This window comes from Pelecanus crispus, chromosome 1, assembly GCF_030463565.1.
Source record: "Pelecanus crispus isolate bPelCri1 chromosome 1, bPelCri1.pri, whole genome shotgun sequence".
NCBI lineage: Eukaryota > Metazoa > Chordata > Aves > Pelecaniformes > Pelecanidae > Pelecanus > Pelecanus crispus.
In genome coordinates, this window is record NC_134643.1 from 220,348,316 (window position 1) to 220,412,745 (window position 64,430).

The 64,430-nt window shown below is 41.9% G+C and overlaps 3 protein-coding genes across 3 annotated transcripts; all 3 read right to left on the reverse strand.

The window, feature by feature from the left end:
• Nucleotides 1-1,525: 1,525 nt before the first annotated feature.
• Nucleotides 1,526-3,452, reverse strand: CREBZF (CREB/ATF bZIP transcription factor). The gene is made up of 2 exons (XM_075727851.1): nt 2,554-3,452; nt 1,526-1,582 (listed from the first exon to the last, which is right to left on the reverse strand). The coding sequence occupies exons 1-2, from the start codon at nt 3,450-3,452 to the stop codon at nt 1,534-1,536; spliced, it is 948 nt and encodes a 315-aa protein (XP_075583966.1). The 3' UTR covers nt 1,526-1,533.
• A 3,009-nt stretch (nt 3,453-6,461) lies between these two features.
• CCDC89 (coiled-coil domain containing 89) lies at nt 6,462-8,597 on the reverse strand. The gene is given in 4 exon segments (XM_075721132.1): nt 6,462-6,731; nt 6,733-6,985; nt 6,987-7,533; nt 8,522-8,597. Coding segments are annotated over 4 exon segments (1,146 nt in total).
• Nucleotides 8,598-13,718: 5,121 nt separating this feature from the next.
• Nucleotides 13,719-59,098, reverse strand: SYTL2 (synaptotagmin like 2). Its single transcript, XM_075704628.1, has 20 exons — nt 58,951-59,098; nt 47,185-47,333; nt 43,988-44,120; nt 36,912-36,984; nt 36,240-36,339; nt 34,310-35,191; nt 31,890-33,574; nt 31,349-31,391; nt 28,284-28,379; nt 27,251-27,304; nt 25,979-26,026; nt 24,749-24,843; nt 20,579-20,698; nt 19,400-19,569; nt 18,714-18,816; nt 18,122-18,292; nt 16,921-16,999; nt 15,893-15,992; nt 14,924-15,129; nt 13,719-13,902 (listed from the first exon to the last, which is right to left on the reverse strand). Exons 1-20 carry the CDS (start codon nt 59,049-59,051, stop codon nt 13,757-13,759), a joined length of 4,554 nt encoding a protein of 1,517 aa, XP_075560743.1. The 5' UTR covers nt 59,052-59,098; the 3' UTR covers nt 13,719-13,756.
• Nucleotides 59,099-64,430: the final 5,332 nt, after the last annotated feature.

Sequence of the window (64,430 nt, forward strand, 5' to 3'; positions counted from 1 at the left end):
CTTTTTTTTTTTTTTAAAAAACCAAAGACAGCAAAAGCCCTGTTACCTCTTTATTCTCATTTCTTATACTACCTTTTAAAATAAAGCAGGAAATGTGGCCAGCAGCTGGTCCCGTCTCTTCTGCCCCAACACAGCTGAATCCACTTTAGCATAAAGAAAAACAAGGATGCTAAATACACATATACTTTATCACACAGTGATGTTTCACAAAGAAAAATCAAACTCCTTTTATATTGATAAACACTCAATAGGGTCTAGCACCAATAAAGCAAATGACTGGGAGAAAACGCCTTCACCTTCTACTTAGCCTTAAACACAATATTTAAGGCTTTAAGAAACAAGACTTCAGAAATACTAAAGAGATTCTTTTTTTCCAGCAGTTAATAAATGAAACAGTTTTAGGAAAGTCTATTCTTTGTGAAACCTCACTTTACATATTATCATTTTCACAATCCTTCTTCCCCCAACTGACATACATATAAATAACCTAAACATTATAATACAACTGAAAAAACAACCCACTCATCTTTTGTGATAGGGAGAAACACTGACTAGTACAAGAAAACACACACTATTGTTTGTCAAACTATTTTTCCTCCTATCTCAGTTAATTATGGAGCATTTTTCAAATCATTAGCCTCAAGATACATATTCGCCTCATCTCCAAACTGTGCTTAATTATATAACGTTATAGATTTCTGGATACTGTAAGAGGCTAAATTAAGAACTCTACAGTAAGATTAAGCACATGCATATACATGCAATATCTTTAAAATTTAAAGCGACTTTGAAGTAACATAGGAATTTCGGTGTGCACGGGCACAGAGATTTACTTAAGGGAAGCTAAAGTAACGAGTTACTTCGATGCACTGCATTCTTCAAACCGCAATTCTCGTTAGAGGTCCATGCAAAAACGTGACTCCTCTACGTTAGGATTCCACTGTACAGATATAACCAGTGTTGGGGGTTCTGTTTAATCGGGAAAAACTCCGCATCATGAATTACAGCAAGCTAGAGAAGGACTTCTTAAAGGTACCGTGCATCCCTAACACTAGACAGTATTTTAAACCAACAGGTCACAAATTTTTTTTTTTTCCATTTAAAAAGCAATTTACTTACACTTTTGGGGCAGTCCCCTACGATAAATGGCCGTCAATGTCACATCCCCTTTATTAGCATATTTTCCCTTTTCAGTTCATCAGATACTTAGTTTAATAGAAAAGTCCTATTTCAAATGGCATAAGCATTTATTTTTTTAGGTCAAAACGTAGCTCACGTATTGGCTACTATGTGCATATTCATTTAAAAAAGGAAAAGTGGAAAACAGCTAATTAGAACGACGTGACTGTAATTTTCACTGCTAGTTATCATCCAGAGCTAGAAACATTTTGGCAGAGTAGGCCAAGGACCAGAGAAACCATTTCCTGAACCAGTCATTACAAGAGACTGGCATAAGCAAAGCAAGCTGTCTGATACCGCATTATGGGAATATATTGATCCTTACCAGGTTGCGAGGTGGCAAACGACTGTTCTTTAACCCCTACACAACGGAGCCTGGCAGGGCAAGCACCTAAAAGAGAAACTGTCAGAGAGGTTTTAATAGTAATGTATAACTGAGATGCAGTACAATTTTATATGCATGCTTTCTTTTGCCGATCATTACTATTTTCTTAAGTCTGTCCAGTGACGATGTCTTAATGAAGTTTTTGGTTTGGTTTTCTAAGCAAGCATTTTCGGCTCCTCAGGATAAGCAGGCTAGACACTATCTGACTCAAGACCGGGTAGTCAGCGTTATCTTTACTGGCAACTGCGAAGTGGAACCGAGCACACCTTCGTGCGTCAGGTCGGCATCATCTTTTCGCCCGAGCGCTGCAAACGGGCTCTGGCGGCACCTCTGCGTGTGTACGCGCGCCTCCGCTTGCACAGCTTTGCACGATTCGCACAATTACCGCACCGCCGCGCACGGCTCTGCGCGATTTGCACAATTATCGCACCGCCACGCACGGCTCTGCGCGATTTGCACAATTACCGCACCGCTGCAAGCCGATTTGCACAATTATCGCACCGCCGCGCACGGCTCTGCGCGATTTGCACAATTACCGCACCGCCGCGCACGGCTCTGCACGACTTGCACAATTATCGCACCGCCGTGCACGGCTCTGCACGATTTGCACAATTATCGCACCGCCGCGCACGGCTCTGCACGACTTGCACAATTATCGCACCGCCGCGCACGGCTTTGCACGACTCTCACGCCAGACGGGCTCAGGCCACTACCGTCCGCACGCCAGATGTACGTGACCTTTGACCAAGGCCACCATCTGGCTCCCAACGTGCCGTTCGAGAGAATTTTTTTTCTTTTTTTCTTTTTTTTTTGTGTTACCCTGGCCACCTAAGCGCCAGGCTCCCCTCCTCCGCATCTCCCCCAGCACCACCCCATCACCACTGTATTTATTCTCTTCCTCCGCACCATCGCCTGCTTCCTCCGCCACGACGCGAGGCCCCTTAGGGGCGAGAACCCCACGAGTACTTGCAGCAGGTACTTGACCCTACATTTTGAAGGAGGCCGCCGCTCGCCGCGCACAGATGGAGCAGAACTCCACCGACACCTGGTCCCGGTCCACGTGGAGGCAGATGCCGCCGGGGGCCGCCCACTCCTCCTCCAGGCCGGCGGGCCGGGAGCTGGGCAGGGCGTAGTCGTGGTCGCTGCTCTCGCCGGCTGGCTGGAGGTGCTGCTGCTGGCGGCGGGGGCCGCCCGTGGCCCTGAAGAGGCTGGTGCCGAGCTGCAGCCCGCCGGCGCGGATGCCGGCCAGGCGGCTCAGGAGCTGCCCCAGAGCGCTCTGGTTAGCCAGCACGGCCCGCAGGTAGCTGCTCTCCCGCTCCAGCTCTCGCAGGCGGCGGCTCAGGCCGCGGTTGCGGTCCCGCAGCTGCCGGTTCTCGGCAGCCAGGCCCTGGAGGCGGCTCTCCAGCCCCAGCACGTACTGCTTCTTCTTCAGCCGGTTCAGCCGCGCCGCCGCCGCCGCCTTCAGCCGGCTGCCGGCCCCGCCGCTCCGCCGCCCGGGCGCCGCCGGCCTCTGGGCCTGGCCCGGCGGGGGCAGCGGCTCCGGTTCCCCGCAGAAGCAGCCGCTCAGCTCCGCGTCCAGGTCCCAGTCCGGCCGGGCCGCCTCCAGCAGGTCTCCCAGCTCCAGCCCCGGGAACCAGTCCTCTTGCTCCCACACCTCCAGCGGGCCGCCGGGCGCCTCCGCCTCCTTCTCCTGCCGCCGCGGCTCCGGGGCGCCCACCTCCCGCCGCGGCGGCGGCTGTTGTTTGGGCCGCGCGGGGCCCGGATCCCCTTCCCCGCCGCCATCCCGCCCTCTCGGGGCCTGCCCCGCGCCGGCGAGCGGCCAGACGGCGCCCGAGGGGCTGGCTCCGCCGGCGGAGGCCGCCAGCAGCTGGGTGAGGCTGTGGCGCATGGCGGCGGCGGGCGGGGGCCCGGCGGGCCGGGCCGGAGCAGGGCGGCGGGCGGCGCGGGCCGGCGGTGGCGCCGCGGTGCCTGTCGGGAGGCGGCGCGCGGAGCTGGGGGGGGCGGCGCCACTGCGCCCGCGCGCGGGAAAGCGGCGACTGCGGGGGGGGGTATGTGTGAGGGGGGGGGGGGGGGGTGCGATGGGGGGGAGAGTGAGTGGGGAGGGGGTGTGGGGGGGGGTGCGGGCCTGTGCGCGTGACTGAGGGGGTGTGGAGGGGTGTGTGCGTGGGGGGGGTGGGGGGGGAGAGTGGGCGGGGTGAGGGTGTGGGGGGGGGTGTGCGAGAGTGTGGGGGAGAGTGGGGGGTGTGGGAGAGTGGGGGGTGAGGGGGTGTGGGAGGTTGGGGGGGTGAGGGGGGGTGTGGGGGTGTGAGTGGGGGGTGTGTGTGGGGGGTGGGAGGGTGGAGGGTGTGGGGGGGGCGAGGGGGTGTGGGAGGGTGGGGGGCTGTGGGGGGGTGGGAGTGGGGGGTGTGAGGGGGTGTGGGAGGGTGGGGGGGTGTGAGTGGGGGGGTGAGGGGGTGTGGGAGGGTGGGGGGTGTGAGTGGGGGGGTGAGGTGGTGTGGGGAGGTGGGTGTGAGGAGGGGGTGTGGGGGGGGGTGGGGGGGGGTGAGGGGTGTGGGGGGTGTGAGTGGGGGGTGTGGGAGAGTGGGGGGGGTGAGGGTGTGAGGGGGGTGTGCGAGAGTGTGGGGGAGAGTGGGGGGTGTGGGAGAGTGGGGGGTGTGAGGGGGGGTGGGGGGGGTGAGGGGGTGTGGGAGGTTGGGGGTGTGAGTGGGGGGTGTGTGGGGGGGGTGGGAGGGTGGAGGGTGTGGGGGGGGCGAGGGGGTGTGGGAGGGTTTGGGGCTGTGGGGGGGTGTGAGTGGGGGGGGGTGAGGGGGGGGTGAGGGGGTGTGGGAGGGTGGGGGGGTGTGAGTGGGGGGGTGAGGTGGTGTGGGGAGGTGGGTGTGAGGAGGGGGTGTGGGGGGGTGTGAGGGGGGGGGTGAGGGGTGTGGGGGGTGTGAGTGGGGGGTGTGAGAGAGTGGGGGGGTGCGGAAGGGTGGATGTGGCGCGAGGGGGGTGTGAGCGGGGCTGGGGGGTGCGTGTGTGAGTGGAGGGGTGTGTGTGGGGGTGTTCGTGTGAGTGGGGGTGTAGGGGGGTGTGAGGGAGTGTGGGGAGGTGAGGGGGGGTGTGAGGTGGTCTCTCACCCACAGAAGTTACAGGGGCGAGGAAGGGGGGTGTCCCACCGGGCAGAGGTGTTTTGGGGGCTTTCCCGCTGCATGGTGGCAGGGGCCGGGCCACAGACGCGGGGCTGTTCTGTCACACGGCGAGCGGGTGTCCCCTGCCCGGATACAGACCATCTGGGTACCTGTTTTTCGGCTCTCTTGCGGTCACCACAGGGCAGCGGGCACTCCTCGCTGGGTATCCCGCCTCAAGTCCTGCTGTGTCCCTTCCTCTCAGCCCACGGGCCTGGTCCGTAGCCTGGGTCAGCTGGCGTTTACACTGTAGCCGCCTGCATTTAGATTAATTCAACACGCATGCGGGGTGGACGTGTCGGAGGGGAGAAAGATGGTTGAAAAGTGGGAGGATGTGGTCTGTGGAAGTGGTGTGGAAGGGCGCTTGTAGGAGCCAGGATCAAAAGGAATCGTTGTGCAGCAGGCAGTGGAGCAATACTTCTCACCTGGCTTTGCCTGTGTTCAAGGGGAGTCCAGAGAAGTTCAGAAGAGAAGTCTGTCGACGGCTACTGCTTACTTAGAAACCGCCTCTGCTTCAGTAAGTCCTTGAGATGACCTGGTCACAAGCTGGAGGATCTCCAGGCCGTCTGCTCCTGGCCACTTCCGACCACTGAGCTCAATGGCCACCAGGTTTGATGCAGTGCTGCTGCTTTGTAGATGCTCAGGTCCAAGACCTACCCAAACAACTAGCTAAAACGTTGAGTTACCCACGACAGGCAGGCATCGGAAAGAACTTGGAGAGCTCTCGGGGCGGCTGCCTACAGCCTGGGTGGGGGGTGCCATTTGGCCAGTCGTGATTTTTTTTTGGTTGGAGAGTTAAAGAGCAGGAGCTGAAACTCCAAAACCTTCCTCCTTGGCCGGGAGGGAGGCAAGAGAGAGTGGGATGCCGTGTATGCCCCAGTGCTGACAGGAAAGGGAGAGGGTTTTTTGTCAAAAATTGCCAGACATACACCCTTCCGTTTTGTGCATCACTACTGTTTTCTCTACAGAAAACACCTAGAAACCAGAAAGCACTTAAACTGGCAGAACATCTAGAACCTCAACCTGTTTCAAAGGCTATGGAAATCACCCAAAGACCTGTCAATTTATTTTGAGCTGAACAGGGGTATAAATAATGCTATTACATTAATTCAGACTAAGACAACTGCAGAAACCTGTAAGACTGCTAGATAACTATACACAATGATTTGCTTGAGCATCAGGTATTGGACAACATTACTGTTTTGACCCATTATGTTGCTGAATCGTGACTGTTTATGACAGACATTGCAAGGTGGGATTTCTTTCTTGGAGCGTCAAAGTTACCTCTTACGTGCCCAACCTCTGTTGAAATTCAAGGGAGGATCAAACGCAGAAGGCTAAGGGTTTGAGCTGTGGTTCATCTTGGAAAATAATGTGGTTTTAACTGTAAAAAATGAAAACCTATGATACAGCAGAGGTTAGGACCAAATAAATCAAATTAATATTTTATGTTTTCCACCCTAATCTTTAATGTCACAGGTTCGACTGGTTCAACAATCCCAGGTCAGATTTAACAGTGTAGAGCTCTTGTCTAAAAGTGTAGCAGAAAAAAAGGCAACAGGAAAGAAAGGCAACAGAACAGTCCTTTCGGGAGGATTTAAGCTGATAAGTACATTACAGAGAAATCAGAAGATGCTCTCTGTCAGAAGATGCTCTCATGGAAAGGCACGAAATGCAGTGGCGTGTTACAGTAGAGGCACCCGCCGAGATGAGACCAGAAGAGAAAGCTGCAGTTACGCAACAAAATGACAGAGTTTGACATTCAGTGCTTTTTCTTTAGTCAGTAAATCTGTACTGTGCTTTCTGTAGGCATTAAACTGCAGCGAGAGTTCGTTGTATGCCTGCTTGCTGCTTTCGAGCTGTCGTTGGAGCTCTCGGACCTTCAGGTCATTGTCCGCTGCTGCTGCCTCTGTCGCAGGGCGCTTTCCTGCGCTCCGCCTGGCTGCTTCTGCGCTCTCCAGCCTCCCCCTCAGCCGCTGAATTTCCCGTTGCTTATCTTGCAAGTGCTTTGCCCCTCTCCATGGCCAGGTTCAGTAGTCACTCTTTCTCCTCCTTTGCCCTCTCCAGCTTGGCCTGCAGCTCGCTGCCCTGAGCCCTCCACTGACTTTCTACATGCTCTGCCTGTGCAACAACTTGTTGGTGCTTCTCCTGTAGACATCGCAGCTGGTTTTTTAGTGAATCGACTTCCCAGGCGTAGGCACTTGCCTGCTGGCTCTGAGCTTCTAGCAGCTCCTTCTCCCGCTCCTGGGCTCTGCGACTCATCAGCATGTTCCTCCTGTGAGGAGTCTAACTGCTGCGAGAGCTGTCTGGCCTGGGCAGCGAGCTGGAGCACTTCAGCTTCCTTCTCCCTCACAGCCTGGCTGAAGAGCGCTTCGTTCTCCTGCCGCAGGCGCTTGTTCTCCTCCCACAGCTGCATACGCTGTTTCCTGTGTTCGTCCTTGAGCTGGATCATTTCTTCGTGGTTGTTGGCCAGATCCACCAAGCGCCCCTCCAGATGCTGAATCCGTTGGGTCTGGGTTTTCATTTTCACAAAATCCTCTGTCCTCAGTTTCTCCAGCTCCATGTTGAGCTGCTCCAGGCCTCGGCAGCGTTCGCGTGCATCGTCTGCTTTTTTCTTCAGTACGCAGATAAGGTGATGCTGTTCTTCTAGGCACACACGCAGCAGAGCCTTCCCATTCTTCTCCTCGTCAGGGCTCTCAGAGAGTTCCTCCAGGCCTTCCATCACATCTTCCATGTCTTTGTCCTTCTCTGGATCACTTGTGGGGTTGGCCATCCCTGCTTCTCTAATCCTGAGGCATAGAGCCCCTGTCTCACAGAAAGATGAGACAAAATTTTATAGTGACCGCTTCTCCTGGTGACGTTCAGCATAATGAAGCAGTACCCCGTGGTTACGTGGCCAACAGCACTGCCGTAAGCTGGCGGAGTTTCTCTGGAGGTCTGGAGAATGCAAAACCAAAGAATGTAGGCTTAGTATTTATGCAAGCCTATTCATTTGCTGACTGCTAGCTTTGCTAATTATTCCTTCTCAAAGCGCTGTTGTTGTAGCTACAAGAAGCACTATTATAGTTAGGTAAAAAGCTTGTAAGTACTAAGGCTGTAAATAATTCCTTAAGCAATCCTTTTCCTCTGCCTTTATTTTCTCCTACAGATCTGGTATTATAAATGCAAGTAAAACATGGAGGGTTACATCAATCTTCTAATTGATTTGTAAGATTTTAATAGTATATTGCTCATTAAAAAGAGCTGAATAGCCTTATACCATGCTTAGAGATTTATGAATAAAATAAAAGATCTATACAATGATAATAATTACTGAATGCCCTGTGATACAAAGATTTTGTGCCTGGAGAAATGGTTCATCATTTGAGTTTTGACACTGATTTGCTGGATTTTTTTTTAGGCCTGTAATTTTAAAAGTCTGGTTCCTCATGTAAAAATAAGGGAAATATTTATATTACATTGGCACCAAAATCATTATTGGTGCCCAGTGATACGGCACACTACCCAGATGTATGAGAAGTCAGCCTAAAATTGGTCTACGAGTTTTTCATTCAGACGCAGAGCTGGAACTACACCGCACGTGAAAAGGCTGATAATCAGGTTTTGTGAATTCCTGGGCTTTGACTGGAAGCAAAGATAGGATGTGGGAAGGAGCCAGCATAAAGGAAGGATGAAAAATAACGTACAGCAAAAGTGAATTAACGGCTGTGAAGCACAGGCGGTTTCAGAGCTGCAGAGCGGTGACCGTCGGTAGGGATGTGACCTCTGCCTCTGCTGTCCTGCGCTCCCCTACCGCTGTCGCTACCCTGGATCCTGCCACATTTGGAAATAATGGACGAGAGGGGGAAGGACTGAGAGGTTTTGGCCATCTGGTGGAAACACACTGAAGAGCAAGGTTTAAGAGGAGAAAAATGTTTTCTTACCAGGTATTTTCTTTCCCCTGGGGGTTTGTTGCCGCTCCTGCTGTGGGGTTGCTGTCTCCGTGGAGATAAGAGGCTGAATCCAGTCACCCCAGAGCTCCTGCCTTCATCCGGGCTGGGTGGCACGGGGCCAGCCCCACGAGAGCGGCTGAAAGAGCTGGGAGCGTTTCATAGCAAACAAATTCTGCCGACGCTCTTGAAAGCGCCCAGATTTGGTAAAGGGAAGAGGATTTCCACAAGTCTGAAGAACTCCTCTCTCTCTTGGCTTGTTCCCTGCGTGTGCCAGAGGCGAGCGGAATAGCAGGCTCTGACCTCAGAACACACTGAAGGTCCATGGTAAGTAAAGACGCAGCCCTTGCCCTGAACAACTTGCAACTTTATTCAGCAGTTAATGAAAAAACTGGCAGATAGGATAGGGAAGGGGGAAAAAAAAATACAGCTGGGAGGAAAAAGTCAGGTGCAGGTTTTGCCGACTCCACCGGAAAAGGATATGAAGCAAAGAGGAGTGATGTGGGTAAAGGCTATGAAGCGAACAAGACAAGGAGGGCGCAGTACCAGATTTTCCAAAAATAGGTAAAATCAAAGTGATGTGGGTTGCCGCACCAACTAAGGTTTGCAGGCGTACTTGCAGAAACGGGAGGTTTCTGAACGCAGAGCATGAAAGGAGAGCTGGGACTTTGAAGCCTGGTTTATAGGAAGTAAAGATGGTGTAATTTAGAACACATACAGGCTCATATGTATGCATATATGGGTATGTGTACAAAAAAAACCCCCAACATTCCGGGCTAAAGCAAAGATGAGCTTGTAAAGTGAAGGGGCGGGGAGGAAAGAAAGAAAAGAAAAAAAAAAAGGGGGGGAAAAGTGTTGTGTTTCTCCCATTCATTTCTCTGGGCAAGGACAGATACATGCAAAGACATGTTAGGGGTACGGCTGCTTTGTCATAAAGGTGAACTGGAATTAAGGATCAAAGCATAGCTATTAATTTACCAAACTGCCCTTTAGTGAGTAACTGACTGTACAGCTTTAAAGTTTTGGTTATGGATGACTAAAGCCTCTCCTTTTGACTGTTGAGCAAAGAAACTTGCTTCTTGAAACTTTTTGTCCTAATCAACTTCATAAACTTGCAGGTCTCTGTCAGTGTATTATCGATCTGGGACTGTAGTTAGGAATGACTGAATTTGGTGGAAAGCTGTATTTATTCTGTGAACCACAGAGGAATGTCAAAATACACCAGTAATCTCTTATAAAAGTAAATTTTGCATGACTTCAGTTAGATATTTTCAATACAGAATTCCTGCTGGTTTACATGATTAGATGCAGCCATTACCTTCAAGCACCTTTTAATAAATCAACCTAATATCCTTTAGCAGGAGGTGACACTGTAATGTTTCTACTCTATAATTAAATCCTACTGCACGCATAGGGTAATCAGAGTACTTTTTCCACTGATAAAGCAGTGTGGTTTGTAATCTTCCCTTCTGCTGAAGTTCTCTCACCAGGACAGCTTTGACTTTTCTTGCACCTGGCAACAGTAAAACAAAGATGATGAGCACAGCTGCTAAAGCTCTGCTGAAAATCTTTAACTTAAAGATCTTGATGCAGACTCCACGGCAGACAACGATAACAATAACTTGAAAACCTCTAGGTTGTTCAGCGCTACCGTACTTTTCAGGGACCCTGCTGCGACTGCCTCTGCTGACCTCCTGTAGATTTGGAAGCACTCACTTTTAAAAGTGTGCGGTGACAGCTATCCTTATAGGTTTACCTGTAGTAGTCTCCATTTTCTGCACACGCTGAAAAAAAAAGGTATTAAAAACTGGGGAGGAGCACTGAATTTTTATACTAAAGGGCCCATTTTTGTTACTTGGCTCAGCTTCTTGATTAATCTAGATGAGTACATGGTACTGCTGTGTCATCAGTTAATTATGCTAATTAAAAACAAGTGCAGTGCACAAGTCAGTCTTATGTTCATGTTCAGGTAGCTTTTTGAAATTTAAACTGTTTTTTTGATCTATTTAGTGTAGTGGTAAGCAGTGTCTTTTGAGACAATGACAAAATGCTGTGTCTGTCTCTAGGATGGTTCAAGAATAGTGAGAGAAAATAGAATAGAATTAAATTTGGAAAGGACCTCTAAGATCATCAGTCCAACCATCAACCCAACACCATTTCCCAAAGTGCCACACCTACCCATTTTTTTGAACACTTCCAGGGACAGTGACTCCACCACCTCTCTGGGCAGCCTCTTCCAATGCTTGACCACTCTTTCCGTGGAGAAATTTCTCCTAATTATTTCCAACCTAAACCTCCCCTAATGCTACCTGAGGCCATTTCCTCTCCCAAGTAACAAGCGATAGGATGAGAAGAGCCCAACACCCACCTCACTACACCCTCCTTTCAGGGGATTCTAGAGAGCGATAAGGTCTCCCCTCAGCCTCCTCTTCTCCAGGCTAAACAACCCCAGCTCCCTCAGCCGCTCCTCATAAGGCCTGTGCTCCAGACCCTTCACCAGCCTTGTTGCCCTTCTCTGGACACGCTCCAGCACCTCAATGTCTTTCTTGTAGTGAGGGGCCCAAAACTGGACACAGTATTCCAGGTGCGGCCTCACCAGCGCCGAGTACAGGGGCACAATCACCTCCCTGCTCCTGCTGGCCACACCATTCCTGATACAAGCCAGGATGCTGTTGGCCTTCTTGGCCACCTGGGCACACTGCTGGCTCATGTTCAGCCGGCTGTCGACCAACACCCCCAGGTCCTTTTTGGCCAGGCAGCTTCCCAGCCACTCTTCCCCAAGCCTGTAGCGCTGCATGGGGTTGTTGTGACCCAAGTGCAGGACCCGGCACTTGGCCTTGTTGAACCTCATACAGTTGGCCTTGGCCCATCGATCCAGCCTGTCCAGGTCCCTCTGCAGGGCCATCCTACCCTCCAGCAGATCGACACTCCCACCCAGTTTGGTGTTGTCTGCAAACTTACTGAGGGCGCACTCAATCCCCTCATCCAGATCGTTGATAGAGATACTAAACAGAACTGGCCCCAAAACAGAGCCCTGGGGAGCACTGCTTGTGACCAGCTGCCAACTGGATTTAACTCCATTCACCAACTCTCTGGGCTCAGCCATCCAGCCAGAAGATATTCTACTTGACCAAAAGACAAGGAGATTGACACTGTCGTACACCAAACATTTTATTTTTATGGCAGTCATGTTTAAGTATCAAAATTTTGTACAGTATAGAACACAGCAGATTCCATGACACTTGCCTGCAGATCTAGCACCTCAAGACCCCATTCCTACAGCTGGAGTCCCAAAGCTGTTTTGACATAGCAATGCCTTGAAGCTTCACAGGAAACACAATGACAAAGACTTGAATCCTGTGAAATTGTAGGTCATGTTCACAGCAACCTACTTCAAGGTGAAAATGAATCCATACAGGCAGTGAACACAACTAAACTAGGTGCCTCTCTGCTTTTCCAGAATCACCACCCTTTCAGGAATGGCTATTTGAGAATACAGAGGCAGAGCAGCTGCCGTACCATTTAAGTACAAATACGTTGTTCTGAAGTGTCATACACACATTGTTCCCTTGTCATGCAAGAATAATGGTTTGTATGTATCTGGCAAAGTGGAATCTGTAGCAGCTACCAATCTCGTCCAAAAGACCTGAAGCGATAAGGTATCAAGACTGACAACTTTTGGCATTTGTAAACTCCACAGACAGCCTGGTTGATGAGAGAGAAAGTGGGTTCCCCGGCAGGTTCAATAGCACCTTTCCTTTTTTCCGTTCATAGTGTGTAATAAATACCAAGTAGCATTTAAATGTCTGATTAAATAAAGCAACTGAGTTGGAGCTGTGAAGACCCCCCTTCTCTCCTCTCCGTTTTAACTGAGGTGCAAGATTTCACCAGCTTTTAGACCTACACAATTGGAGCAAATAAATGTGCATTTATTTTCTGAAATGTTTTCTGTCTGCATTTTGTTATATTGCATGCTGAATTGCTAACATAAAACACGGAGTTTTAATAAACATTGAATTCCTATTTAGCTTTATTAGGCTGCTTTTATTAAAAAAAAAAAAAGTAATACATTTCATGCATTTATCTTTCTTTAGTAGCATGCACTGCTACAAGTTACCAATTCCAGTCCTACTTCCTAAGCTGCAAAGCAACCTAAGCCAAGGCCACTGTCACAGCAGCGTTCCCCTAACGGTGGCGCTGAAGCACAGGTAAATTACTTCTTGCAAAAACCCAAGCGAAGAGATACGGGTACAGGCGAGTACACTTTACAGAATAAATACCCAACATATTTGTCATCACTAAAATCGGCAGGTTTAGATCCTTTAGAGTAGCACTGAATAAAAAGAAGTTTGACCTCTATGCCTTCAGCATTTAAGAGTAAGGCTTGTATACTGGCAAGACAATTAACATGGATAGAAGCAAAACTTTTTATAACCCTGACTTTTGGTAGTACATTGGAATTAACTGTCCTCTGCACCTTGCAGAACAGGACATCGACAGTACCACTTCATGTAATGCTTCTTTCATTACAGAAGCGACTTGCATATCCTAGAAATGTACAGCTACAAATAAAGGAACTTTAAAAAAAAAATTATTCATGCTTACATTCCTCACTGGAGAGATCTGACATGGCACAATGAGGATACAAACACATACTAATGAGCATGAACAAAACACAACCTGTTGCTGTCTAATTACTAACGCTTCAAGAACAATCCTAGAAGTGTACAGAAAGAGTTGACTTGCTCTTATTTTTTTTGCTGGTAATTTAGATTATTTAAGGGATCAGCAATGCTTCAGTTAGGCAACACAAGCATCCAGGTATCACAGCTGCTTCTACCACTGAATTCTGCAAGTGCCTTCTCTCTGGAAGTCATTTTCAGTGAAGAAGAAATGAAAGGATCCCTTAAATTTACATAATAATCTGCAGGCAGAAGTTTAATTTGAAATACAAAGTGACATTTGACAGCACAAAACCAGAACAGCAACGGAGCAGAGACTGTCAAAAGAGCTACCGCGCTCCTCTTCCAGGTTTCACCCCCACACCTTTAATTTCATTCCCAAGGTTTCTTTTTGACACTAGCAATTACAAAGCCACCTTATTTTGTCAATTTTGCAACCATTAGCATCCTGAGAGGTAGTGTATCTTCTATCCATGTGTTTGGCGAGTTCATCATCTTCTCCCAAAGGGCAGTTTCATCTGAAGTAGAATCCATCCAGTCTACTGTAGTTCCATAGCTTTTGCCTAGAAAAATGTCAGTTTTAAGAGAACCATTACTTAATACGCTGCAGAGCTGAGAGCAGACAATCAAATTTGCCTGTCTTCTAAAACAGTTTCACCTCCTCCGGTAGCTGACCTAGTACTTTGAAGATCCAGTTCTACATTTTAACACTTGAACAATTCTGTGAAATACAATTAACGACAGTTTCACACGGAAACTTCATCATCTTTCTGCAGGCTGTTTTTTCCTTGCTATCCTTAGTCTTTTTGTCACAATCCTAAGGGTTGTATGGGCGACTAAGATCTGAGAGGGTTTAAGAATAAAACAGGACACTGATTTTGTACTGAAATACAGCCTTGGGTACTCTAAAATTCAAATTGAGATTTACTATCCTAATTTTTATTTTAGGTTGTTCTGGTGAACCATACAAGAAGCTAATTTGGGAAAAGTAATTTTTTCTTGCATTTGCTTGAAAAGACTCCAAACATATCCTCCCCTCAGACCACAGAGGACAATAAAAAGGACAAATATAATGATAGGGAAAACATACAGTTCTTCTATCTGCACATCTTAGATTGTCCTTATGCTAAAAACTTGTCTGCATGTAAGTTTTCCTATCCAATGTCTTCAAATTTTAATCAAGCATTCCTGATCTATCCTATTATCTCCACCCAATACTGTCTTTACACCACATACCTAGTTTTTGCATGCTTAAGTTTGTAAGACATTATCAAGAGTTTGGGTTCAGGAATAGCATATTCTTGTACTTCAAACAGTACCAGATACAGTGTGTGGCCAGACAAAGGTTTATTTCTAATATTTATTCTTATTTGTCAGTTTTCCTAACCTTCATAACACTACTATTATTTACATTTCAGGATCTGTGCTGAAGAATAGGTAAGTTACTGTGTGAAACTTCAGTAAGTAAATAACTGAAAGGCTGTTCAGTGATCTTTGCAAAAAGAGAACAAATGGAACGGAAGAGGAAAAAAAGGAAAAACTGTATTTTGTAATTTAATGATTAATGCATTAATTGTCCAGTACCTGTTCCAAGGCCTATCCTGAGACCTCCCAGAAAGTGGTTGGCTAGTTTGTTGTGGTCCCAGACTGTGAGTTCTATGCAGGCTTCTTTCAAATCTTCTGGTCTAAAGCCATCATAGACCATGGTGTGGTTGAATACCGGGTTTGTAGTTTTTGCCACTGTTCTTGTTTTCTGGCGACTTTTTCTGCTAGTATCTGGAAGAACGGTACTTCAGAAAGAAAAACCATTGTCAGTTTGCACTTGCGCAGCATAGCCTGCGCTAAACGTCCTGAACAGACAAAAACTACCAATTAACACTGTCCTTTGCATGTTAGAATGTGACTGAAGGTAAGATGCTTTAGCATCATGGAGATGAAGACAAAGGTCATATTCTCAGTCCCTCCCAAGAAATACTGGCAGCACATATCCATGTGCTTCAGAGGACGGAAGGGAAGGGGGAGGGCAGGTGGGGAAGAGGCACCAGTGAGTTTAGTTGCTGCATTAGCACTAATGATACTGAAACCTCTTTGTTGCTGCCAGGGGTTTCCCCAACCATCTTGTTATTCTTGTCTCTTTACATTTTTAGTCTCTATGTGGAAAGGAAGGAGGAAGAAATACAGCTATGCTTCTCACTTCTGTCTCCTCCCACGATTTGCTAAGCCAAACCATACTCTTTCACAAACACGCTTTGTTTAAATGCAAATAAACGCAGGCACAATTTTGACTAGCCCTTCCACCAAGTAACTGAGCAGACAAAAATGAAAGAGTAATGATTACGCAGGAAGTTCTCCCCGTATGTTTTACTTGGTGGTATGTACTTAGCATCTTGAAGTTGTAACCCCTGCAGGACAATTTGCATTACAATAAAGGAGGAGAATCAGAAAATAATTATGTGTTTTTTAATTGGAACGTAGAAAAATGAAGATAAGATTAGAAAGCACAACAGTAGCACTGTTAGGCCACCATGTTTGATGACTTCAACCAGTTCTTACCACTTAATAAAAGAGTTGAGCCTGTTGCCTCTCAGAAGAGGAAGGTCATGGCACTCCTTCACCCAGATGTGGACCTCACCAGTAGATAGAGTCTTCTTTCCTGTAAAAACAAAACAAAACATCTGATTAAGCCTTGTAGATACCTTTTAAAGGTAATTTCTATCATGCAGCAGTCCCTGCCCATTTGTAGAGGTGGTATTCGGCCTAGACTCTCATTATCTCACGTCTTAATTCAACATCCCTCTCTGTACTCTTGCAGCTGCAACCTTCATCCCATCAAAGTACTGCAAGATCCCATCATGCCTGTATTCCTACAGTGACTTTTCTTCTGTTCCAACTAAACAAATACATGCTACTGGTCTTCTCCTTCCAAGCCTCCTAGATAAAAAGATCAGCTTGTCTTCAGTCTATGTGACATCAGCATTTATTGCCGCTTGTAATTTCAAATTAGTTCCTTTGTGTTCTGAAGATATGTGATTCTTATTGACTGACTGGATTAAAGACCTGGCCTGGCTTCACTGTCAGATCAGCCAGTTGTCAGTTGCCAGACAAGATTAAAACAAACAGATCCTACTGCTATAAATGCTGCATTCTGAGTACTTATTGCTATTTTCTACTTCTAATATTGCTTGAATTTAGTGTGTTGTCACTGTTTATTGAGCATATCACAGTGCCTGCCTGATGATTTATAATCTCCAAAATTATTAGTGAGAAAACAGAATTTTGTTACACATACAGACTGCATTACAAGTCTAAGATTATAACCAATGAGGTAGTTTCTTCTATAGTAACATTAAAACCAACAAAAGATCCTAAACTGAATTCATGACCAGGGTGACTTAATCCTTGGGGGGGGGGGGGGGGGGGGGGGGGGGGGGGCGGGGGACAGAAATCTTATTTTAACATAAAAGTAGATGTCTGAATTGGATGAAAACCATTAAACAAATTTTTTTTTTCTTTTTAAAAAAAAAAAAGGAGAACAAAAACCCCCAAGGCCTGACAAACCCAAACAAAGCAACAATGCATACCTCCAACAGGGTGCGGGACATACTGGAGGGCTAGTTTCATCTCCGCTCTGTTTTCTAGTTTAAAAGCCATTGTTGAAGTCTGAAATTTAAGAAAAAAACCCCACAAATCTCAAACCTTACAGTTTATGCACAGAGTTTACCATGAAAATTTTCCACTGGAGCAAGCCTGACTTCTACATGAGGTAAGCTGGTTTTCTTTTTTTCCTTCTTGTTTCCTTATCCATTAGTCTTCCCTCAGTTTACAAGACATGAGAGATTTTAGGGCATGTTTAACCACTTGACAGTGCCTCAAATATACAGCTCGTCCACTAAAGCAGAAAATAAGACCCAGGAGAGGCCAAAAGGCTTTGAGGGCGCATCTTTTCCACTGTTGTGCACTTATTTAGAACATATGTTCTTTCAATCAGGAAATTTACTCTTTGTGCAACAGAAAGTACACTTTTATAGGAATGTTTTGCCTCATTTAATACAATCTAAAAATCAGCCTCAACAAGAGCGATCTTGCAAAGAGGCACAAGAATATGTCACTTCTTCATAGAGCGTCATGGACCATCTGTAGATGGAACATGGCACCCGTTAACATTTGCTTACATTTATCTACCCAGATTAGTTTCAAAGTCAGTCAAATTGAACTAGTGCTAAAGACTACCATAACATTCCTGTTTTGTTCTACAAATTACTAAACTTTGAATTGAGCTAATTTTGGAATGAACTAATGAAGTAAATTCAAAGAAAAAAGAAAACCAACAAAAAAACCCAGAACCTCTGGCAGTGGCTTAGCTAAAAGTTTAGATTTTGTCTGAAACCCATTAACAAACAAGAGGCATACACACACAGGAGTCGTCATTGCATCTGATATTAAAATGTTGCTGTGCTTGCTCCTTATTCTCAGGAGGTTTACTTCATATTCAGGGAACGAGTGCCTTCAGCTATCCGTTGCAGCAACATGATGTAAGTGAAAAATACCTTGAAATTCCGACTCCTTAGACTACGAGAAAGTTTTTCCTACTATAATAGCTAGCTACTTACTACACTAATAGAAACCTCAGAACTGTATGTTCCATTTACCAGTAAAAAGGTATTTATAATTACAACCAACACAAAACCCACAGAACACACAAGACCAGGCCTAAATAATTACTTGGTTTTGCACTTGCACAGTGGAAAATACAAAACAGCTAACCCACCCTTAGTGACCTACCCTTGGCTTGAGTGGAAACCAGTTGATCTGCTTGTTGGTTTTATCATTCCAGTCCCAAGTTCCTAAATCCAGCTCCACTTCACCAAGGAAGCTATTCCTCCCAAAGGTATCATTGTGCCAGACAGAGATATTAAGGCTTTGGTTCTTTAGGAGATCCTTCTCAATTTTATACTGCCAGGAGGAAGAAATGAGAAAAAAATTAAAACAAGCTGGATTTTTATCAGTGCTGTGTCTGAAAGTGACAAGGTTAGAAAAAAACGTGTCCAGGTTTATACACCCATAACTGCTCACTTCTTCATTTCAGAACAAAACTCTCTTCATGATTTACTTCTTATTTCAAGCATCTTAAGCTCATACTTAGCTTGTGTTCATTTGCAAGAAGTATACAACAGTCAGTGTTCTCGATGCTATATTCAGGGTACACTGTAGACTTAACCTATCAATGGAAGGACATAGGTACTTCTACAGAGCAATCCATCTCATCCTAACACAGACATCTCTTTGGAGAGCATCTAGATCTGTGCCTAAAAGTTAAGGTTCCTCATACTTCATGCATGCAGTATTTCATGTCTAGTAATAGTTTGATAAATACCCGCAGTATTTCATTATAGACTGGATTAAAAGTTTTCTTTTTGACAGAGGTCTTCCGTTTGCCCAGCTTGTATTTCTCTGGAAGCAGGTAGGTCTTTACATACCTGAAATTTAGACAGGCTGGTTAGAAGAGCAAAAAACCCATCCTTTGCAACTTCCCCTTCCAAAATACACAAATGTTTTCTTATAAAGTAAAAGAAATCCACTTTAGCCATTATGTTCTTAAGCTGGTTACATTTAAGAAGCAGAACAGCAGTGAAGTATAACAATAGTTTCCAAGGTGGGACATTAACCTCCTTCTACCGGGGGGAGTCTGTTGAAATGTCTCCTCAACACATATAAATACAGAATATTTAACTATAGTATGCCTAGGTATCATATTTACAGGCTCTAAACCTATTGAAAAACCTACCAAAGCAGGATTTACCATCTAGAAAGTTGAAATTTAAAAAGAGTTTCATATTCTTTAAAGTTTGATCTTCCCACGTTAATAGATGTACTATTTTATGGTGGCAATTCTATATTCAGTTCAGAGGGGAAAACCATGTAAAGCACATTATAGCTTCTTTTATTTATTTGGTTGTTTACTCCAACAGGTTATAGTGATTGGAAAAAAAATCAGTTTTCATTTACATGTTAAAAGAAAAACTTCCATTAGGAAAAAAATTACTCTCCGTTTATACTTACGGGTCTGAACGCTGTCGCTTCACATCTGCCACTGCCAGGTCTTTACACTGGCAAATAAAAATGTGGAGCTCATTCAGCTGTTCTACATAATCAATAGCAAACTGAATGTTTCCCTTCACATCGACATTGCCAAAGTCTGCACTATAGATGCTCATTAGACTTCCGCTCACCTGTATCATACAAGAAAAGAAAAAATTTTCCAGGCCTTGCATTTCACCAGATACTTCAAGATTAAGGTAGAAGTTACACTCAGAATTCAGACAGTAAAGAAATCAGCTGTGTCCCATTAGATGTAATAACAAAATGTAATGGACACTATTATAAAGGTTCTCAGCAAGCAGATTAACAAAAGAAAAGTTACTCGTAAATCAAAGGTGTTAGGCCAAGTTTTCTACAAAAAATTTGTATGTGTTTATTGTATTGAGATAGAAGAAATAAAATGATAGGATGCTGTAGATCTGGAGATTGCCTGTGATCAGATCCTTGAAATACTACTCATGTATCTCTTCAGCTGATTTTCCTTGCAGAAGGCAGAGCCTAAGAGTTTAAGACAACAGGCCCTCTCAAAGTACCAACAAAAAGATTAGTGCTAAAGTCTGTGGCTGAATTGGATGCCTAAACAAAACATACTTGAAAATTAAACCCTACCCAGGTAGAAAGAGAAGGATGTACACATTTTGTTATCTCAATATCCTTCCCCAAAATTCTCCTTTTCCCAATAAAGTCCACATAAATTAATGACTTCTGGTTAGCTAGTTCACTGACTTAATTACACACTCCACATACCAATACTGTCTCTTTCTTTCACTTATTTCTCCCCCACTCCCCTGTCTCCTTTTCTAAATGTTTGTTCTGTATAAATTGATCCCTACTTTCAGCTACAAATGTAAGCTCTTAGGGTGAAAGCCATCTCTTTGTTCAGTGTTTATAAGTATGCTGCACAATGGAGTCCCGAACAGGCTCCGATATATTACTAGAAAACACAGAGAGTAAAACCGATTTTTTTTTTTTTTTTTTTTTTTTTAGGCCATTCCATGCCAGGGTTCACATAACAAAGAGGAAAGGAAGGAGACAGGTGCCAAGGAAAGAAAGATAAGATGAATAAGAAGGGAGCCAGAACAATACTGAAGAGATTAGCAAAAGCAAAGTGCCATTAAAACAAGGCTTTGGTTTACATACAGAGGATAAGGAGGCCATGCCAGAAGAGCTGCTAAGATTGGTTAGAGAGCTGGGACTCTTCTTGATTCTGCCAAGGGAATAACTGCTTTCTGATGCTGTATCTGTCTCTCTGTCATCACTCTATAAAAACATCACAGAAATAAAGTCTGTGTAGGTTCTTTGTAGTCACAAGGAACATTAAAAAAGAAAAAGAACAAACCCAAACAAACAGAATTTTAATGCAGATTGGGAGTCAGTGAAAACCTGAATTTAAATCCCCTTGTAGTGCCAACATGAGTAATTTGTATTTCTTAAATTAGGTCATGCATTTAAAAAAAGAAATTGAAAGGCAATTTTTCTGATGGAAAGCCTACACTGAAATTTTTTTAAAACCTGGTTGTATTACTGCTTTTTGTTTGGTTTTAAATCTCAAAGAGCAATGAAAAAGTACAAAGTTAACTTTATTGGAACAATTAAACTCAACTTCTCTACTTCACTATCTCATGCAAGTGACAATGCTCAGGTCTTTTACCAGTCCCTTTATGTTATATAGTGAATACCATCAATTCTGTAGCCTCTATCTTTAAGGCAGTTAGCTGGAAGGTAACATACACAGTAGAACAGCACTGGATACAGCTGGCTTTTGCAAAAAGCCTTTCTTGCAAGAGGGCAACCAGAGCCCTGCTTTTGCATCAGGGAACTGCAGTTTTGGTTTAATTGGTCATCATCAGGTTATGTACTTACAACCCAATTCTGTCTCCATGCTATCACTGTACTAAAGTATCGACGCTTTACTTCCCACATGTGCTTTAGCATCTTCCTATGCAAGCTGTTATAGAAACGTCATCTCCTTGCTGTGTTCCACCTGTGAGCAATTTACATGGCTTCCTCTCCTTTATACAGTTTTGAACTGTCATAGATCTACTAACAGATGCAAGATTAGTAACACCATAATTTCTACACATATTAAGAAAAAGAATATAAATATCTAGCAAATAAGCATTTTGAATAAGTCTTTTTATAAAGATCCATTGATTGTAGCTTCTCTGGCTATATCTATACTGCTAAGTAAATGCAGGCCAGGATTGCACCCCAGTTCAGAGGCCAAAGGTAAGGACTGACTAATGTCCACCCTACCTAGGGCAAGGCTCCTTGAGAGAAAAATTGTTTTGGAGAGAGCTATTTGGGCCTGTCCAAAATAAACCCAGAGACTGCAGTAACAGTTAAGCCGTGTGAGTAATCAGTCCCGCTACATGGACTCTTTGGAAGACAGGAAAATCCTAAGTCCTCTTTTAGAGGAAGGATATATAGAATCATAGAATCATTTAGGTTGGAAAAGACCTTTAAGATCATCCAGTCCAACCATTAACCTAACATTACCAAGTCCACCACTAAACCAATTAAGGGGACAGTAATAATTTCATGTTTCCTGGCTTGGTGGCTGGATTATTTTTTAATGAAAGTAAAAACTAGGAATCACTAAGGTTGGAAAGGATCTCTAAGATCATCAGTCCAACCATCAACCCAACACCACCATGACCACTAAACCATGTCCCCAAGTGCCACATCTACCCGTTTTTTGAACACTTCCAGGGATGGGGACTCCACCACCTCTCTGGGCAGCCTGTTCCAATGCCTGACAACCCATTCTGTAAAGAAATTACTCCTAATATCCAACCTAACCCCACCCCAATGCAGCTTGAGGCCATTTTCTCTCATCCTATCACTTGTTAGTTGGGAGAAGAGACCAACACCCACCTCACTACAACCTCCTTTCAGGTAGTTGTAGAGAGCGATAAGGTCTCCCCTCAGCCTCCTCTTCTCCAGGCTAAACAACCCCAGTTCCCTCAGCCGCTCCTCATAAGACCTGTGCTCCAGACCCTTCACCAGCTTCGTTGCCCTTCTCTGGACACGCTCCAGCACCTCAATGTCTTTCTTGTAGCGAGGGGCCCAAAACTGGACACAGTATTCCAGGTGCAGCCTCACCAGCGCCGAGTACAGGGATACAATCACCTCCCTGCTCCTGCTGGCCACACCATTCCTGATACAAGCCAGGTTTGCCTAAGACCATTCTAGCTGCTGTCCATACAGTGGGTCAGCAGAAGAGATAGAGGACTGAATCCAGTTCTGCTTACTTTCAACCTTGTCCTTAATTTACTCAGCAAAGCCTGCTCTCTGGATAGGAACATTCAAAGCTCTTCTTGTGGAGGTTTGTGGAATGTCTAGAACTTCAGGAGACAAAGAATTATTAAGCACTGGGGTGAGTGCATGCCTCCAGAATGCATTACCGATGTGATTCCTCCCCCTCCCCCCCAGTGAATTCCAAATGTTAAATACGGATATTGTTACTATTCACAAGTAGAGAACCCTTAATTTTTTAGGCTCTTATCTCTTTTAAGCAGAAGGAAAAAGACACTGGTACTCTAAGAGATAGATTTCTTTGTATTTCTTTAATTCAAAAGTATCCTGTTATCAGAATTCATTATTTTTAAAGTAATTCCAGAACTGAACTAGCATATAAAAATGAGTGTTAGTGTTAATACTATCGTGACTGCACGGTATCTACAATGCTTATTTTTAACCTGTTATTTCTACCAGATTTATGTTATCCATTCATTAGTTTTGTGCTTCGTATTGGCCAGATGGTACTTCAGTGATTATAAACACCAAGGTAGAACCAGCACATGGTATACATAGATGGAATTTTTATAGATATACACTCTATTTTTTTAATATATATACACACACATATATATTTATATGTGTGTGTGCGTGCATGCATATGTCTTGTAATACATCCTGTGCTGTGAGCTTGACAACTCAAGACAGTATTGGAACTAATCACAACTTTAAAGATAAATTTGGGGGCCAAAATAAACAGATTTGGTTTTAAATTCTGCACTTTCATTAAGATTAAGATTAATGAAACCTGTATCACCACATTTTGGTTATTTTGGGCTTTAGGAGGGAGTAAGGTAGGACAGGGCACAGCATATTCCTGATTCTGACCCTTCAGTCCTTTTAGACATGCACTTTTAGAGAAATAATCCAAAATATTGGTGCTTATGCTGCAGTTAGTGATAAGCACTGGGATAAGCAGTGATTCCTCATTTTATGGCACAGACATGGGTATTTTTGTGATATCTATGCCCTAAATTCCTGTGTCCCATTTAAGCCTGTGTCCACTAATGCACATCCTTCATTGACAGGACTGACATGTTTGTACCACCATTTGGGAGACCTGTATCAGTAACTCTGATTTGCTAACAGCCTGGGGGAGGAGGAGGTTTGCATGCACAGTTACCATACAAATTCACATTCATACTATGGCACTCAAGGGCGGGAAAAAAAAAAAAAAAAAGAATATATGGTGTTGTCCAAGTTCAACAATGATAAGGTATTTCCTATTCTCCAGAGCTTCCTGTTCCCTGTGACCAATGGAACTACCTCTCTTAGGCATTTATGGTAGGACATTTGTGCTTGGTCTCCACTCGCTGCTTTACTGGCTGTTTGGGAAGTCATAGACCAGGCAGTTCAAACCACTTTAAAACTTCAGTGTCATTTTAGGAGATTTGAATATGGCTTCAAAGCTTATTCGAAGGCCCACACCATGATGATGATAATAACAATAATAATAGACTTACAGAGGCACAGTATGTTGTTATAAATTCTGAAATTTCACTTACACGCAGTTAACAGTCCAGTACCTGAACCTGCATCCCTAAGCAGAACACCAAGCTAATACTCATCTGAGAAAGGTTACCAGATGGTGACTTTCTTACAGTACTACACATTCATTTTAGATTTTAGGCTCTGAAGAAAGTAAATGTATGCACATATGTAAGTTCTGAATAAAAAAAAAAAAACCCAAACCTGTTAGATTAAGGACAGAGATTGCCTTTGGGAATAACAGCAAGCATTCACTATGCTTCAATCTCCTAGATAAAACATGCTCTGTATGTTTAGCTGTACAGTAAGAATAAACCTCTAGTTACTGGACTAAAGCTTTTGAAAGGTTAATCAGCCACAGGTTGTTTGGGATCATCTCCTGACTGGTACATCACAAACTCAACTCCATGCCATGGTCCAACATTAAACTGACCTGGCAGACCCTGGAAAGCACTACCTGACAAATGCATAATGCCACAGTAATCAAAGTTTTAGTTACAGTATTTCAGAGATGGAACTTACCTCTTCCTGTAGGAATGATGGTACTGACTTGCTCAGTCCTTTGAGTTTTTCAGGGTTGGAAGACAGCTTATCAGGCTGTGAAGGCACTGTGGAAACTAAAGAGCAGCAATTCAAAAGGTTTCAAAAATAAGTTTGTACATCAAAACAGTGCGATTCCATAACAGGACATGGTTAGAAACAAACCACTTCAGATGAAATACATGCACAGCCAGTTTACAACTTGGATGCAAGATTCCCCCCAACCCAGGACTCAGAGAAGCTATCATTAGCTGTCATCCTTTGACATCTCCTATAACACTGACCAAAGAGCTTTGTTTGGCAGGAGCAGAAATGTTCAATTGCTTGACATGATGTAGAAGCCTGAGTGCTGCAAGCAAATTCTCGTCAAATGTGATGAAGAAAGCATTTTCAGTTTACCTTCTAGATTTTCTTCCTAGAACAAGGATAAGTGCACTCACGCACTAACAATACCATCACTGACATTAGAGTCATCGTAACGTTCTTGGTAAGAAGTTAGTGGACAAGTCAAACATGGTTCTTTTTTTTTTTTTTTTTACTCAAATTAATGGCAATAGGAACATTTGTCTAAATCAAGCAATTTTTAGACCCGAACTTGGAATTTTCAAGTATTCCTATTTAATTATAAAATGTATATCTCATTAATGATGCAGGCTTTTTTGCAGCCCATCTCTTCAACTTTTGTATACCTCTACTGAACTTCACTTCCATGTTCTTTCACTGTACAAAGCTTAATTGCACAAATGAGCCTTGCAAAAATCCAGTTTGCAGTAAGCCCACAATTCTCAGCATTTTCCATGCTCTAACCCCACTTAGATTTAACAATGCACTAAAGCTCTGTATCTTTGGACTGGATACACATTGTTAAATGCACCAATACTGAGTATCATATGACAGAGAATTATTTGGCAACAAACAGCCAGCTACAAGGACATGTATCTATTGCATAAAACGAAACACTGCACTCATGATGGGATTGTTTGCAATGCATGAGTTAAGCTTTTCCAAAGCTTTTGCTGCTGAAGCTCAAACAGTGCTCAACATATCAGTTATTGTCAGTATGCAGTTAGATGCATTTTCCCCATTGAGCAAGTATCTAGTCCAGATGTATAATTTGTTAGTTGTTAAACAAAAAAAGGATTTTTAATGTATTAGTTTAAATATCCATAGAGAAGTCTCTCCATTGTCTGCTGGAAGAATCCTATTACTCACTTCCTGCTGCATTTTCATTCCTCTCTTGATGTTGATCAGGTTTTGGACCTGCTCAGTGCAGTATTGACAACAGTCATTCAGTAGCACAAACAGCTTTGCAATGTTACAGATAGCATCAATATATTAAAATATGTGGGGAGTTTTTGACTTCCCCAGACCCCATATGTTTCTATGTTTTGCATTGTGTCCTCCTTTGAGGAGCTGGATCATAACAAAGGTAACATGAGTGTACAAGATAAGCAAAGCAAAAATATGAATAATATTTTCAAGAGAACTTGCCTTACTCTGTCTGTACAGCCATCAATTTAGCTGAGTTTGTAATTTTTTCAAAAATTCACTCTTAAATTTAACTCAAAAATACCCCACCCTTTTCAGATAAGTGCCTACGCATTCCATACTGAATATATAACATGCTTTCAGTAGGGGGTCTCCATCTGAAAGCAAAGTGGTACTTAAAGTCTTGTTAATTTACTGGACATTGCATGCACCCTATTACGCTATGACCATCCTGTTATACTATAGGCCACTAATATGCAAAATGCTTCAAAGCATCTAAAACATGACAATAAATGCAACTGTGCACAACTGCTTTTTAAAAGTGTAGCGGCACAATGCCGTAAAAGAATTGTGTGTTATATTCCACCATATTCAGTGTTATTTGATCATTTTCTATTATGTTCATCTTCACATGTTCTTGGAGAACGTTTGCTTTTATTTTGCTAAATTAGGAATTTCTAAAAGCATACAGAAAAATTTAACAGTAAGGCATCTGTAACGTACCAATGGGTTGACGATATCAACAGCAGATCATCTAGCAGTTCATCTATTGCTTAGAGTAATTCTACTTTGCTGGATTAAGACAGGGATTATAAGAGAGGTTCCTTTTCAACTGATGTATTCTGAAGGGTGTTTTGCATAAGCAAAAGTCATCTTGCATCTTATAATGCAACAGATGAACAGACAAATTCAATGTCTACTTAGGCCAAGCCTTTCAACTGAGCTAATATTCAAAACTCTCAATGACTGTTTGATAGGCTGAATGACCAAAGGCCAAAATAATACACTGGTAGGTGGCACAAAGTTTCTACAGATACAGCCAGTCATAAGTATATTCCTTAAGAATACAACACAACAGAATTCTGCAAAAGCATTTAAGGCATGCTGAAGTTAATCTAAAAGCGCAATACAATTCTTGGTTTCAAAACTCCTTCACTAGCAAACAGAAGCCACTGAAAACCAAAAAACTTCCATGCAGACACAAAAGATATTTACCATCTTCAGCACTAAGAGCTAATTCTTCCTTTGGATTATTTATTTTTCCTTTATCTGTACAGAAAAAAAGTAACACTTAGTTAGAAATTTTGCTGTTCAGTATGATAAAATGGATGGCAGTGGTAATCACAGAATTAAGCGTAGTGAGGACAAAAAACCCAAACAAACCAGCAGAGCCACAGGAATGGTTAAATTCAAGAGGTGCTTTCTACTTCACACACTACTTCAGGCCTACATCCAAGCAGCAGTCTGATGTTGACTCAGTTTCTATCAGTGTGCTGTTGCAACAATGTTAGTACGTACTCAAAACCTAGAAACTAGTTAGAAGCAAGCAATAGCGTAAGTAGCATTAGAAGAGTAATTTGCCAACAACAGCCAACGTCTTTCAAAATCTACACCTCCACACTTCAGTTTACAAATGTAAGCTCAGTTTATGTCTTCCCCATTAGATGTGAGATAAGCATGAAAACACTCAGGGGCAGAGTGAAGGGATACAGGAATAATAATTTAAAAAAAAAAAATCCTAGGAGGCTACAGAGGGAAGTCAGGAATGAATTTTAAGTACAATCTTGCCTCGCTGTATTCTCTTAAAATGAGTTTGGTGTATTAACTGCTAGAATACACAGGTGAAATGCTACTAGATGAAGATGATTTTTTCATACTTCCACTGCCTACTAACTTGACCCAAGCAAGAAGCCAGGAGACAGTGGCAGTTATTGCTCATTACCGATTTGTGTAGTTGCCAATACTTTCACTATTGAAAAACTCTCCAAGAAACAGTTCGTCACTGATTAACACAGTGCATTTTTGATAGATGTCTGCTTCATAGACCAGTGTTGTTTCAAAATTAACACAAAGAACTGAAAACTAGACCGTATGAGAAAAGAATTTGGTTCTACAGTACAAGCTCTATATGGCTTATTGAGAAACAAAGACAAAAACCACTACTTGGCAAAGCTGTATGGAAGACCAGCATGAACATGTTTAAGCCAAACTGGGGGTCATGGGAGACACACACAAGCTTTGTGCTCACTTGAAGTGGCTGATGGAATGTCCTCTAGACTTTTGGAAGGCATTTTCCTATCTGCACTCCTTTTCAAAGCCATCAAAACTGGGTTTAATTCTTCTTCTGAACCTGTTACGAGACAAAACACATGAACACTGCACACACAGACATGCCATTTTAAGCAAGTCACTAAAAAACCAACCACGGATTTCTCATGAAAATCTATTTTGACTGTTAGCAAAGACAGTGAGCATTCAATGAAAATACAAAATAAATCCAAAATAAACATCTAATTTTAAGTGTCCATTTGCTCTCTCAATTCTCTCAGCCATCAGGCAGGTTGGTTGATTTGCCCTGTGTAGGTATTGGTGTCTGTACTGACTAATAAGGAAGTTCTGGGCCATTATGGCACTTAACTGTCTAAGAACAACATAGGATAAACTCACACTTTATCCATTTTGTAACCATCTTGTTATGAATCAGCACAAAAAAGTTAATAGCTTTAGTTTTTCCCTCTGTGTAAATTTGTCCATTATATTTTCTCCCTAGTGAAAGTAATTTGGTTTCAATACTTGAGTAACAACCACAAAAAACCCACCACCCCAGTTGTGGAGATATTTGGATCCCTGAAATTATGCAATTGTCTGCAAGGGCAGAATCAAGACAGACCTACTTCCTTCAGAAACCTTTAAGACCCTGTCTTCTCCCTACCTCTCTTTCCTTGCAATCAGCCAACCAAACAGGCCTTACAATGTTGCTGTGTGTAATTATGGGTAAAACCAAATTATGTTTCATTTTTCCTTATTTGTCTTGAGTTTTCACTGACTTCCATTGGAACCTCACTTTCAAAACAGGCTCAAGAGTAAGTTGGCTGGCCCTAGAAACTTCACATATTTCTCAGATTCTCCAGGTGAAGAAAACATTCCCAGTCTCTCAACAGCAGATTAAAAAGGTTATCTCCTCTACCTTAAGCACTTTGGTAACTATCACACACTATACATTGACTAGAGCTGCCATTCAACCAAGTACTGAGAATCCTAGTAAACAGGGCACTTCACTTATACAGACACCTTCCAGTGCAACAGGCAGCAATGCTAAGTGAAATTAGGCTAATGGTTGGACTGGATGATCTTAAAGGTCTTTTCCAACCTAAACGATTCTATGATTCTATAAATAGCACAGAGTATTGGTATTGTCTTTATATCCAGCCATTCCACTGATAAGTATTTACCTTTGCAGACTAGCTGGTCAAACTAAAGAGTGAACTTAGTCAGCCACTGATATTTTTTTCCTCTTTTAATCCAGTATATTTAAAAGAAATACCAGATTTTGAGTATTACAGTGTTATTAGTTTGAAGGGGATGTCACAGGGGAGGAAGAAAAGCGTAAATCCTAAAGACTGACGCAATTGATTCATGCTGCTAAACTCCCCTTACCAAAAAGGCTTACCCAAATGTACTACATGTTTGTCAAACACTGTCCAATTAAAGGACTTAACTAGTTCTTCTCATCCTTCCCAAACAAATATCCAAAGCATTTAATTAAGAAATAGGTATCACACAGACTTTCGGTTAACGTATTTCGAGTTGGCTACCAAAAAAAACTGTAGCCATGTTTAACGACCCAGCACCATGAATTTTAGAAATCAAACAGCTCACGAGTAGGACTTCCAGTTCCAGAGTGTGAATCAGAGTTTTCATCTGAAAACTTGGATCCCAAATTTGAACTGTCCCCTTCCTCTTCATCGTTATCCTCATATTGAGACATTAGGCAGAGTTGAGCTCCTTCTGACTGGGGGGAGTTGCTCTCCTCTTTAAGTGGTGTGCTTGCTCTTCTGAATTTCAACAGTGCTTTGAATTCTGAATTCTTTTCAGAGGCATCCAAGGGTGTGCTTTCGTCTCTCTCTCCTTTTTCATTTATCTTGAACGGCTCGATTGCAATCATATTGGTCTCTCCTTCTAAGGGAGGAATATCATTTGGAGCCATGTTTCTCTTTTCTATTTTATTAATAGCTCCATTCCTTTTAGGAAGATCAGAAGCTTCAATTTCACTTACTGCAAAATCTTTTACTGAAGCTTTGATATTTTGTTCTGGATCTCCCCCTTTGACAGCTATCTTCATCTGTGTATGACAGCTACTAAAATCATTATGTGGCTGTGACATTGTCGTGAATAGAGTCTCTTTTTGTGATGGAAACATATGATCCCCAAACTTTTCTTGTTTATGTAACTCTTTGGATTTTGGATATGAAACTTCAGATGCTTCTTGAAGATCTTTTTCTAAAGAGCAATTGAATTCACTGGATTTTGCAATATTTGAAACAGAAGTTTTTTCTATTGTTTCTTGTATTTCTTGAGGAGGATCTCTCTCTTGTTGATGTGGAGCATGCATACTTAGATGAGTCTGTATTTTACCTTGCATTTTCTTATCCATATTTTCCAGCACAGAAGATGGTGTTTCAGAGACCTCTTTTGGTAGCTTCTGCAAATTAACATCACATACTCCATATTCAGCCTTGGACAGTGCAGATCTTTCCATGGTCTCACTAATTTCCTGGGGCAGCTCTCCATCATGCTCATAGGTCGTGCTTTTAACTTCCATCTCAGCAGTCCTCCGTACTGTGCCGTCAGCACGTTTTGGTTTAGGAGGTGGCATTTCAGAGGCCTCCTTCAGCAGATTCTCTGTATCAGAACTCAAGCCACTGACCTTGGATGGGGCAACCGACTTTTCTATGGTCTCACCAACTTCCTGCAGCAACTCTCCATCATGCCCATAGGTTGTGCTTTTAACTCCTACCTCAGCAGTCCTCCGTACTGTGCCGTCAGCACGTTTTGGTTTAGGAGGTGGCATTTCAGAGGCCTCCTTCCCCAGCTTCTCTATATCAGAACTCAAATCACTGACCTTGGATGGGGCAACCGACTTTTCTATGGTCTCACCAACTTCCTGCAGCAACTCTCCATCATGCTCATAGGTTGTGCTTTTAACTTCTACCTCAGCAGTCCTCCGTACTGCGCCATCAGCACGTTTTGGTTTAGGAGGTGGCGTTTTGGAGGCCTCTTTCAGCAGATTCTCTATATCAGAACTCAAGCCACTGGCCTTGGATGGGGTAACAGACTTTTCTATGGTCTCATTGAACTCTTCAGGCTGACCAGTATCTTTTTGGCATGTTGATTCTATGCTACAATTAGTTTGTGATATACTATTCATGTCATCAGATGTTTTCATTCCCACCCTTCTATATTCAGAAGGTTGAAATGCAAAGGTTTCTCTGAGCTGGTTCTGCAAACCAGCTTGAGGCTTCTCGGAATCCTCAAGAGTATCATCCTTGTCTGCTGCTTGACGTCCTAGATGGAAAGGTTCAAATTGCCTAAGCAGTTTCCTGAGGCTCTTTTTGTTTTCATGCTCATCTGTTGATGGCACATTCACTTTTCCTGTGCTTTTGCCTATTTCTTCTTTTTGATCGTCATCAGCAGTGTCATGGCTCTGTTCTACCGTTCTTTCAAAGACCTTGCACTGGTTTGAGTGAAAAGTTGTCCCTTTCAAAATGTTTTCTTTTAGGTTCAAGCTAGATGACATCTCAGAGTCTTTGCTTTCTAAGTTCTTTAGGCCTAATTTAAATACATCAAGCTCAGCTTCCTCTTTAGGAAGATTGATATCTAATGGAGTAGTCTTGTTCTCTACTTTTTCTGTAGGCAAACATAGACAGTCATCTACTGCTGTCTCCTTTAAAGCATCTTTATCAACAGGTGATTGGAACAACTGCAAGGAAACAGGATGTTCTTTTGATGAAACAGCACTTTTTTCTACACATTCTTCAACTTCTTGCTCTGGAAGACACATCTTTTCCTGGGGTTTTGAGGTAACTGGTTTTCTATCCAGCTGGACAGAGTCTGCATTTTTTGGGTGTGTCACATTCAGACCTTTCAGGGTAGGAGATCCTAGAGGCAGTTCACATACCACAGAATCTAGTTTCTGTGTTTTTTCTCTCTCAGATGTTTGGGTTTGTTGTTGAATTAACTCTTGCTTGCTCACATTATCTCTGCCTTTATTTTCCTCTGATTTTCTTCCATAGGTTATTGAACTAGGATTATTTTGCAAAGAAACATTTCCCCTATCAATGCTACTCTGTAATTTAACTCTATTATCCCAGAAGTTTCTCAGACTCTGGAACTGTGAGGGATCTGAAATTTGATTCTTGGACTTTTCATTCATTTTTTCTTTTAAAGACGAAACCTGGAAGCTGGGCTTCTGTTGGGAACAAGCAGCAACTTTTCCTTTAAGTGTTTCTTTCTCGTCTTTGTCTTTCCTTTCTGGGGAAGCTGAAGTGGCACCAACTCTTGGCTGCAAGTTATTGGCTTTTGGCAATACTGTATATTCATGAACTTCACCATCAGATGGAAGTGTTAGTTCTGGCTTTTCAACTGCATGGCCTGGTCCAAACTCAAAAGAGTTTTTATGTTCATTCCTTGAAGCCTGGCTTGCACAACTTAGTTCAGCACTTCTTAACATATTCTTGCTTTGATCATTCAATCCATTAGGTAGGTATACTGCAGTTGGTTTTGTCTTGTCACTTTCTCTGAGACCTTTCAATGCATCGCCACCTGATGCATTAGCATTGATACTAACTTCTTTCTCTTCATGACTGGGCATAGTTTTATCCCTTTCCCAGAATGCTCTGATCTTCCTTATTCTTCTTTTTTCTTGTATTGCCTTTTCCGATTCACATTTCTGAGCTGTTAGCTTGTGTTCTTGATGTTCCATGAGATTCAGTTTTTGATTTTGTTGCTTGATTTCTTGACCATGTTCTTCTTCTTCATCTCTTGTACAGTCAAATTTAGTTAGTGATTTGTCATTTTGCTCCTCATTCTCTTCCCTTTTCTTGGGTTCCATCCTCTCTTTTATCAGCTCTATATCTTCTGAAATAAATGATGCAGATGAAATACTGTTCCGTTGTTTGATCTTTGTAAATGGTAACTCTTCTGTAACTTCTGTTGTTCCACCCATGCTAGGCCCACTGTGTTCTGTAGGAAGAACTGCTGTTCTGGTTGAGAAGTCCATTTCCTCTTTGGGTTCCCTGCCTTGAGATCTAGCTGATGCATGTTTCCTATCTTCAGTACCAGAACGTCTTTTAAACCAATCTAAAACTTTTGATACAGATTCATCAGCCTCTTTCATGAGTTCATCAGCATGTCTGTCAGGCTTGAAAGTGGTTTTAGCACCTCGCTCCTCAACAAGATCAGGCTTACCTTGTTGAAGACTTGTAGAATTGGTATTTGACACCTCATGTGCTTCTGTCTTAGCAGAAAGCTGATGTTCATCTACAATGTAAACAAACTTATCAGAGTTAGCAGACACATGACTTTACAAATGTTTGATCTATCTTGAAAAGTCTCTCTTTTTTTTTTTTTTAAACTGTTAGAAGAGAAAAAGAGTTCTCTATCCTTGTGTTTTTGGAAAGAGCCATAGTGCAGGCAATAGAGTGAAAAATAAATTCCTGCACCGAGATATCCTACTGGAAGATTAATCATACTACTTTTGAGGATGCGAGCAGATAAGATTGGTTATCCCCATTCTAAAGGAAATGGCTACTTTGAAGGGGGTGCTGAGCGGGGGTGGAGGACAACCCAGCATATTTGTGTTTAGTCGCATGAGAAAATCCCCAAGTCACAATTGGATTATTACCAGGGACAGCAGTTGACAGCAGTACACCAAAAAAAATTCTTCAGTTCCCATGCAGACAGACCTACCAGGCCTTATGACAGGAATTTTATCCAAATGCTATCTATTCATCTTCATCATCCACAATAAAGGTTCCTATCCAGGCTCTGATTTGATTGTTAATTATTAAGAATACCAATAGCATATAAGCAAAAATATTAACTACATTAGAGCATTAAAATACAAAAAAGTACTGCAGAATTAAATTCTAAATCATGTAGCACATTCCTACTAATTCTGTTTCCTAGCTGTTAATTCTTAGGCACAAGTGATTTAAACATTAAGACGTGCTATATGCTATTGCATTCTGTTCTTTACTCCTATTAGTGTCTTACCAGTAAAGTTTTTGTGTGACTTTGATTCATGGCTCAAGAACTGGTTGGCTTTATTTTCACATGTCTCATCAGCATTCAGTTCATTACTGCTATTTGGCAGGGTATTGCTGAAGGTCTTCTGTGGAGTTTCAAGTTTCTGAGGAGTAACTGTCTTTGTCTGCAAGGCTTCATTAACCAGGAAGACTGACCTCTTAGTGTCACAAGGATTGGATGCTGATGTATCATCTTGTAAGCCATCTATTGTTTTTACTTCTAAAGCTGATGAATAGGTTCCCAAAGGCTTTACACCAGAGATTTGCTTATTCCCAAATGAATCTGATCTAATAGCATCATTTCCACTACTCTTTATTTCATCAGATTCTAACAAATCAAACTCTCCTTTTTCTCTACCATGGTGTAGCTGTGGGCTTTGCAGAGGTTCTCCTTTACCTGTGCCAGATGAGAACCTCACTTGTTTTAGTTTTTCCAGTGAAATTTGTGTAGAGTCTTCCACTTCTTTCGTAAGGGAGTTCTTCTCAGTTTCTCCTTCAAAAATAGTTGCAGTAGGATGAGCGTTCTTTTTCTGAACATCTAACATCTGACTAATACGTACTTCCGAGTCAGTGGAACTTGAACTCGAACTGCGCTTCAGAATGCCCCTGGGTGGTGTACCAATGCCATTAATCCTCTCTGTCTGTGTGGCTGGTTTTGGAACAAAGTCTTCTCTTTGTGACACAGGATCTGTTGCTTTGTGAATTAATTTTCTAGCTTTTGGGACAGGACGCTTAACTAGTTCTTTCTGTGATTCATCAGTAGGTTCTACAGAAGGCTTCTCGTGTTTCTCTGTTTCATAATTTTGTAAGTTTGGTTTAGGTTGGCTCTCTTCTGAGAGTGACAAAATTTCTGTAAGACATATACAGAGAAGAAATTCTAAGTTTACATGACATTCATCTGCATAAACAGAGGGGTATGACAGTGCAGATCTAGAATGCAGTGATTATACTGGTTTATTAAAAACATCTACAGTAAAACACAGGAGGAAATTCAACATAGGTGTTGATTTCATTTGTATGTAACAGGAAGTTTTAACAGATTAAAATCCTGCAGTTATTTTTTTATTCTAGAAATATTAACTATTTGATCATTCCAAAGATAGACAGCACACCAGCTCAGAGTTATTTTGATCAGCGTTATTCCTGCAAGGGACAAACTTCGCAGGGAAGGGCAGCTTTTGAATATGCATACACCTTTTCAGGTTCAGAACATAAACAGCAACCCACAGAAATGGAAACAGGCTATTTCCACATTCATATGGAATGAGGTAAAACACAGAAGTGATCTGCCAGTAGGGAGATGAAAATTTTTTTATTCCTAATGTGCAAGTCTTCCTTTTTCCTGTTGGCAAGCTTCATAACAGAGACAGGAGAGTAGTTTCCACGTATAAGCCTCTAAATTACAACTTCAAATGCCTATCTTGTGATATATCATCACTCATCTACTTGCTTGCAGAGAATACTGCAGGAAAGGGAGTATTCAAAAATAATCAGGACTGAGAAAACAAATGAAAAAAAGATCAAAGAGAGCTAGGCTTCTTCTGTTGAGCCAATAGCAGCAATGACTGAAAGGTCATAAAGACAGCTATGTCAAATTCAAGGAAATTTCTCTGTTCTCTTAACAGCAATTCAAGACAAACAGCCCTCTCACGTGGAGCACAATACTGACTAGAACTGTAAGTAAAAGAAAGGAAGCAAAACCCATTTACTCACATAAACAGACATTTCCTGAGTGTATTCACGCTTTACATGGGGTTTGAAATGAACTAATTGATAGCTCCTAGTAGTTAAGATAAAACAGGTTTTGATATCTTACAAAAAGAAGCAATAAAAGTAAAAATAATTTCCATATAAAACACCAAGGAATTCATAGTCATATGCTAAATAAGTATACTTACCCTTCTTTGATAGCTGAGGTAGAGTGGTTGGTCTGTCTTCTGATTCCCCGCTGTTCAAGTCATCACCTGATGCAGTGGAATTAAATGGATTTCTCCTTTGCTAAAAGAGGAGCAAACATTATAATTGCAGTCAAACTATTCTATCAGTACAGTCTTGACAAAATAAATGAAAGGGCAGTGATTTCTTCTGTCTCACTACCCTGTCAGCAAAGAATCTGAAAGCATGCCTCTTAAATTGGATACATGAGAAAAAACCTGAACAATATGAAACGGGGAACTATCAGAAATGCTAGCGATAGCCTCATCCTATTCTTTTTCAAGTCACCAACAGCAGAGATAAGCCACCCCTTAAAGACACTTGAAAATCCCAAGTTGTTGCAAGTTAAATAATTTTATCTCTACTTCTGTGACTTTAGAGATAATGGAAGACAGCAAGACAATTCTTTTCAGTGGCTGAAGAGATCGGAAACAATGTCAAGTACAGACAGCCACTGATTATAGCTGTAACAGCACTTTAGCACTGAAATTTTACTGGTTTCCATCATCTCCCTCCAAAACAAAAAAATACTCATTTTTTCCAACTTATTATCTTCCTCAAATCTTTACCACTGAAGCAAAGAAACATACAAAATGTAAAAAGATAACTTCTGCTATATTCAATACCAATCATACCTTTACTGGTGGGACTGCTGCCTTCGTAGGTCTTTCCTCTGGTTTGTTTAACACAGAGGTTATTGTTTTAGAACTGCAAAGAAAAACCATGCAAAAACTTCAGCAAACAGGACATTACTTAAGCCTTTTTCAAAAAGCAAACCAGGGATTTGTTTATAACATACTCAAATATAACCTCTTGGCACCTAAAGTTTTCTATTTAGCCTGTTCTCATCAGATTAGAAGCAAATGTTGTCCTTTCTGTAGTTAGGGGATATTCTTGCTGCTTTGTTTCCTTGCACAAATTTCTTTGCTTGTTAAAGAATTCAATACAACTTCTACCTGGCGTGACAGAAATGGTATTTTGGATATTGTTTAGATTTTTGAGCAGGCTTTATGTAAATATAGCCACTCTCCATATACTATCAGTGTTGCTGTCTCCATCCTTGTCCTACATTTATACTTCTAGGACTGAAATCAAAGCGGAGAAAAGTGCCAAAATCTGATACAAGTAGAGTTTTGCAAAGTGTCCAAGTCAGAAAAATCGGAGGAACCCCATCAACCAGTATAGCAAAGATGTGACACACCACAGATGACAACACATCCCCTCAGAGCTACAGCTTATAAGCTATTCTTTGAATTAAGACCTATAAAATCTGTGGTTTGATAGCGTGAGCAAGTTATTACTTGTGATCCTGACTAAGTATAGCTCAAATAAGGAGAAATTAAAACAGCTAAAAGAGACAGCTCCTACATGATATCAAGAAATATTTCATCTATTTGCAGAATGATGCAAGGGGTTTTTTTTCCTCAAAACAATCCAATTTTTATAATTTGATTTTATCTAAACATCTCAGGTATGAAAAAGCACTTGCTTTTTGAAGATTGAAGTTAGATGTGGATTTAAATATGGTCTTCATATAACAACCGCATTCAGTATCTTAACTTTATACAGAAAATGCTGGCATTAACCAACTTACATGCTTATGATTTTGGGGATGGGGGAAACAGTACAAGGCAGGAAAAATGAATATTCTCCAGGTAGGAAATATGACCTCAGGCTAGGAAAGAAAGCAACTCCTACAGCTTTTTCTGCTATAGATGTACAAGAAGATTCCGATTACTGGGTATTTCTTTGGTCAACGATATTTGGCATAGGTGAAAAGACTTTCAGGTATTGATTGGTAAGTAGCAGGGCCATGAGACAATGCTTTTGAGGGCAGATGTGGTGTCGCAGGAAAAGAAAATAGCTCCCAGCTTTCATCAAGTTCCAGGTTCAAACAGGAGCTGTCTACTCACATGGACAAAGATCTCTCCAGTCAGGTAACTGGCAACAGTCTGCCCTGCTGAGGGGAGAACAACTTTCCCATCTTAGAATCATAGAATCATAGAATTGTTTAGGTTGGAAAAGACCTTTCAGATCATCCAGTCCAACCATTAACCTACACTACAAAGTCCACACTAAACCAGTTAAGGGTAGACTAGACTAAACCATGTCCCAAAGTGCCACATCTACCCATTTTTTGAACACTTCCAGGGATGGGGACTCCACCATCTCTCTGGACAGCCTCTTCCAATGCTTGACTACTCTTTCCGTGAAGAAATTTCTCCTAATTTCCAACCTAAACCTCCCCTGGCACAGCTTGAGCCCATTTCCTCTCGTCCTATCGCTAACTACTTGGGAGAAGAGACCAACACCCACCTTACTACAACCTCCTTTCAGATAGCTGTAGAGAGCAATAAGGTCTCCCCTCAGCCTCCTCTTCTCCAGGCTAAACAATCCTAGTTCCCTCAGCCGCTCCTCATAAGGCCTGTGCTCCACATAGAATCATAGAATCGTTTAGGTTGGAAAAGACCTTTCAGATCATCCAGTCCAACCATTAACCTACACTACAAAGTCCACACTAAACCAGTTAAGGGTAGACTAGACTAAACCATGTCCCAAAGTGCCACATCTACCCATTTTTTGAACACTTCCAGGGATGGGGACTCCACCACCTCTCTGGGCAGCCTCTTCCAATGCTTGACCACCCTTTCTGTAAAGAAATTTTTCCTAATTTCCAACCTAATTTCCAACCTTTCCAACCAATCTTCTCCAGGGTGAAGTACAGTTAACTCCCAAGTTTAGGAAAAAAGTCTGGCAGCCACCCTTGAAAGGCTGCCGGCCTCTGGACTGCTCAGTGTATTTGAGGAGTGACATCACTCCCATTTTACAAATGGAAAAACATCATTACGGAGAAGATGACACAGTAACAAGCAGCCTGAACATAAGGCTTAGGTTTTAATCTGAGCTACAAAATTCTGTATCTCTTCCTTGCTCTTTTGGTTCAACACTACCTTTAAGAAATATACCACCTTGCATAGTGATACAAACTTAAGGTATGAGCTGATCGTGTAAACTATCTTGGAAACTATCTCATGGGTGAAAAAATAAACTGTTCTTATATTTCAACACTAACTACAGCAGCTTCTTATATGCACACACCAGCTATAACAGATTATTATTTTTCTTTTTATTCTTCTCTGATCCTAAATAAGAAAAAAAATTTCTAGTTCTCAAAGATCTCAGTATTGCAACTTTTAATTTCTTTTTAAAAAATATAATTCCACATTACAGTTTTTAACCTTAGTTCTAATACTTTTTTTTAAGTCTGATAACACATATATTTAAAGAAACTTTGTTCTGCTGAACTGGAGTTTGTGTTCTTGCTTTTATAAGCACTTGAGTTCGTGTTTTTGTTTTTATGAGCCCCTGTGTGCTCCTGCACTTTGTGTCTCATCTACAACATCTACTACCCAACGAGACAAACATGATTCCTGTGCCACGCCCCACCCCCCTTAAGGTCTAGGTCATGAATGCTTCAACCCTTCCCTCATTTTAAACAAGGAAAATAATGTGATGTACCCTGGTCTGCAAGAAACCAATAAGACATTCTTCGGTCTGCAATTTTTACGGATGAGGAGGTAACTTTTTAAAGTCTCATTGAACACACACAATATTTTAATTCAATGCTACTTCAGACTTACCACAGAATAATTAAAGAGTTGTGAATTTGGCATTACATACTGAAAACTCTGCTCTAAAGAAAACATAAGGTAGAGAAAAAAACCCCACACCCAGGATCCTATAACAAAGTTTCACAACAAAGGGTCTGAAAATAGGAGTTTATCCTCAACCCATACAGGTGGGAAAACTGAACAAAGTTCCCAGATATACTGCTAATCTAAGAGAGTGTATGAAGCCAAGTTGATAAATACACCCAGATTAAAAAATTCCTGCACTGCATTTCAGCAAAACAAAGTGTTGAGAACCACAATGAAGGCCCAAACTCCACAGACTGGACAGGAACCAAGAGACAAGAAGGCCAAGGCAGGAGCAAAGCTGGAGAAAGGGGTTATAGATTTGCAGGCATTGTCAATACAGTCTACTCAGAAATGGCCTCCCATTCAGACAAATAAGCTTTCCTGGGCTCAGTCTGAAGGGCAGAGAATCTGGTGCAAGTAAAGCTAGTGCTATTTAACAATACTCCATAAAAGTGTCCTTACCTAGGTATCCCAGCACCCCTATTATTCCAGAAAAGTTACATGGATTTTAAGAATTAGGGCTTCTGTGCAAGTTTTCGCCTTAGAGAACTCTAGGACTCACACTTGTCACCTGTCCAATGTAGGCTAAAAATATTTTCTAGCCCAGGGAAGAAAACAACCTACAAATCATAATTTGAAAGATAAAGCCTCTTTAACATTGCCTTTTTTTGAGATTCAGCATATAGACAGATGGTGTCACTGAACAGAGTTAATATTGACAGTATGAGTCACCCTATAAAAACTCATTCTGTGCAAGGTTACACCTTCAAAGACACTTCACACACCTGGCCTGTAAAGGCAGTGGTATGCAAGAAAAGTACCACAGTGATATAATGCCCAAGAAAAAAAAATCATTCATAGCTTCATTACTGAATTTAGATATTTGGGGTGTTGGGATGAAGATCATTATGCTAATTTTAAGAATATATGTGTAGGCTGATTTCTGTTCCACCTCATATAGCAGCACCCTGACTCAACAGAAGTTGAACTGGTCCTAGGGCTGGATTTGACCCTCAGCAGTTTACAGACAGATCTACCAGAACTGAACTTTCTTCACATTCAGTAAGAGTTGTTTTGGTTTAAGAATAGGATCCAGAACAAAAAATGTCTGGGTAATTTATCACCTATCTTCTGGTCCCAATCCTCAGGTTAGCAGGTCCTTCAGTTTATGCAAAGCCTGCAAGTCAGCACTGGCCTGAAGCCCACTCTAGGAGGAAGAAGGGGGAAAAAAAACCCTAAAACCCCACAACTCCCACAAACCTACCCTTAAAGTAGCACTTTAAAAATCTTTTAGAAGTCCAAGTGCTTGAACCACATGTAGTATTTGGACACTAGAAGCTATGAACTCACTTTACACAGTGGCAAGCTCCAGAACAATACTCTGTTCCATCCTCTTAGTTCTAGGCATGTTGAGACTATGGCATTGCAAGAGGAAGAGTCAATTAATTCATTGTGGCTCTGCTACCCTAACAGCCAAATATAAATATTTATAGCGTCTAGGCTTTCCCTTCCCTCCACAGACAGTGGGGTTATTGCTTTCCCAGCATTGTGTTTCCCCTCAGTTCCCCATCAGCTGCTGCCATTAGAGACAGGCCCACAGCCATGTCAGACCAGTTTCTTTCAAAGTCCAGTATCAAGAGAACAGAAAGGAGGAGTATTTTTAACACATATGGCACCTCCTGCAGTTTCCCACATGCAATGTTGTGTAGACTACTCTCAGTCATAGCAAAATAAGTCCATACTGAAATCATAAGCAATGAATTGCACAATCCTGCCACGTTTGCTTGCTTCAGCTTTTGACATTTTAGAAGCAAATAATCTGAGACATCTAATGAAGTATTTACACAAAGTAAATGCATGTAAGCGTCCAGCCCACATATTATAGATCGCTTCCTAAGGTCCACTTCAACTGTCTCATAACTCCTGGACAGTGTGAGCTTGCTTTAGAGGGAAGATCTTGAGCTATTGCTAAGTGTATGAGCACCCATGAACAAGGCATACAGACCAATTAATTTCTGGCACAATTTGAAGCAAAGGGCAGGAGATGGTCCTGGACAATAATTATCAAGCTTTGCATGGTTGTGACCTGAAATAAGTCATCAGATCACCTCAAGTTAAAGACAACTGTCAAGTTGGTCATATTCCAAACAATTGTCTACATGTTCTTAAACCTCATTATGTTATATATTTTTGAAGAGGCTGCCCTGGCAGTTTATGAAATGTATTACTCCATCAATCACACATAATTTGTGGAGTTGTAATGGTAAGAATAACATTATATGGCTGTTCTTCTTTTAAAGTATCATCATCTTTTCCTGATGTGCAAGATGACATGCAAAATATTCCAAAAGATATATTAAACAGCAGCATGTCTTGTGCTGTCCATAAAAAAGTAACTCCACAACAACCTCCCAAAGGTAAAAGCCATCTGTAAAAAAAACCCTACATTCAGTAACAAATAATTTTGTCAGCTTTATCAGCCAACTTGGGGGGGGGGGGGGGGGGGTAAGCTCTTTCTTGTGATAAGCAACCTTTATCATCCTTACTGTACAACTTCATTTTTTGGGAAGTCTATAACAAAGCAGTTTATTTGACCTTTTTCAGCACAATTTCAGATGTGGGTAAGACAAAATACCCCTTTGAGTTCACTGGTAATGATACATAAAAGATAAGAAAGACTAGTAATGCAAGCCAGAGATGTTAAGACTTACACCAACCGTCGGTGCCATTCATTGTGAACGTGTATGCCCAATTTGCAGACCACGAAAGTGAAAGATTCAACTGCTACTACATGCTGTACAAATGCATAGTAGGAGACAAGCCTTGCTGCAAAGAAAAAACAGACGACATACAGAGAAGGACTTGGAAGACAGACAAGAAAGTGAAAGGTTACAGAGCTGATCAACGGCACAAGCAGAAGTAAAACAGTCATCCTAAGAGGTAACTCTGGCTCTTGCCTCACTCCGGTCACTGAAAGCACAAACAATAGCTATCAGTGTTACACCCTGGTTCTTGTTTCCTCAATGGTGTTGAGGAATCTGGCCATTTAAAGACATTTCATTTCCACTTGCTCTCAGCCTAGCTTAGAGACCAGCACTTTCCTTTTCAAATGCAGGCTTTTTGAGAGCTTTTCACACAGTGAATGAATTACTACACGTAGGTATTTTGAAGAGAAGACGTGTCTGTCTGTCTCTCAGAAATCAATGCAAGATATTTCAAAGCAAAATGGACCTGTTTGGGATGTTTACAGACTTGAGATAGTGATTTAATACAAAATCCTCTGTAGTTCAGAAACTACTTATCATCCAGCTTCCCTGCAACCACCATAGCCATTCAGGCATATCCAAGCTGACTGTCCTGCCATACTCTGAACAGAAGCCTCTCCCTTCCAGAAAGACATTTTTTTTACTTGTTAGAATCTGACTTATTTTCTGCTAGTATCCAAAGATTCCAGTTCTTTCTGCCTGAAATACATTTCGTCTCCTTAAAAAGTCTCTGAGGTCTTAAACTGTGCATCCAAAAATCTGGAAAATTCTAAAGGGCAATTTCTCAGTCTCTGATTCTTCGTATGATCCAAGCTGAAAATTCAGGCTGAATCAATAGTCTGGTCTCATTAAGTGACTGAAGAGATGGAGAGGTTATTGTGCCCCTATTACTAACTGCAGAGGACCAATCACAGCCAGCCATTTTAACCAGAAAATCCTGGTCTCACTTCTGGGAGCCAAACTAAATTGCGACATGAGAACATGTGTGGGACGATTCCATACACCATTGACAACTTTTTCCTTGAAGAGATAAGCCAAAGATTGTTCTGCATTTGAATGCAGAACAATTAACAATGCATGACTAATTTGTCAGCCTTTCACATGCACAGATTCCTTGGGTGATTCCGAGGAAACATTTGATGACCTTTGAAATAAGGGGCAAATGTAATATTTTGGATGGAACTTACAGCTCACAAGTTTCACCAGTCCCGATATAAACATACTAAGTGTGTTAAAGAGACAGCTTACCTTGAACCAGATTTCAGTTGTTGTTCTTGATGTTCCACAACACCATGTAGTTCTGGTGGCACAAAGACTTCTTTATTAACATTGCTCACCCAGCTGTTCTTTGCTTTGTTTGATTTGTTCTGACTCACTTCAGCTAAAACATGAAACAAGAATATTGTTGTCTCCCATATGTTCATACCGGATTTCTTAAGAAGCAAATACAAGTATTTGCATTCAGTCCTACAGCTATTTCAAAAGTCCACTATACTTGACTTGTGTACAGAAGCAGATCTGGTGCCTTCTAAAGAATAATTTTTCTAATGCTACTAGAAATGTCACATACTGCTCTGAATACTTCACTCTACTACACCAGGTACATTTGCTTTAGACCTTACAGTGATCCTAAATCACTGTAGAGAGAGAGAAGTTGGAGAAGTTTTCTACAACAACCCTGGTAAAGACTGATCCTGTAGTTCTTGCAGCTAGATAAACATTGAAAATTCAACCTCGGTGTCCTGAGGAAACAAAAACAATTGAACCATAGGAAACTGAAAACATGTTGAGTTCAGTTAATCAAGTCAATTGTTCCCTTCCTACAAGCAGTAAACTGGAAGTTAGTCAAAACTCATTTAAGCAGGTGGCTAATCCTTATGGATAGAATTACCACAAGAAGTTAAGAAGGTAAATATAAAAAAAACCCTAAACAACCAAAAAGCCCCACGTCATTCAGCAAATGCAAATACATTTGCATTTCTTTCTGGGGTGGGACAGAATCCTATTCTGGTAACCCCTTTCAGAGTCAAAAAATTCATTTACATTATTTCCTCTACTTCTTTTTGCACTTCAATGGTTTAGAAATGAAGAATTTATTAGTGTGCAAAAATAAGCAAGATTTTTATTCTCACTTTTGCTATCCACAACTGCAAGCAAAAATATCTTGACATCTAATGAGTCACTGAAACCAAGGATTTGCACATAGTTCTGAATATACCAGTATGCCCCTTTGTTCAAGTAATAAGGTTGGGACTGTCATGGTTTAGCCCCAGCCAGCAACTAAGCACCATGCGGTCGCTCGCTCACTCCCCTATCCCTACCCCCCTACCCTACCCCTACCCCGATGGGATGGGGGAGAGAATCAGAGGAGTAAGAGTGAGAAACACTCCTGCGTTAAGATAAGAACAGTTTAATAATTAAAGTAAAATAATAATAATGTTACCAACATTCTTCTCCTACTAAATCCAAAACACAGCACTATGCCTGCTACTAGGAAGAAAATTAACTCTATTCCAGCCAAAACCAGGACAGGAGTAACCAACCTTCCTTTAAGATAATATGGCTTTAAGTACTTTCCTTTAAGCTATAAGTTACTGTAAAATTTAGCTAGAATTTTACAGCTGATTTTCATAACCTTCAAGTCCAAAACCAGCCGAAAACCACAAACACACTGCACTAACCACCTGTGATTTTTTGCATTCTTACCCATTTCAGGCCTTTTCTTGTTAACTTAAAAACCCAAAAACATCACACAGTAACCTCCAACTGACTAAACTGCCATTATCCAAACTCATCTCTGGGAATATATAGGGATTGAGAAGGTGTAACATTGCAGGATTAGACAGGAAAACAAGGCTAAATTGTAGTTACAAAACCTATAGAAAGTGCCAAGCTGTAGTCCATCCACAGTATTGAGAGAAGTACCTTACTTGCTTCACTAGCACACAGCAAAATCCCTTAATAGAACTTAAAAAAAAAAAAAAAAAAAAAGATTGCAAATTTCAGTACAATCTGGTGAGAATAATAAAAGTCTTGCCCTTCTAAGTCAAAAGGATTTAGCAGAACTAGAGGAGGTTAAGAGGGGTTGGGGGTCAATTTCTCTAAGAAAAAAAAAAAAATCACTTTCTGTACAAAGAATGACAAACTAGACCAGGACTCTTCAGATTAGAAAGTCAGATGCTGAGAGATTTATAACAGAAGTCTACAAAATCCTGTACACTATATTATAGCTGTTTTTGTGAATATAGATCGACTGTTCACTTTCTCTCCCAGGGATAACATTAATGGTGATCAGTTCAAAACCAGAAAAGGAAATGGTTACTTCTTATGTGGAAAACCCTGATTTTAAAATGCTTCATGACAGGACATGTTGAATGTTAAAGAGGCATGGCTTAAAGAACTTCTTGAACAAATTAATGGGGTAAAATAATCCAGAAATACCACGTCTATTTCAAAAAAGTCTGAGGTGCAATTGGCTGCAGGCTGGTCCTGGCCTTGGAGCCTACACATGTTGCCAGGCACTCTCAGAGGCAGGGTGCTGGGGAGACAGGCTTTTGGTCTGGTCCCCGAGAGCAGCTCTTATTTCTACTCTTTTGTTTCGTTTTTCTCCAAACAAAACACTGCATTTACTTCTGATGTTAAGCTCAATGCATTATCTTCCCATGTTCTGATTTTTTTTTTTAAAAAAGAGTTTCAGAATATAATATTTATTATCAAGTGAGTACCACACTTGTCAACACTACTCAATTTACACACAATATACTACTACCTATCTGTACTACTGAATTAATGTCTGCAACTGTTAGCTGGCACATGAACACAGCTGGCTTTAACAGACATCTCTAATAGATCATTTGAGGGCACCCACCATGATGTGGGGAATAGTGGGTGCATTTAAAGCTAACATGGACACAGGATGCCAGTTTTAGCTGCCAGAGTTCCCAGGACATATATTTCGGTAGTTATAACCACTAGATCCAGCTCATGGTGCCTAACATTTCAAATAAATTTGAAGTACCTTTGGTCTCCTTACAAATAAAAAAGAAAGGCTCAGAGGTCTCAATCTGAGTACCCAAAAGCTTGGGTAATCCATACTAAAAAGCAATTTCTTCAATATCTGATTCTTTGCACATTCCAGGGTAGCTCACAGGCCCTCAAAAATGGAAATGAGAATGCAGTCCAGGAGTGCAGCGGGCTTTTAGTCCTACACATAAACACAAGCCAGTCCCTCCTGTTAGCAGTCATCAGACTGAATTCTGTCTTTAATACACAGCACTACGGGAGAGGAAAGCTTACGCTATAAACTACATGGGAAATCTCTCTTTTGCATCATTTTCTACTTCTAGAGATGCCAATATTATTCTTGTATTTCACAGACAGCAGTGTCTGAGGTTAACTAAGTAAGAGCCAGCTTTTCCAAAATAAAACATAAACAAAATGCTTACCAAGAGTGGCAGGCTTCCGTCGCATGGAAGCTCGAATAATATCTGCTCCGTGTATCTTATCTCTGTGCCTCTTTGACTTTGCTTCATAAAACCACTGTCCACTCATATTCTTTAGCTGAACATCGTCTTTGACTTTTTCTGGTAAATGCCTGGGGAGAGGGGAAAAAAAAATTAATAAATGAGATACACAATCTACTTACCTGTGTGAACAGAATAAAAGTCAGATTTTTTTTTGGTTGGGGGGGTGTGTGTGTGCGTGTGTGTTTTGTAGGTTTGGGGGTTTTTTTAACACTGTCTCAGCATGCTATTTCCATCTTCTGACCTGTAACTTTCCTTATTTAATTGTGAAGGATGACAACGTGCTGGAGAGGGAAGAGCCTCACCTCTGTTACCATCAGAGCATGGGCTGAAGTAACTCTTCAAAAAAAAGAAATGCTTTGCTATGATAAACGCTAAAGCAGAGACAGCCCTGGAGAAGTCTTCAGTAATTGCAGAACTTATCTTCTTGCCTCCAAAAGCCAGTTTTCCAAGGTTAAAACTGAGATAAGCTAGCAGGGCAGCATAAGAAATCTGCCAAAATTAAGTCCATGGCTGTTCTGGGGCTCAGAAGATGCCTTTTCAGGCTGTTCATACGGCACTAGTGTTACACACACATTCCAAAAGTGCACTGGAAAGATGGTGCCATTTTTCGCACAGGTTATACAAAAATCCTTATATGAATACTATGAATTACAAAGGAAGTAGCATCACATGGAAGAAACAACAAAATAAGTTTGTTTAGTTTATTAATCTGCCATGTATCCATCACATGAACTGCAGCCATTTCAAGTACGTGAAGCAAATTTTTAATAATTTGATTTCAGGCCTCAGGGTCACCCTGTTTTTACGAAGCATACTAACAGAATAAAAAGTTGCTGTGTGCAAATTGAGAGGTTGCTTTCTTTCCTTGTTAGGTATATAACACATTGGGCATATGCTTATACATGGCCTGGAGACTAACCTGCAGACCAGGAAAGTTACTACACAGATTTAGGGAGTACTTAAAAAAAAAAAAAAAGCTAAGCGAGGCTTCACCTGCCTTCTCCATTTACGTCCTTTCCTTCAGCAAACAAGCTAATAACAGAGCCCAAGGGAGAAATCAGAACAAATCAAGTTACTCAGACTTTAAGGCTAAACACAGCCCACACTGCTTGGGATGGTGCTATCTTCCACAGGCCTGATGGCCAGTCATAGAATGGTTTGGGTTGGAAGGGACCTTTCAAGGGCATCTAGTCTAACCCCAAGGAGGTTCATGCCAGTTTTATATTGCTTGTGAGTTTAGGAGAAGGAACTCCTAGTGCAATCAAGCAGCTATGACGACAGTCCTGCAACCTATAATAAAAGATTTGACTGTCAAGTACAGACACCCATTCACAGCAGGCAAAGGACACTGAGCCGGTCCCAATCCTCACACTGAGACAGGCCATTCTCACCTATCATTCAACCTCTCCTTCATCCTCATATAGCCAGAAATGAAGAGGCTTATTTGAATGCATCAGCTATATTAGAATTTGAATACCTAAACTTGAATACCTAAACTTTTTGAAAGTACTGTCAACAGTCAGTCCCTCCTAGGTGTGTAAACAACTTCTCTGTCTCAAATCAGCTACGCACACTTGAGGCTGCCAGGAGGCATTTTTAATGCCAAGATTCAACAGTCCATAGCATTACTAGGCCATTTAAATTTGGCTCTCCCTCTTGCTTATAACTCTGTGCTTCCCTAGGAGCCAAGATACACACTTCTCATATGCTGCAGGTCTTCCAAATCGGAGCAGGAACACAGCAGTAGCTTCCCTCTGTCCTCAAGCAAATATATTACTCAGGTATGAGCCAACTCCTCATTGCTCAGCCAGTTTATGTACACAGCCAGCAGGAATAGTAGAAATATGGCACGCAAAAAACTTTTTACACAGATGATTGCTTCTCCCTTTCACCTTTTTCCCATGTGTTATTTGTCTTCTCAGACCAGATGCTCCTCAGGGTTAGGGACCGGCTTTTCAGCTATTTGTACAGCCTGCAAGGCAGCAGAGCTCTGACCCCAGCTAGTGCTTCAGGGCAGTATGACAACACATGCCAAGGGAGGTTCTCTAGCAGGAAGGTACCCAGTCACAGGACAAGTATTCAATGCCCTCACCCTGTTTGATTCAACCCTTTTACCCCAGACACTGCTCACTCCTTTCCCCTTTGTATTCAACCACTGAAACTCGGGTGTGGTAGGAGACCTTTACCACTCAGCTCAGACCGATAAATCACTGTAGAAGTGGACAGGATCCCTGGCCTCTCAGCTATGTCAGCCTACTTACCTGCTTGTTGGACTCTCGGATCTGCGACTGATCAGCATAAGCAGGACAGAGACGCATGGGTTTGCAATGGCTCCAGACTCTCGTTAAGTGTCACCCATGGCCAAAGCAGCTGTCTTTTTGGCTAGAAGTGAATGCCAGGCACCTTGCTCCCACCCCTGGCTTGCTGTCTACGGAAGTTAGTGTACCTTAACTCCACCAGCTCAACAGGCCTTCTAGACTTTGTGAGATAATTATGCTTTCTAACAAAGGTATAAACGTGCTCTCAATTTACCCCGGACTTCCTTTACAAATGACCCATCCGGCTGATAGGGCTTGTATGGTAAGACGTGACAGCTCACAGCAGCTGACTTCAACTACTTCTTTTGCCTTCTCTTCTCACCTGGATAGCACTTGACCTTTGTTAGCTTGGCTTACTCATCTCTTCAAGAGAAGTATTTAGCCTCTCGGTCCCATCTTTTGAGGAACTAAGAGCAACATAAATGTTAGAGCTATTCCCAGGCATCCCCCAGCAGATATAAAGAAGCAGATTTCCATTACCAGAAAGACAATTAGTTCTAGGTCTTGACAGGGTAAAAGCTTTTAAGAAGCCTGTGTTCACCAACATATCATGTTGCAAAAACAGCTGCTGAGGTGACAAACGGGAATTTTTACAATGCTATTTGAATTCTCAAGCTCTGCTATGAGCAGGCCTTAGCAGTAATATCAAACTGCTTGCACTACGTGGGCCTGTTTCACTGCTAGGCATTAGATTTAGATTGTGGTTTACCTTGAAAGGAATTGCAGAGAAACCAGACTGCAGACATGGTTTTCCACTGCTACATACGCCTCCCAGCACACCACAACAGGATTAGAAGCCAACAGCTGATTCTGTGCCAGCTCCCCAGTCAACAGAAAGGCTAACCACGCTGTCATTACGTGATTTTCCTCTTCATGACCAAAGAACTAGTAGGTATCCAGATTAAGAGTCAGATTGCAGGCTCGGTTGCCAAGTTTGCAATTAGGAGAAAATGCAATAACAGCTTTACATATGATGTAAGCATGTATTCTGGAGTCCCTCAGTGGTCTGTTAAAATGCCAGTTAGCCTATGTTGCAGTGTTCAGAGTGAAACAGCCTCAAATTGTAATAAAGCTAGTGCCTGTTTCTTTTACAGGAACATTAAACTCAAAGTGAAGGTACGTAGTTAGAAGGAATTCACTCTAAAATTCCCTTTTAAAATAGGCCTGGGTTCCCCCATTACTTAATATGATTTTTCCACTATGCCTAGGTAAAACATTTTTGATGGCAAGATGACAAATTTTTCATCCCACTAGGGCATAAAGTGCATGCAGAATTACACTGAATGGGCATATGAAGCAACTGTCAGGCACTCTGCAGGCAAACACAAAACCTACACATGTATTAAATGGGTTGTTTCTCCCCACCTCCGGAACATCTGATAGTGGGCTAAATCACGTGGTACCACTGTAAGGCAGGAAATCTGCTCTGATACAATCAGTCCCTGTCAACCTCCCTATCAGTAAATCCAGAATGGTTTATCTTATGCTTTGTAGGCTAGTGCAATAGCTCACTGCATGTTAGGGTGAAGTGATGACTTCTGTTTCTTTTTTTGAAACAACAGTCTCTAGCAATACATACCTATATCTAACACTGTTCAGCTACACCTCCTCAGTGTCTCTTAATTCCTTCCCCTGTACTCCCCTTATTCATAGTCCATATCATAAGCCACCACAGAATTTGCAAGATGTGACAACTGACATCTTAATAGCTTCTTTTATTGCCTTATTCCTCAATCGACAGCTTAATCTGAGCTTTTCAGACAGGAGAGTCTGTGTGGTGCAAGCACATTCTGGGACTTCTTGTGACAAACTAAGCAGCTTTTAAATCAGGGTCTATGCTCAATCAGCTCAAAGAGACAGATTCATTAGCATCTCACACTCCCTGTTCTGAACATATGAAAAAAGCACCCCAGTGACTAATTGACTTTGGAGAGGAAGAAAGCAGGCGGCTCTGTTGTCCATTGAAATATGGTCTCCACCAGAATCTGGAAACAAAACTAAGATCCCAACTTCTGTGGTGAGTGAGTGTCTCAAACACACTGACCAGATTAACCCAGCTATACGTCATTACTCTCCAAGAAGATGGCTACAGGTGGGGCATCAGACTGGCATGTTGCCCCATATTTCATTTAAACCATATATACATTCTGCACTGAAGACGGAGTCCTTTGTTTTTATACGCTTTTCTACTATGTCACCTGCAGTTAGCACTCAGACTTATTCTCCTATGAGCAGTTGCACTGTCAAGTTTGAAGTAAGCTTAATTTTACAAGTAAAATGTTATGAATCAAGTAACTAGATACTCCCTAGGCAGACACACAGAATATATAAATTTGTTTAGGCATTTCTTACTATATGGAAACTTAACTTTACTCCATTCAGGAAATCTGTAGCAAGACTGTTGAGGTTAGAGAGTACAGGAGGTAGGAGTCTTTCCAGGTCTGTCAGCCTTCGCAGTTTCTATTAGCTTCTACTTCTTTAATTTCTCTACCAGCCTTCCACTGTTTAGTTTGTCTGCTTGTTTTAAAGGATTTGCAAAGAGGCCGCCCCTCCCTCTTCACACACAACCCAAGTAAACCTGCCATGGAAAAAACCCCAACCCAACAACAAATCCTTCCCAATGAAGGAACAGCTATCCTGTGACAATATGCCTTTGGTATTAGAGTCAGCCTGGACAGCAGCACAAGACAACTTGGAATCGGAGGAGGAGAGGTCGCTAGAAAGTATGTGCATTCACTCACAGGTTCTGCTCCAACACAGTGTTCCCAGTACTTTATAGGATTTTAAAGTAGGTGTATAAAGCATAAAAACAGCCCTGATCAAATGACAACCCACAGGCCACAGAGAAGCAACTGTAAGTGAGCAGAAGAGCCTGCATCACAGCTTTCTTCACAACTACCAGCAAGGGCATTTCCAAGAAATTGATGCTGTACTAAAGAATAGGTTGCATTTTAGGATTTCAGGCAAGCTACAGATCAAGACTAATCTGCTCTGAAGACAAAGGCTTCAGTTTGGCATTCAATAATACAACACAGTCCCGGGCACAAACATGTGATAGAGAGATCTGACCAGGACAGTTTTTGTACTGTAGGGAAAACCATACTTATTGAGGTGGTACTCAATTTAGAGGTTAAAAAGGCTTATTAGTATCCACTTTTTCCCTTAAGCACATTCTTCTACCATACAAAATAAGCTCCATCCACCCTGCTTCACCAGCTGTTCCAAACAAGCATCATCCAGTCAAATAATCCATCTGCTACTAGTAGACAAGGTAGTGATCAATACTGGGAAGAAAAGGTGTCAGTCCAGTTCCCAGCATAGTCCAATGTCATGTTTGTTACCAAGACCAGTAAGTAGGGTCTCTTCCTTAACCCCAGTTATCTCACCAGATTAAGATGAAAACAGTCCTTCTTTTCTTACTGGCTCTTCACGAGGTGGGCTGAGACCAAGGGGAGTTCACTGTTACTTTGGTCTGATGAACCTGGCAGAAATCATAGAGGATGAAGAAAAGCTTTCTGGAGGATACATACCCCCTTATTTTTTTGTCTGTCCAGTGACAAATAGAGACTTAGGCAAAAAAAAAGGAGTTCGCTCAGAATAGGGTGGGTTTGTTTGGTGGTGGGTTGTTTTTTTTTGAATATATCTCTGGAGAGCAACAACCAACCTCCCCACCACACCCACAGCCATTCTTATGTCAGTTGGCTTTGTTTAAAAAGTATAAATAATGGCATGCACATTTTGCTAGGGAATAAAATTGCTCTATTTCCTGAACAGTCACTGTATTTGGAAAGTCGCATTTGGTGCTAAGCGATGACCATCAAGGCGAATTAATCCAGAAGACATGAGCCTATCCTCTTCTGCCCAGACAGGTGTGCCTTACAGCCCCAAGAGGAACATTCTCATCTGAGTGTATTTAGGTACTCACATACCTGAGAAATCAGCAACTGCAAGTGCCACTTGATACTTCGATTATTGTGAAATCTCTCAGAAATCTTGCCGCATTCCCACGTTAAACCAAGCATTTTTTTTTAAAAAGCCATTTTTAACTGCTAAAACTAAAAAAGGAAAAAAAAAATAGACCAATTTTATTTCAAAAAAGGTAGTTGCTGAATTGACATGCTGGATCCCCTCTGTCTTTGGCTGTGGGAAATGCCTCTGAGCTCCCACCTTCTCATGCAACCAAAGGAGGGCAGGCATGGGCAGAAGGCAAGCACAGTCTTACCCTCAGGCTCCTTTGGGGGAGTACTCCAGGTTGTTCACAGTGTGATGGAGCTCTTTCTCCTTCAGCAGGCAAAGAAATCAGTCAACTGAGGGCACGAGGAAAGAGCTTACGGGCTGTCCCTGGTTTGGCTGAAGGCAATCTCCAAGCTCACGCTCTCATGCATACACTTTGACTATCAGCACATTATACTTACTAACATGTAAGGCCGTTAAAAGTTAATCAGAAGTCCCTGGTAGGACCACTAGACACAGGTCTAGATTTCAGAACCAGTTATAAAAATAGCATGAGTTTCAATTAATAACAATTAATTTCTCCTATAATGTCTGAGCAGTGTGTGAGAGCAAATTCTGTTTGACAAGAGGAGATACTAAGATATCTCAGTTTGAATTTTCAGCAAAAGAGTTCAAGCCACCTAATTCTTAGTCTCTTACAATAAATCAACCTACAGAGATTTTTTTTTTATCACTAAGGGCAGAGTTAAGTTCAGATTAAAAAGCTTTGCTCATATTGTAAGCAAGCTCCTTGTTGACACAAATGTATAACCTAAAAATAAAAGAACGAAATATGCTGCAAAGCGACTGTAGTGTTTTTTTCAATGTGTTTTTAAAATCAGCTCCACAAAACCTGTATGCTTTGTTTTCTTATTAGTCACACTTGCTTATTACTAGACTAATTTGAATCTACCAAGGCTTAAGGATAACATCAGTACCCTGAGAAGAACCTCAGAATCATGTTGCTAGAGGGGATGCGCTGACAGGATCTTAACATATCCTCAGCAATAAATTTAAAGAAAGTTATTGTTATTTGTGGCATTCCTGATCCAGAGCCCAAGCAAGCTTTCAAAAAAAAAATTCAGTGTGGATCAGAAGGGATGATGGCCAGCCTAAGAGACCTCAATTAGACACACAAAGTGCCATTCTGTTTCCTGGTCAGGACAGAACGCAGAGCACATACAACCATACTGTGCTCTTGCCTTGCCTGTAAGCCACACCTCTTCCATGTGTCATTTTTCCGTTCATTTACAGACGCCCAAACTTTTATCATGAAGTAGTGCAAATGATATATATTAAGGATGTTATAAGAAAAAGGGGTAGACAACTGGTAAAGTAAACATTTTTGCAGAGATTTAGCTTTAGAAAGAGTCCCTAGGTATTGTATGGCAATGGGAAAGAGTGATACTTCAAAATTATGAAGCTATAATTGGTGCCTAGTTACCCAGCTATGCAGACACTATCAAGCTGCCACAATCATTTGAGTGGGTACTGAGGACACATTTTGAAAATTTCTAGAACATCTGGAAGAAATACCCTGGAGGCACAGTAGGAAAAATGGGTCATTTTTTTCAGAAAGAAGGTGGTTAGCTTTGACAGCACCTCTAAGACATCATCTCTAAACTCTTCTATCTTCAATCAGCCCTTTAAACTTGAACTGGCACCCATGTTCAAAACCATCTCCACCAAGAACCTTGCCCCTGTTAAGCGCACCCTCAAAACTGTTACATCTAACAGAGAAGTATTTTATGAAGATTTGAAGAATGTATTCTGGCAACAGTCACTGAATGTCATTTTCACACTACAGTGGTAAGTCCGGTTCCCCCAATGCCGATATTCAGCTCACCCCAATACCTTAAATATATCCCATCCTAAGAAACAAAAAAAACCAGAAAAAAGTCTGCCTTCTGACAGTCTATGATATAAGGAAAACTGCCTTAAAAAGTGACTGAAGAGGACATCTGTTAAAGCTGACCAGAATCAAAAAAACATTTACACTAGGATTTCAATAGCCACGCGATCCCACCGAGCATTATGAGAAAGGTTAAGTTTACGGAGCACCCAGCAGAATCGGACCCCTAAAGCTTTCTCTTTTTTTGCAATGCCACACCAATGTATGTATTAAAGGGGTTTGGCACACAGCGGTCACCACCCGCCACACAAACAACTCCACATCAGAACTTCCCTATCGCTAGCCTCCTTCAGTTTGCACAATGAGCAAACAATCCTGAGCACAGCCCACAACAGCATCGCCAGGAGGTTCTGCTGGGAAGGGCCGACAGCCACAGCAAGGAACCCTGTCGCAAAGGCGACCACAACAGCTTTCTGCCTCAGACATGCTGGTGCCGAGGGACCAGCCACTCCACCGCAGAAGAGTCACCCAGCCACAATCCAGAACTTCAGATGTATTTCTGTTCCACATTACTGCCTCCAGACAGGGCCCGAAACTGTGTTAATTCTGAACTACACAACTGTAAAGAGAGTTAGGGGCTATGCTGAAGCTACTGCCAGGAAATTCAGTTATGTGCTTAGCTCACTTATTTGTTCAATACCTGAAACCCAGCTGGAGCAGGGTATATCAGAGACTCCTGGACAGGAATAAGGACAACAACAACAAAATGTCAGCAATATGGTAAAAAAAAAGCTTCTAGTCTTGACAAGCTGTCACTCAGCTCTTCCATTTTATGCCGTTTTTCAACCCTCCTCAGCCACACTGCCATTCAGGGGCTGGCAGCAGCTCCGGGGGTAATGAAGCAAAGAGAGGCATCTTCTTGCCCTAGGAATAAAAAAGGATGCAACATCTTTTGATTTCCTTGCATCACACCCTCTTGTCATCGGAGAGTTCTTCATCACCCTTTTGCCCATGAGAAGAAAACATCAACATCCCCTTTCCTTCCTCAGCAGAAGTCAAGGAGGAAGCAGGTATGCTGTTCCCAAAACGATGCTGTTCCTAAAACTATGAGCCCAATTCAGACCAACACAAGGGGAGCTGCAAGACAGGGCAAACGCCTATTACAGCGCCCAACAAACCAAGAATTAAAGCAGACTGCCTAAGGAGGCTGTGTGGGCCAGTCTAATCAGCACAATTTTACTACAGATAAGCAATATTAGGAGCTGTTAGCAGAGAAGGGACTCCATCAGGTGATTTGTAAAATTCCACTAGGAAGTTGCTCAAAGAGGATTCTGTCATGTTACCAGTTTGTCCACACTCCAGGAACATTGCACAGATTATTAGAACACCCTTCAAACCTCAGAATTTCTTCTAGAGGGAAAAAGATCACATTAAAAGACTTCCATTATATACACATACAAACAACACTTTGTCAGGGTGTGATGTTTGTAAGACAACATTCGATCCCAGCTCTTGGAATCTTCCAGGTGTGCAAGGCTGTAGAATTCGAACTAAAATACTGCATCTCCTTGGCTGGAGATATAATTCAGGTAGTGTTTTAATATATAAAAAGCAAGCTCCATGTGCCACATGTATGCAGAAAAATCAGTTTCAGATGTAAGCTTCCAGCTTCTCACAAGTTATAATATTCAGAAACCAGAAGAGACATTTTATTGTAGAAACAAACATGCTGATTACAGGCTGCTACAACCTGCAGTCCCTTGCATTTTCCACCACACCCTCATGAACTTGAATTACAAATGGCAAAAATGAAGTTATACAGACAGAAATACTTGTCAACAGCCCTTTCGGCCTACTCACTCCTGAGAGTGGCTTTTTTGATTTTCTGTTCCAGGAAGGGTTCCTTTCCCCAGATACTGTTTTCAAACTCGTATCTACAATTACTTTCCCAGAGCATTTTCCGACCTGGCACTGATGGTACCATTCCAAGACTAAAGCCAGTGTTTTTCTACCTACAGTAAAGAAGAGAAAATGCCTATCCTGTTACAGCAAAGTCAGTTTTCTGCTTTTTGAAGCAGGAGATAAAACTATGTGGTGAAAACATCTCCTCCTCAGGTTGCATTAAGACAGTAGGGGAAAAAAAAATTGGGAACATTGCATGTAATAATTTTACCTTCAGTCTTCAGTGAAGCAAATGCCTTGAGAGGAGAAGCCTTTTTAACCAAGAGAAGCTAGTGGTTTGCCTTTTATTGCTCTTACACTGAAAGGAGCAAGAGGAATAACTCAACATGCTGACCAAACGACCTCAAGGCTGCACAAGCATGCTCAGCAAAATGAGCACTGCTCTTGGGGCAAGCGGCAGGCTGCCCTTTCATCTGCAGGGTAGAGTATGCCTACACAGAGGGCATTTGCCAAAAAAAAAAAAAAAAATATTTCTCAGAAGAAAAGCATCACAAATGCATCACGGTTGGAATGTTTTCAAAACATTTAAACAGGAAATAATGTCTTTATGAGGAACATCACAATGAGAAGGAATCCTAGAGAAGATTACTGAATCAATGACAGAAAATCCTGCCTCAGCAGAGGCCTGTAAACATCTATTTGTGTTACAGCTTTTTGACCTTTCAGCATCTGAGGCTCCTTTTTTCATTATTCAGCCACTTGTCATTTTGTGTACCCTATAATGGATACTATCTTTCACACTGACTACTAAAATCCTCATTCTTGAGCAGAGAGCTATCTGTATTAGCTGAAACCACTGTTCAACTGCTATTTGTACCTGTGTGGATGGCTTTCACAAAGTCAAGTCATCTGGGCGATGCTGCTTTCCATGCATACATCTCTATTCGTGGCAGTTACCCTAATGGTAGCTCTAGGAAAGCCTCCCAGCACACAAAACACTCCAGAACAACAACACATTGCTCCATCTGTGATACCACAAAGAAAACAGGGAGCAATTTGCTGCTTTAGCCATGGATTGCAAGGACTTCTCCTGGCAATGGAGCATAGTATTGGTACCTCCTCTGGACTGCAGCTCCAATGCTCCACATACTTGAGGTATAACTTCATCCCTCAGACATGTTGCTGACTGCATCCATATTGACTTCTTTGCTTGTTTGGGGCACTAGTACTCCTTTTGAATCAACCCACACACACACTTATTATGTACCGATTCAGTCTGCAGATGTTACAATACTCACAAACTGAATCCTTTTCTGAGGAAGCCAGGACAGATGCCTATCAAGCCAGATGCACACCAGGTGTGCTTGGCCCCTTAGGGAATTGTAAGCATCCAAATCAACAGTTAGTCTTTTGGCCAGTAATGAATCATTTGTGTGGTAGAGGCATTTCATCCAGAGACTATGCTAAATGTAGTCCAGAGTAAAAATCTCCAAACCACGTATACTGTGGAATATGGGGCCCTCAGCAACAACTGTTTTTATCTACCCCTATGCTCCAAGTAACTCAGTATATGAACCGTGCAGGTCTTCCCAGGACAACCCAGGGCGCTAGATCCCTTACCTGACTCTCTCTTCTTCAGCTCTTTTAAGCTCTGCATCCCGTTGCAGCACCTTCATTATCGCCTCTTGCTCCTCCTCCGTTAGGAAGCTTAGGTCAATCATCTTGTTGTGTTTGTAGGGGCTGGTAAAGTGTCCAGGAAGATCTTAAATCCTGCTGGGGACAGCCCTGTAGTCTGCTTTAAAGGTCTAGAAGAGAAGCCTTTTTCAGCAGGCACAGAGAAAGCTGGACCAGGTTACAGTCAATGGTTTAAAGAGCCCCAAATGTTGCTTTCTTGCAGTAGAATATGTGCATGCTTCCCTAGACGAAAGACTTTTGGGAAAGCGCTGCATTCCTGCTTGCCATCATAATGATGTCTTCTCGGCTTGTCCTCTCAGCTCTGCTTCCTGGAGTAACAGTTCATTGACCCAGCATATTCAGTATTTAAGAACAAACAAAACATCCCCTAAAAAAGAGACAAGGAAGAACAAGCTGTAATATCAGAGATCAGGGAAGTAGATTATGTATGCATTTTTTAATTAAAAGAAACAAGTTTTTCAGTGTGATTAAACTACTTTGTGAAGTTCAAATGGTCACTTCAAGTCAAACCTGTTTTGCAGGACTCTTGAACAAGGTGGCCATGAAAATATATTCCTTTTCAATAGGACAACTCACACCCTAAAACACAGAAGTGTCGTTCAAATAATACATTTTAAAATAAGTGCATTTTAAGTTGTCCTTTAAGTCAGCAGAACAATTTGGAGGAGAAAGGAAAAAAAAACGCCAAAAAATAAATCAAGAACACTTATCACACTCATTTAAAGTTAAAAAAAAAAGTATTGACACAAGTATTGACATTGTATTCAAAAGCACACAAGAACTCTTTGTCTATGGCTATCATACACAGATAGTCAAGAGCCAGATCTCTCAGAAGAAAAATCTACTGCTGCTTGCAGCCCTGATTCACAGCAAAGCAGCAGACAGAGTGAGGCAGCCCAACATGCATCCGCGGTGTTCACCTTCTGCCAGCATAGACTTGGATCACATCCATGAACTCTCTTCACAAGGGCTAGAAGTTGGATTTTGTTTATTTAAAGAAAGATTGCCTGAACTCCAGGAACAGAAGACTTAAAGAAAAAAAAAAAAAAAACACAACCACTTGGAATAAAACTCATGAGCTTGCCATGCTGGTTTACTTATCATTAGCACATTTCTAGGACACTGTTTTTGGCAAGTCACCAACCAAACAGAACAAAAGAAGCACCCCATTAGGACAAGCCATTGAACTTCTGGACCCTACTCCACTCCTACCAAACTGTGTCCCTTACCCTCCACACCTGTCTTTCCACTCCAAGTCTTCAAAGACTCCTTTGCCCTTTCAGGAGATCAGAAAGGCAGCAGTCATCACAAGCCCTGGAGGAAAACCCCTGAAGAAGCTGTCAGAACCCTGCCACATGTAACATGTTGCAGCAGTGAGAAGGGAGCAGGCTGGGAACGTGTTGGAGGAATTTGTATGCTTCAGTGCAGGACTTAAGGAGCATTGGTGCAATGCCTCTTTCTGCAGGATTTTGTCTTCTGTTTGTAACGAAACCCTGTATCACTCATAAAAGCTGCTCACATGCTAGGCAGAACCAAAAGCAACACGTTTAAGAGATGATTTCCTCAGAATCCCCTCAAACGGGAATTCCGTAACAGACTTTTGACCAAAATACTCTTTTCCCCAAAACACACGCCACTCCTCACCGAAACGTCAGGTACCACTTTTGCAAAGTCAAGTTTCTTACAGTAAACCTTTTAAACTTTCTAGAAGCTGCTGTTAGCTGCTGGATGGAGTCAGAACTGCTATGTTGTTCTGCCTAGTTACCTTGAGGTCAGGAGGAAGGGAACCACTTGAGTCATTTCCCTTTCCTTTGTACCAGCCCCTGCTTTGGGAAGGAAAGTCAGGGTATCTTTAGTTGCCATAGACTTTTACCACAATAAGTTGCCACAATACAACTGAATTTACAAGATAGAAATGTAACTTTTGCTCACAACATTTTACCACTGACAGCGTGTAATTATGTCAGGAACATGATCCCGTGTAGGCCCAACCACTGTTCTACAGAACATATGGAATAAATGTGAAATAATTTCTATATAATCATCTTGAGTATGTGAAATTAGAAGTCACATGGTAACATGAACCTCGCTGCTTTAGCCAAACGAAACTGCATTTACAAGCAGTAATTTAAAATACTGTTTTGCCTCTGTTTTATAGACCATGGTTCCAGAGCACTATTCATTTACAAGGCAATCCCAACTGTCAAAGACAAAAACCTCTTCTTCAAAAAAACCTCAGAGGAATAAAGGCAGGCTGGGGAAGTCAGTTGTATCTAGAGCAGTCTCTTAGTGCCTTAGGGTTACAGCACCATGGACGTATTGAAGCCAGAGAAAAAAAGAAATAAATAGACTGAATTTAATGTAAGCCTCAGAAACATCCCTATGACAAACCTGGTGAGAGGCAGAAGAGAAGCAGATGTTATTGGTTATCATATATTATTAGTTATTGGACAGGTCTCTATTAGGCAGCTACCACCAAAACCCTTTAGGTACGTGTGTGTCAGCTTTGGGCCCTTGCAGTCTGACACTGCCATGTGGCAGACGGGACACTGACATCGTATTGATCTAACAAGCACTAAAATCATGCAACAAGCCACTGCGATTGCTCCCCTGGCCACAGGATTAATCAACGAGGAGATTAAAACAAGATATTGGCACTGACACTACTCAAAGAGAAACTTCATCTCTAAAGATAACAGCATTTCTTACAGGTGTGGAAGGCAGCTGCAGCCAGATTAATGATTATCCCCCCTACTTAAAAAAAAAAAAAAGCCCAACAACCTTCTGCATATGGTTATGTTTGGCTGCCATATTTATCTTCTCCATGATTCTCATTGCGATTTTGTTCCATGAGGTTGATATAACAGTATCTCAAACAGTCTGCCATCTGTAACTTTATTTATATTTAGAAAGTGACAGTTGTATAACTAGGCAGAAGTAAAAAGGGCTTACTATAGGGCCTACCAACAAACGTAACAATCCTAAATTTATTGAGGATCTACAACAGTACTCCTTCAGCTTATGAATGGCCATGGATATCTGTTTTGACTGTAGTGTGGAAACTTTCACAACATCTAATGCACCAGTCAGCATCCGCAGTCCTAATCCAAAGCCCTGGGTGCTGACCGAATGGCATGTGCACAGCTGCCAACAGGCACAGAACCTTACGTTGCAACCACAAAACCTCGACAGCTCAGAACTGGAATCATCAAGGATTTTTCTTGTAAATCGGGCAAGTTTCTTGCCTCAGGTCAATCAAGTCTCTAAGAAAGCAGTTATAGGGATGATATCTTACCCTGTCTTTGTGTTTAAAGAAGGCTGAGGGAAGAAGTGTTATATTGTCTATTAGATTAATTTAAAAATCTAAAAGAAATAGTCGGACAGCATTTACAAAACAAGCTGCAAGCTTCCTTGATGTCTCACAGTATTCAAATTAAGAAAACTAGTGGAAGCAGAACTTCAGTCCTCCCCAGGTGAACCGCAGTTTGTAAGGGCTGAGCATCCACACAGGCTGTGGGAGCTCACAGCAAGCTGCACTGCTACTAAACTTCCTAGATATCATCATTCCATCGAGCCATTTCTGCAACTAAGGTTGCACTCCCACTTTGCTTTCAATCAGGTGCAAGATACCACCTACCCCGGCAGGCTCTTTGCCATTTTTTTCCTGGTAGAGATCATACAACATGGTTCCACAGTTCACAAAGCTCTGTTTTGCTAAGTTTAACATACTTACTATGTCTGGCTTAACTGGAGCACATTCCCCTACCAACTCTTCAGAGGAGAATCTTACATGAATTCTGATCTACTTGCATTCAGATTTACATAGCATCATATTAGTTGGTTTTACTCCCACCCTACATTAGGGCTGGGGAAGCTTTTTATCATAAGTAGTGCAGCTGAGACCCTTGAGCTTCCTTTGCAAAGCTAACAACATAATGCTTTAGTTAAGGCCTATCTGAGTAACTGAAAGACTGACCCCTGATCTCACTGGATAAGCAGTTGAAAAAAAAACCTAGCAATAATCAGTTGGGGTCCGTCCCCCCCCTTAATGTGTATCATCCATATAGTGCAAATCGTATCACATTTCAGTATGATAACAAGTCTTTAGCCACTGGAACCATGCCAGTCACAAACTGAAACCAGAGCAGTTTTTAGTCTCTGCATAAACAAGAAGAAAACCTCTTTTTCTGTGCGTGCTATATTTGGCCAACCTCATGAGACCAGCTAATAGAAGTTACTGCAAGGCTGGCTTTCTGCAAAAGATTGTTAGCACTGATTCCAAGCACAGATGGTAAGAACTGCTGGCTTAGAGTATAGCACCTGTTATAAGACCTAAGGCTAATTAAAAAATTAAAAAAAAAATTAAAAGTTAAAAAATAATCAATGCCTTCCTTCACTTCAAGTCACCCACTACCACCACCCCAAGCTCAATTCTTTTAATTTCTTTTTTGACAATTTTTTTCTCTTAAAAGCCCCTATACATGCCAAAAAGAACTGAGAGTCTCAACAGCTTCTTTTGTGCCACTGCAAGTTCAATGGGAAGTTTTCCTTTGCCAGGAAAGTTTTCAGACCTAAGTTTCAAGTAAGACTGAAAGATCCGTATCAGACTGATTAAATAATGGAAATCGATAGAAATACCACGTCGACTGATCTCTGGAGAAAGGCTGTCATGAGCTATATTTGTGAGTCTTGCGACTGGCATGATTTTTTTCTTAAACCTTAAATTCAAGTGAAACCACACAAAAATCTTCCCTTTCATCAAAGATTTCTAATCCCTGTAATAAACAGGAATCTGAAATTATGTTTTACATAACTCATGCATGAAAGCTTCTATGTTTTGGCAATAAAAGAAAGACGACCCAAGATGTAGTTTTCCCCACACACTCTTAAAGCCGCTCACAACTTCCAAGTGCTTTAGGCCAGGCACTCATCCAAAAATTTTATAAGATAAAAATTTCTCAAAACCTCTCAGGCTGTTATACACCTCGATTCCTTTAAGTAAGGCTTTACATTTTTCTAGAACACAAGTCTGCCCCGCCCCCATTGCTTTCTCCCAAGCACAAAAGGGGAATGTGAATTTGAATACTGCATTCCAAACATCATGAGATACCACATTAAGAGGTACCACAATCATAGGTTAGACTTTTAACATTTTTATTCAGTGTATACATATGGGATGTAATGAGGGAGAGGCAAGGAAGAGGTTGGAGTAGTTTGCCATGACTGACATTAAGTTCATCAACGGGATCAAAAAACAAACAGCAAAACCCCAAAGTCAGCTGTTCCATCCAAATCAACAAGATTTCCTTTTGCATGCAGAAACCTCATAATGTCCTAAATTTACATTGCAAAATTACTTTTCAAGTGCTTCTTGTACAGTAGACCTAAGCTGCTAGAGCTTTGCT

Coding starts and splice junctions, on each gene's coding strand:
- CREBZF (XM_075727851.1), bottom strand. CDS start 3,452: ATGCGCCACAGCCTCACCCAGCTGCTGGCGGCCTCCGCCGGCGGAGCC. Junction 1,583..2,553: donor GCGGCGGCCTCCTTCAAAAT/GTAGGGTCAAGT, acceptor CCTCTCTGACAG/TTTCTCTTTTAGGTGCTTGC.
- SYTL2 (XM_075704628.1), bottom strand. CDS start 59,051: ATGATTGACCTAAGCTTCCTAACGGAGGAGGAGCAAGAGGCGATAATG. Junction 35,192..36,239: donor ACCTCAGCTATCAAAGAAGG/GTAAGTATACTT, acceptor TATGTCTTACAG/AAATTTTGTCACTCTCAGAA. Junction 24,844..25,978: donor GAATGAAAATGCAGCAGGAA/GTGAGTAATAGG, acceptor GCTGCTCTTTAG/TTTCCACAGTGCCTTCACAG.